The sequence below is a fragment of the Lontra canadensis genome, unplaced genomic scaffold (assembly GCF_010015895.1).
Source record: "Lontra canadensis isolate GAN:19392208 unplaced genomic scaffold, GSC_riverotter_1.0 scaffold1, whole genome shotgun sequence".
Taxonomy (NCBI): domain Eukaryota; kingdom Metazoa; phylum Chordata; class Mammalia; order Carnivora; family Mustelidae; genus Lontra; species Lontra canadensis.
In genome coordinates this window covers 71,359,487-71,431,575 of record NW_022630995.1, presented here as the reverse complement: position 1 = coordinate 71,431,575, position 72,089 = coordinate 71,359,487, and the positions used below count along the sequence as shown (strand labels likewise).

Here is a 72,089-nt window from a genome sequence, read left to right as displayed (position 1 = left end):
GACTCTATAGAGAAAGTACAGGGCAAAACTGCAGGCTGCTCAACAGAATATAATATAATTGGAAACGCTATTGTAGGAATTGGTCTGGCTACCATTGTGCAGAAAATAGACAAGAGTAGACAGGGAACTTACAGTTTAAAAACAGGTCACACAAAAGCAAAACAATGACATCAATCAATCAGAAAGTACACCATGAGGGGAGCCTGGCTGGCTTAGTTGGTAGAACAGGGGACCCTTAATCTCAGGATTGTGGGTTCAAGCTCCATGTTGGTCAAGGAGACTGCTTAAAAAAAAAAAGGAAGGAAGGAAGAAAGAAAGGAAGGAAGGAAGGAAAGAAGTTAGGAAGGAAGGAAGGAAGAACTGTGATATAATGCTGAGGAATTTCCCAATGAAATTAATATTGTTGAATATCTACTATGTGCTAGACTCTATTGCTGAGGGTATTTTTCTTATCTCATCTAATCCTAAAATTAACTCTAAAATAGGTATGGCTACTCTCATTATTCAGATGAAGAATGTAGTTCCATGAAATTATGTAATTTTCCCAATGTCATTCAGTTTCTGGGTGGTAAAACTGGGATCCAAATCCAGACTGACTGATTTCAAAGCTATTGCTCTTTCTGCAAAACCAGATAGTCTTTGTACTCTAAAAACTGCAACATATTGCTGAGAGAAATTAAAGGATATCTAAATAAATGGAAAGATGTCCACATTCATGGATCAGAAGATTTAATATTGTTAAAATAGCAATACTACCCAAATTGATCTACAGATTTACACATTCTCTATCAAAATCCCAGCTAGCTTTTTTTGCAGAAATTGTTAAATTAATCCTAAAATACATACAGAAATCCAAGGGACCAACAATAGCCAATACAATCTTGAAAAACAACAAAGCTTAAGGGCTCACACTTTCCAATTTCAAAACTTACCACAAAGCTACAGTAATTAAGACAGTCTGGGGGCACCTGATCGGCTCAGTTGGTTGAACCTCCAGCTGTTGATTTTAGCTCAGGTCATGCTCTTGGAGTCAGTAGACTGAACCCGGTATTGGGCTCCACACTGGGGGCAGGGCCAACTTAAGATTGTCTCTTTCCCTCTCTCTCTGCCCCTCCCCTGCAAAAGTTCAGGACTGGCAAAAGGATAGACATATATGAATCAATGGAATAGAATTGAAAATCCAGAAATAAACCCTTAGGTTCATGGCCAAATGATTTTTCAAGAAGAGTGCCAAAACAATTCGAAGTTGGACCCTTACCTAACACCATATACAAAAATGAACTAAAAATGGATCATAGAGGGGCATCTGGCTGGCTCAGTGGGAAGAGCATGTGACTCTTAATGCCAGGGTTGTGAGTGTTGAGGCCCTATTTTGAGTGTAGAGATTACTTAAAAACAAAACAAAACAAAACAAACAAACAAACAAGCTACAAAGCTCTTAGAAAAAAATATAGGGGTAAGTCTATGTGACTTTGGATTAAGTAATGGTTTCTTAGATATTAAACCACTAGCACAAGTGATAAAACAAATACTTTCAAGTCCATCAAAATTTAAAAGTTTTGTGCTTTAAATAGTACCATCAAGAAACCAAAAAGACAACCCTAGAATAGGAAAAAATATGTGAAAATTATATATCTGATAAAGGCCTTCTATATAGAACATAAGAATAATACTTATGACTTAGTAATGGAAGACAAATCATCCAATTTTTTTCAGTTCGAAAATATGAAAAAACATACCCCTGATCACCACTAATCAAAAACAATAAAATATCAGTTCACACCCACTAGCTAAACCGGTTATAAACAAAAAACAGAAAGTAACAAGTCCTGCTAAGGACAGGGAAAATGGGAACTTTCCTATACTGCTGGTGGAATGTAAAATGGTACAGCTGCCTTGGAAAACAGTTTGACAGTCCCTCAAAAGGCTAAATATAGAGTTACCATATGGCTCAGCCATTCCATTCTTATGTATAAATATAAGAGAAAGGAAAACATGTCCACACAAAAACTTGTGCACACTTGTTCACAACGGCATTATTCATAATAGCCAAAAAGCAGAAACAACTCAAATATAGCAACTGATAAATGGTAAACGACATGCAGTACATCTTTACAATAGAATATTTTTTGGGCATGACAAGGAATAAAGTACTTGAATCTTGAAAACATTATGCTAAGTGAAAGAAACAGCCCCAAAAGACCACATATTGCATGGCTCTGCTTATATGAAATATCTACAGTAGGGTAATCTATAGAGATAGAAAGCAGATTCATGGTGGCCTGGGGATGGGAGATTCGTGGAGAAATGAAGAGTAACTGCCGTAACTATGGGATTTCTTTTTAGGGTTATCAAAATGCTTTAAAACTGATTGCCATGATGGTTTCACAGTTTTGCGAGTGTATTAAAAACCACTGTACTGTATACTTTAAATAGGTGAGCTGTATGGTATTTATCTTAATAAAGATGTTAAAAAGAAAATCCTAAATCGCCTCTTTGTTTACATTTTCAAGCAGAGGTCCAAATATTGAGTTGACAACTAGTCATTCCGTTTCCCCTTACCATCAGTATTTTCAGATTATCTTCTCTTTTCTTTTCTTTTTTAAATTATATCAGTACTGAGGAATTGAATCATGAGGCTCTGGTTAGATTCTAGAGTTGGGTTTTTGTTTTTTCTTTTTTTCTTTTTTAAGATTTATTAATTTATTTTAGAGGCAGAAAGCATGTGATTTGGGGATGCGGCAGAGGGAGAGAGAGAGAGAATCATCAAAGAGACTCCCCACTGAGCGTGGAGCCCAATGGAGGGCTCAATTCCAGGACCCTGAGACCACGACCTGGGTGGAAATCAAGAGCTGGCCACTCAACTGACTGAGCCACCCAGGCAGTGGCTTGATTCTTTAGAAAGTCTGTAAACCTAACTCCCAATCCCTGTTGAGCTTTTATCAGCCTAACCCTATGGATCTCCGTTTTCTCATTTGTGAATAAAAAAGATTGTGCAGATGATCTCTGAAAGTTGTTCCTGTGACACTAAAAGAGCTTGGACTGTCAGTGGAAGTGCTGGTTTTCTTTTTCTCCTCAGAGCCAGTCAGGGGCGCCTGGGTGATTCAGTCCCTTAAGCGTTGAGCATCTGCCTTCAGCTCAGGTCATGATCTCTGGGTCCTGGGATACAGCCCTGAATGCCTGCGGCTCCCTACTCAGTGGGGAGTCTGCTTCTCCCTCTCGCCCCTGCTGCTACTCTCTCTCTCTTTCTCTCGCTCTCATAAATAAATAAAATCTTAAAAAAAAAAAAAAAGACCCAAACAGACAAAACCTGATATGATTTCAATTTACTTAGAGGATTAGCAGGGTCAATTATGAAAAACCTCTAGCAGATCTTTGTATATAGAGAAAGACAACAGATGCATAACAATGTGAGTTTAACATTGTGGAGGTCAATTACCTAGGAGTCACACTAGAACAGTTAATCAAGTCTCCAGTAGTTGTATTCATTTCTTATTTCTACCCTGTTTATAAATGACCAATCAAGAAAATTAGAAAAACATATCCAAGTAGGGGGAGGGGGAGCCCAACCTTCAAAGATAATCACTATTAATTTTTCCATGTGTTTTCTTCCAATAATTTTGTCCTGTAGTTTGTTTTTTGGTTTTTTTTTTTTTTTCACTTAACACTATAAGCATTTCTCCATGTCACTAAGTAGTTCTTATAAACATCATTCAATGCCAGTGGAGGTTTGTTTAACCATTGCCTTATCACTGGACAGATAGAATGCTTCCAGTTTTCCCTATGTGAAGTAACGGTAAAAAAAGATTAATATCTTTACACAGAAAGCTTTTGGTATTTAGATTATTTCCTGGAATAGATTCCGGTTCCTAAGAATTAAAATTAATGAATCAAAGGACATGACCATTTCATAGCATTTTTCAAGAAGTTGTACCAATTCACATTTATATTGAGACGTGATGTTATTAATGTAATTCATGTACCAGGACCCACAAACTGGAGGTTGTCCCAGGCCAAGTCACAAATCTAAATTTAAGTCAGCTTGCACAGGAACACCTGTCAAGGAAACCCAACATACACCAATCATAGTCATCCAACTCAGCTTTAGCTAGCTTACCTTATCCTAGAAAACAGGACCTCCTAGCCTTATAAGGAAATCCCTGACATAGCTAATCATGCTGTCCTTCTATGGCTCTGCGAGACTCGCTCTTGTCCCAAATCCCTCAGGAAGAGCATTCTATCACTTGTGAAGCACCGTACTTCCCTAGACATACATAGATTGTTTTCCCTTGAATAAAGGACATCAAACTGATTACTAAGTTATTGTAGTTTTGTCATTTGACAGGGATAATTAAGATAGATTTAGTGTGCTACAACGTATAATTTAAAACCTGAAATTTCTAAGTTGGGTTTTCATCATTGAAATATTTATTGCAGCATCTGTGTGGCTCAGTCAGTTAAGGATCTGACTCTTGATTTAGGCTCAGGTCAGGATCTCAGGGTTGTGAGATCAGGCCCTGCATCGGGCTCACACTCAGCATGGAGTTGGCTTGTCCCTCTCCTTCTGCTCCCCTTTCCACCTCTCCCGATGAGTGCACATTTGCGCGCTCTCTCTCAAATAAATAAATAAAAAGCTTTAAAAAAGAGAAATATTTACTTATTTATTGTTCATTGTCTATATATCCCCATTAGAATATAAGCTCTACAAGGGCAGGAATCTTGGTTTATCGATATATCTCTAACATCTAGAACTGTGCCTGACAGATGGAAGACATTTAAATATTTGTTTCAAGAACAAATGAAATAAGGAAAAGTTTATTTTTTAATCATTATTATTATCAGTTCCAACACTCAAGAGGCAAGTTTCAATTGCTGGTTGTAACAGCACTGGAAAGTGAATATGTTCCTATATCCATCATTCTCTGGTATTATTTATCATAACACAATTGAAGCTTTAATCGTTTATCACATGCTTACTTCAAATACAAAATTTGCATTCCTTAGTGCCCATATGTAGCAGAACCTACTAGTTCCCAATCAAATTTCAGTTTCTCTTGCTTTTTTGAAGACAATGTGCTCAGCGAGAAGACCACATCTCCCTACGGACAGGTGTAGAAATGACTGGTGGGATATACATGGACATTTTTGGAAGTCCTTTTAGGAAAGCTCTTTAAAATAAGAACAAATAGCTGGTGTGGTCCTTTGTTTTTCTTCTGCTGCTTGCTGCCTACAATGTGTACGTGATAGTTCCAACAGCCCTATTTTTTTTTTAAGATTTTGTTTATTTGTCAGAGAGAGAGCACACACACACAAGCAGGGGGAGCGGCAGACAGAGGGAGAAGCAGGCTCCCTGCTGAAAAGGGAGCCCAATGCGGGGCTCCATCCTAGAGTCCTGGGATCAAGCCCTGAGCCAAAGGCAGACGCTTAACTAACTGAGCCACCCAGGCGCCCCTCAACAGCCCTATCTTGTACAATGAGGTAAGCTGAAGGATGGAAACTCTGTACAGTAGATGATAGAGCAGAAAAATATAAGGAATTTTTGCAGGATTCCTTTTTCTTCAGTACCTGTGGTTCTTGTCACGCCACTTCAAGGATTGAAGGGGTAGACCAGACAGAGTGGTAGGCAGCAAAGCAAGGTTTATAGAGTGATAATACAAAGCTCCTGAAGAGGAAGGGAACCCAAGAGTGCAGCCACTGACAGTTTCTAAGTCTAGCGGGTTATTATGGGCTTGTTAGTGTGTTGTTTTAATCTGACTAAACCTCTGCGTGCCTGTCACCCAATGAGGTCTTTGTCACCCACCTATGACGTAGGAAAGGGTCGAGGGCTCCTTCCAGGCTGGTGTAAAATCCTTTTAAGGGTGGTTTCCTCTTAGGGTAGGGGCCCCTTGTCCCTGCTTGCCTTCCTTCTGGTTATCCATCAGAATCAGAAGCTCTGGTGATGTGAAGAGGTAAAAGGAGATTTCAAAACGGGTTGAGCAAGCCTACTAAGAGTTTCTTTTAATTCGGGTCAGGAGGCCATAAGGGAGGAGTTTATGCACTTCCTCATCAGAGAAACCATGAACTTTTTGCCAGCAGCAGGCCTCCTGCCTGGACTTAACTCTGTCCTCACCAGGACACCTGAATCCTTCCTTTACATTTCTCACAATTTGGGGCAGCACAATTTGGGGACCACTTACCATCTCTCTTTTGCATACTAACCCAATCAATCCCAGTTAACCTAGTTTCAATCCCCGTTTTGCATCCAGATCCTAAATGAGAGCTGCATTCATGGCCTTTCATCTTAGTAACTCTGCCCCTTCCTTAAAAAAAAAAACTATATGTAGGGGCACCTGGGTGGCTCATTCTGTTAAGCATCTGCCTTTGGCTCAGGTCATGATCCCAGGGTCCTGGGATCAAGCCCTGTATCAGGCTGCCTCTACCTGCCATTCTTGTGCTCTCTGTCAAGTAAATAAATTCTGCCTACTTGTGCTCTCTGTCAAGTAAATAAATTTTTAAAAATCTTTAAAAATAAAAAAAAAATTTTTAAAGAAAAATAAATAAGGACAGGGGGACTCGTGTGGCTCAGTTGGTTAAGTGTCTGCCTTCGGCTCAGGTCCTGATATCTAAGTCCTGGGATCCAGCCCCAGGGCAGGTTCCCTGCTCAGTGGAGTCTACTTCTCCCGCTGCCTCTCCCCCTGCTCCATTTCTCGCTCACACTCTCTCTCTCTCTACATAAAATCCTTTTAAAAATAATAAATAAATAAAAATAAGGAGAAATCGACCACCTGACAGGAACACCTGTCAAGGAAACCCAACATACACCAATCATAGTCATCCAACTCAGCTTTAGCTAGCTCCAGCCACACCAGTGTCTCTGTATTGCCTGCTTTTGACCTCATTCCTCTTCTTGGGTCAAAATGGACTCCAACTGCTCCTGCTCCATCTGAGCTCCTGCACAGGCAAAGGGACAAATGTGCCCCCTGCAAACAGAGCTGCTGCTCCTGCTGCCCCGTGGGCTGTGCCAACTGTGCTTCGGGCTGCCTCTGCCAAGGAGGCATCGGCAAGTGCAGCTGTTGTGCCTGACGTGGGTGAGAACCCATTCCAGATGTAAACAGAGCAACATGTACAAACCTGCAGTTTTGAAACATTTTTCCATTTTACCCTGTTTGCTACATTCTTGTTTCTAAGAAACATGTGAATCATAATAAAAGTTGGTGAGTGAAAACAATAGTAAAATCCTTTGCTTTACGTTCTTATCTTTTAAAGAATAAGATGCGGGCTTCTTATTTCAAGCTATTGCTATTCATAAGAAAGAATATTGGATCCATAAATAGGAAGCAGGGAATACTAATAATTTCATACGGCATCAGTGGACCTTACTTCCACGAATAAGACCATGAAATACCTCTGGATGTTAGAACACAGGAATAAAGAGGAAATCTGATGATTCCTTGAGGCCAAGCAGGGTAAGAGATTAAAATCTAATTTCTGGTCATGGACTACTGCAAGAGTTTGAGTGTCCATTACGGAGTCAAAGAAAACAGGGAAAGATTTTTGAAATTTGCTTTTTTATTTAAAGCTGTGTAAGTCTGTCCTCCAAGAAGTAGAGGCCAAGAATAATTAACTGTGAAATCTAAACCGGCCACCCCCACAGTCTACAGTAACCTGATTTACTGTTCCAAGTCTTCATTAGCATAACTTTACTATCTCAGGATACTCTTGCCCAGGCAAAGGGCTTTACTGTTCATTCCAGAACTTGTTCGAAAGATCATCAACTCTGCAACAGAAAGCATCAACATTTTTCCTACCAACACTCTTCTCACTCCTGGTCTCCTAATCCTTCCCTTGCCATTTCCACCAATCCTAAATCACAGTCATATCACAGTTTGTACCTAATAGCCTCGTTGACAGTCCTACTTTAAACCAAACTTCCAAAATCTCCCTAAAAACAGGGCTCGCCCTTCCCGCTTTGAGACACAACAAAGCTCTGTTGAGATGGTAATTCTCCTGTGCGAGACAGTGAATAATAAACTCAGTTTTATCTTGTTGGTGATATTTGGGAACAGGCATTTAATACATGCAAAAGTTCTGTCAGGGCAAGGTCTGTGAAGGAAACCGGAAGGACCTGGAGGAGGCTGAGAGAGCTGCCACCCTGCAGAAGGTCTGAGGCAGCATACAGGTAACTCCGGAAGGGAGGAAAAGGAAAAAGGAACGTTAGATGGCAATGCAGTTCTCAGAGAATCTGCTAAAGCCAGTGTGGGGTTACCGAGCCAATTCAATTACTTCTCAAAGTAGTCCTACATTTTGCAGGAACCCGACTGCCTTGGTGCCCCTGGCAAGCTCAGTACCCATCAGCTGCACTGTGGGAAGCAAGACCCCAGCACCACAGCATTGATGGAGGTCAGAGCAATCACACCTTTGCAGTCACAGCAGATATAAGAAAACACATTCTCCTGACTCAGGATGCCTGATGATTCCAGTCTCTGAAAAGACAACTTATAAAAATGTGACCTTCTGAGAAAAAAACATATAACAAATGAAAAAACTCCAAAGGAGTCTAACATAGATTTTTGAGTGAATATATTAGCTATAAAAAAATCTAGTCAAAGCAACTGGGATTTTTTTGCATTTTCAAATATGCTCAAAACATTATCAGTTATTAAATTCAGTTTATTGGGGCATGTGGGTGGACTCGGTCGTTTAAGTATCTGAATCTTGATCTGGGCTCAGGTCTTATCTCCAGGTTGTGAGTTCAAGCCCTGCGTTGGCCTCCATGTTGGGTATGGAGCCTACTTAAAAATAAACTTAGTTTACTAATTCAGTTATTAAAAACTAAAGAATAGGGCTCCTGGGTGGCTCAGCGGGTTAAAGCCTCTGCCTTCGCCTCGGGTCATGATCCCAGGGTCCTGGGATCAGGCCCCACCCCCGCATCAGGCTCTCTGCACAGTAGGGATCCTGCTTCCTCCTCTGTCTCTGCCTGCCTCTCTGCCTACTTGTGATCTCTGTCAAATAAATAAATAAAACCTTTAAAAATTTAAAAAAAAAAACCTAAAGAAAAACTTACAGTAATGGAATCTGAGAGTTCTTACTACTTTGTTTCATTTTGTTTGACTACTCATCAACGGATATATTTCCAGTCTCTGACAGTGCTATGGGCTGAATTGTGTCCCCCAAAATTCATAGGCTGAAGCCATAACCACCAACATCACTCTATTTGGAGATAAAGCCTTTAGGAAAGTAATTAAGGTTAAACTGATGAAGGATAGTTGGAAGGTGGGCAGGCAGGGACAAGGGGCCCCCATCCTAAGAGGACTCCACCTGTAAAAGGATTTTACACCAGCCTGGAAGGAGCCCTCCACCCTTTTTCCCTATGATAGGTGACACAAATCTGATTAAATGACAGGCGCAGGGAAGGTTAATCAGATTAAAACAGTCAGCCACAAAGCCCATAAAAACCCCTAGACTTGGAAAATCTGGTGGCAAACCCCTCTCTCCTTGGGAACCTTGTACTATCACTTTGCTCTATCACTTTGCTATCATTCAATAAACCTTGCTTGGCTGCCCACCACTGTCTGGTCTACCTCTTCATTCTTTGAAGCGGCGTGACCAAGAACTGCGGGCACTGATGGAGAAAAAATCCTATAACAAAATGAGGTCATAAAGGTTGCACCCTAATCCAAAAAGACTGGTGGCCTTATAAGACGCAGAAGAGAGGACGCTTGGCCAGTTCAGTTGATAGAGCATGTGACTCTTGATCTTGGGGTTGTGAGTTTGAGGCCCACGTTGGGCATACAGATTACTTAAAAAAAAAAAAGAGGAAGAAAGATTTCCCCTGCCCTCCAGCCTCCAAGTGTGCTCTTATGTAGCTTCACTTCAGACAGCTGATGTTAATAGACAGAGATAATAACAGAACTGCTGGGCAAACAGGGCTAAGCAGAGAGTCTCAATAGTTTTTCACGTACAGTGTCTCCTGTGTTTACTGGGCACCTTCTCCTCAACTTATATTTTGAGGCTGCTCCAATCTTTTTTTTTTTTTTTTGAGGCTGCTCCAATCTTAAGAGAAAAAGAAAACTCACGTGGTGCTTTATCCCATTGTTTTTTATAGGTCTCCTGCCTTCCAGTCCCATTAATCAGCCATCTGAATTCTTCCACCATGACCACGCCTACCTAACTGTAAAAGTCAATGGATTCAGTCCCCACCTTGATCTCTTGGGAGCATTCATCATTGCTACACCCATCTAGAAGCTTTCTGTCCCCCTACCTCTATGACACCAATCTCTCCTTGTTCTCTTCTGACCAAGTTTCAAGTCCTTCTCCCTTCTACCAATCTTTAAAGGTACTTGTCTCACAGGGTTTTCTTTCTCTCTTTCTTTTAAGATTGCATTTATTTGTCAGAGAGCGCGCACAAGCAGGGGGACCTACAGGCTGAGGAAGAAGCAGGCTCCCCGCTGAGCAAGAAGCCTGTTGTGAGACTTGATCCCAGGACCCGGGTTGGGATCGTGACCTAAGCCAAAGGCAGCTTGCTTCACTGACTGAGCCACCCAGGCTTCCTGCTTCACAGGGATTTCATCCTTAGTGCTTTTCTTATCTCACTCAAAAGTCTTTTCGTGAGTGACCTCACTAGCCATGGCTTCAACTCTGGAGCTCTTGAAAGTGTTTGGCCCTGACCCTGTTATGGACTCCAAGTCCCTAGTTTTTATTTGTCTACAAAGTCACTCCACCTAGGTGTTCAGGAGCACTGCACAATTAAGTGTTCTGACCTTAACTCAGTGCTTGAGAGGAGCATTTCCACCTGTTTTCCTTATCTGGCGCTGTTATCCACTACCTAAGTCACACCTAGACTCTGTCTTCTCCCTCGACCTTTAATCTGTCCCTCAACCCTGTGGTTTCTCTTTCATACTTCGTAAACCCTTCTCTTTTCCACCATCACTGGCCCTAATTTATTTGCTGAAAGTGGAAGAGAGATGTCCATCAGAATCACCTGTGTAGTTCAAAAAAAAAAAAAAAAAAAGATTCATAAATAAGCATGCTTGCACTCCCCCTCCTCCCGAGATTCCAAACCAGCATATGCTCTTTTTCGCCTGCACTGTTCGATTCTTCCCAGGTCTCCCGTCCACCTTCCACACTGTTGACAGGATGGTCTCTCAAAACACAACCTTAATAGTGCAAACTATCTGCTTCTTTTTTTAGCGGTTCTTCAGAACCCTCAGGATAAAGTCCAAACTCTTCTGAAAACCCTTCACACTTTGGTTCTTGCTCACAGCCTTCCACCTCATCTCCTGGCCCTCCCTTCTGGGCACTCTGCACTCAAGCCTTATCAAAGTGTGGTACTTTCTGTTCCTGGAGCATCCCTCCTTTCTTTGCCTTGCTGTTTTCAGTGGATATCATCCCTCATCCCTTCCTGCTTAGAAGTCACTGTGTTCCAGATGCCTCTTCTGTCTTTTCCAGGCAATTAGGCATTTTCTGTGTTTCCACGGTATCTTGTTCATATCATAATCCTATATTTATTATCGGATAATTATATTTGGTTTTACACAATGTCTCACCCACTAAACTGTGAACAGACTGTTCAGTTCATTATTGTGTGCCATAATGTAGAGCCTGCACATAATACGTACTCAACAAATGTTTACTTGAATGGATTTTTGAAGCAAGTTTTATGTTTTTCTGATTGCTTAAAGTGTACAGTGTTTAATGTGTCATAAAAATAATAGTACTGACCCATTCTCAGGATAGAATTGTCCTTTGAAATCCTTTTAATGGTGACAGTTTATATTTGAACAGTATTTTTAACTTTTCAAAGCACTTTTCCCCTAACACATTTATTATGAGTATTTCCAAACATAGGGGGAAATAACAGTGAACACTCACATACCCATCACCTAAATTCTAATTTGACATTTTGTTGTACTTGCAAAACACTTTTTATGAGCTAATTTTATTATCACCCTTTATTTTATGTAATGACTAAAGTATGGTTCTATGTTTTATAGATAAGGAAACTGAGACCAAGAGGGCTTAATGACGGGTGCCTGGGTGGCTCAATGGGTTGAGCCTCTGCCTTCGGCTCAGATCATGATCTCAGGGTCCTGGGATCTGGCCCTGCTTCTGGCTCTCTGCTCAGCAGGGAGCCTGCTTCCCCCTCTCTCTCTGCCTGTCTCTCTGCCTACTTGTGATCTCTGTCAAATAAATAAATAAAATAAAATAAAAAGAGGGCTTAATGACTTGTTAAGGAGATTATCTCCTAGAGTTGCAATCAACTTGTGCCAGCTGACTCATCCATACTCTCTGAGTATTGGATATATAATCAGGGTCTGAAAAATATTTTTAATATTCTTGCTAATGAAAAGCTTCCAATGCCACAAGATAAGAGAATCAGCAAAATCATGGGAAAACCAACAAGAAAACATTTCTAACTCATAGGTCATCCAAAGAGGAATCCAGTCTTGGGCCACCCTCTCCCTCACTCTACCTCCATTCCTGGTTAGTCATTTCCTACCCGATGGGAGATGTTTCTTCCATCCATACTTTTCCAGTACTAGATACAGATCTGGAATATCTTTCTTCTCAGCTGGTCTACTGTCTCCTGCCTTTTCATGTGCCAGAGACACATGATCTCCAATTAAAACACAACCCTGATCATATCTTTGTGTAGCTCACAAAACTTCAATAAGTCACCTTTCCTACCAAATTAAGTCTGGTATAATCTCTGCCATCCGCACCATAACCTATCTAAGCGTCTGTCTTCTTACTCGTTAGCTTCCATCCTACATAACTAAGAATTGTCCCCCCCCCCCAACACACACACCCAGGGCTTTCTTATTTTCTTTCTTCTTGTATAAATAACCACCACTCCCCTCCCAAATTCCAGGTGTGTTAAATTCTAGACCTCCTAGTCATGGCCCAACTCAAATGCCAATTCTAATATACTTTTGAGAATCCTCAAGACTTTTTTATTTCCTCTAAACAACATTTTTTTTTAATTTCCAATTTTATCTTTTTCTTTTTTCCGCAAGCCTGTTATGACTTCTAATGCCAAGCTTGTGGCTCTTGTGGCACTAATTTTAATCTACCTCTAATTTTAATCTACCTCGTAGAGCTTTATCGTCTGATTTCTCTTGCTACCTTTTGCCCCCTTTGCTGGAGTATAACACCACTGAGGAAGGGAACATTGTCATAGTCATCATGGCCCTTGCACACAGTTGGTGCTTTATATGCTTAATCTATTTAATTTCACTTAACGCAACCTGTGTTTCCGAAGGGGTGGGGTGGATGCCTTTTTCTGTATTCACACTTACATACACACTCACACACTGATACGGTCTTCCACCTGGACACACACGTGTCCCTAGGGCCACAGCCCTGAACGGTCTCGGGACACTCAGCCTGTGGGCGCTTCCATTCCAGCTAGCCGAAGGGGAGGCTGCATTTCTATAAAACACTCTAACAGATAGTTATTACTTTAGAACTCCTACAGCCTCCACCCTACAAAGAATTTAAGATCTTCTTCCTGTCAAAATGATATCACCCTGAGTCCGGGAACCCCAGCCTGGTCGCGCCAGGGTCCGGTCCCACTGATCCCCCCTCCTGGTCTCGCTTGGTCGTGCCCGCTTTGTCAGCGCGCGGCGCTCGCGGGTTACCCTGTAGCTCTCGCCAGCCCGCAGCAGACGGCGCCGCTGTTGCCCCAGCTGCTGGTGCTCGTCCATCACGGGTTCGCCTGCCCAAGACTGCCCCTAGGCCTGGGCCGGGCGACGAGGACACGGAGAGCATCCGCTCGGACGGCTCCCGAGACTCTCTTTGGTTCGCTGGCCTCAACCTCGGCCAGGCTCCGCTCCTCCCGCGCGTGAGGGGCCTTGGCGGTGGCGGCGGCGGCGCCCGGCATGTATCAGAGCCCGCGGCGGCTCTGCTCCGCCCTGCTGCAGAGAGACGCGTCCGGCCTGCGCCGCCTCCCCACCCCCGGACTGCGCCGCCAGTCGCCTCCGCCGGCGGCCGCCCCCCGGCCCGCGTCCCCCCGGCTCCTGGTGGCGGCCTCAGCGGCCTCGGGCGCCGCGAGGTCGTGTTCGCGAACAGGTGAGTGCGCGATACTGCGCGGGAGAACGCCGCGGCTCGGAGCGCGGCCGCCGCCTGGAGACGGCGCGGAATGAATGGGAAGTCCCGGGCTGCTGGGGTGTGGGTTAGGCCGAGAAGCGGGTCCTCCCCTCCTCCCTTTTCCGCTTTCTCCTCGCCCTGCCTATCCTGGGGCTTGCACGTCCTGTAAGAACTGGAACACTGTTCGGGGTCCCGTGTGATCCTTGGATGCGGTGCCTTTGGCATTTCGCGTTCCTGACTTCGTGCTAAATCTGCCCCTTCCAAGGCCGCAGATTAACTTGAGTCTGTTTTGTCTGTTTTACTTCTTATTGCGCTAGATTTTGTGTGAAAAAGTCACCTCAAGTGATTTTTTAAATCATGTAACTTGTATGATTTAGATGTTACGAATTTTTTTATTAAGTCCTGTTAATCGTATAGTAACACACATTTACTTGTTTTACATTTATTTGGATTTTTTTCTGAGCCTTCCACTCTTACTACTTAGTCTGTGTGCTGTATATCTGGCTTAAGATCTTGTAAAGGCGATGCCTTTCGCTTGTCAAGAGGCAATTTTATACATCACCTACCCTGGACTTTCCCTTTTGTGCTACCTTCTGCTGGAGGGCACCTTACCGTGTCCACAAATTACATACAAATTAATGATACTTTTAAAAATGAGAAATGAAGGTTCTCTTTCAAAAGTGGCAATTCATCACACTATACAGTGCATTTTGGCTGTGCTCAAATTAGGTTATTGCTGTTCAAGACATTCGTCAAACCATCCTGCATTATAAATAACTACATTTTGCTCAGAAAGTTTTGGATTAATTTAATTAGGGCAAAGTGAGCAGTAGAAAGAATATGTTTAATGTGGTTTTCTTTTATTAATGAAAGTGATCATCTAAAATCTAAAAGTGATTGAGTTGGAACTAAGACTTTAAACTATTCTCAGATTATTGTTGGTGAGTGGTTTGGCTGAGACATACTTTTAAAATTAGGATGGTTCACCAGATTACTGTAGACTCCAAACTCCATATTCTTTAGAAAGGGTGGACTTGACAGTCCTATTCAGGTTTTTGGCTTTTTGGTTTTTATAGCACGATGAATACATTCATTACATGAAATTACACTGTTCCTATTCTCAGGGTTTCTTTTCTTCCCTCCTTCCCACCTCCCAACTTTACAGGAATTTGGCACGTTGTGAAATAGCTGTTAGAATGGGTGCCACCTAGTAACTGTTAGTGTTCTTTCTTGCTGGTAATTTTCAACAGGTCGTTGTTAGGTTGGAGGTGAAGAAGGAATAAAAGAAAACCAGTTGGTCTCTTCCTGTACCAGCTCATGTCTCAGAGTCCCTCAGGCCAAGTTAGTCAGTAGTGGTACATGGGAATACAGATAGCTCGTGTAACACAGATACGGCTAACTGTGCTGATGAAAAAAGGTCAGGTTAGAGAGAGCGTTTGGAATGTTACGCTTTTAACACAGAAAGGTGTTTAATGAACTTTTAAAAGTCTCTGAAAACCCTAGTTTTACAAATAAAGAACTTGAAAGACCTTTTATGGTACTAAAGTACCATAACTTTAGTAACTTAGACAGTTACTACAAAATCTAGGCAATTTTCCTTTTTCCTACAGTTTTAACTTTAACTACTTGTCAGAAGAAACATGGGAACACATTCACTTATTGCTTGATCTCATTCATTTAAGAAGTCTTTGCAGAATGCCTCACACATACTGTAGGTGCTTTATTATAAGAGGTAAAAGCATGTGAGCCTTAGTCTGCCTTTACAGAGTTTACTCCCTAACAAGAGAAGAGTTTGCACACAAAAAAATAACTATTTAATGAAATGAAACACCTTTTCTTCTCTTAAAGTTGGCATATGACACAGGGGTGCTGGAGATTGGGAAGTCCCTTTCAGCAAAGATGATCATTTTAGCCTTCAAAACATGATTGATATTTGAGCTCAGTCTTGAAACATGGTTGGGATTGAAAGAAATTAAAATATTTTATTTGGGAAAAGGCAGGAGCAAATAGGGAAAGGCATGAAGCATGTATGCAGCAGGGTGAGAGAAGAGACTGTAAAATGTTTTCCAAAGAGCCTCAGAACCAGCATTAGGTGCTTTTAAAAATGCAGATTAATGGATCCTACTGTAGACCTATTAATAGACTTGTTATTGGTGGGCCCCAGATTCCAGATTATTTTGTATTTCCCAAAGTTTAGGCATCTGTCAAGAGAAGTCTTCAGGTAGCTGAAAGCTCCTCTTCCCTCCAAGAGAGTCTGTTGTTGAGGGGCTGGAGGGTAGGTAATGAGTCCCAATCCTTGACTCCATTTGATAATCATTTCCTTCCTAATTTGTGCCCCTTGGCAGTCAGAGGTCACTGGAAAGGTGAGTACAGTCATCAAATCCTAGATGTTACTAGAATTTAAAGGGGAACTTGGAGATAATCTCAGTGTTTCGCTGTCTTTCTCACACAAGGACAGCACCCCCATAAAGAAGCAGCAATTGCACAGTTACTGTACTAGATGAAATGCAGTCAGGAGTCATCTGTGGGTTTTTAAATGCAGTCTTCCAGATCCCTCCTCCTCAGATAATTAAGAGTTGGCTGAATTAACTGTTCACAACCACTGGAACATGTTGCTTTTTTCTTGGTACAATTTTTAAAGCAAATACCAGCTCATTTCAGGAGGCGGCTCTATTTAGTATGTCCCTTAGCTCTGTGAGTAAGCTGTTTATGAGAGAGAAGAAATGGGAAAGCTTGTAATTATCAAGTTTCTACAGAATAAATTGCTCTCCTTGTTGAAGAACTAAGGTATCATTTTCCTGTAGCATTCAATGCTAAGAGTTTAAATAGTGAGCTGTTGGAGGCATTTGAGTTAATAATCATGTCTTCAGAATCACATTCAGCACACTTACATACGAACATTTGCAAGTCATTTAATCTTGCTATCTCAACACTGGACTTTACCTAGAAAAGATTCATTCAATCCAGAAATTTTATTGAATACAGTATACTTAAAAGGTCCATATTGTATCACATGACTACATGCAGCAGGAATTGAGGAGACAGAAATCAGTATGGCTGGTAGATTCACTAGGAAAAAACTGCTTTGAATAGGGAAAAGGAGGGTACTTCTGTGGAAGGGAGCATGGTGGATGATGGGGAGAGAAGAGGACGTGAGAAGGTGGCAGGTATGCAAGCAATGATGAACACCATCAGAAAAAGAGGTACTTCAAAAATCTGGGATGCTTGTTAAAATATAGATTTCTTGTATTTGACCTACGTACTTCAGTCAGTTGCTTCCTGGAGAAGCCTGGTTAAGTTGTATATTTAACAAGTTCCCCAGGTGATTCTTTCTGGAAATCTTGGGGAATATTTTATAAGCTTCACTCCTCTTTCCAAAGGTATGTATTTCTGGAAAGTTCGAGAAACCTGGGAGAGGATTCTGGAAGAATGTTAAAGTCTGTGAGCTTGGGCCCCCAGGCATTTTGGAAGCCTCTGAGCAAGAACGTTTATCAGAACAAAAGCAGGCTTTATGAAAGGGGAAGAGTTGGTGTATTTATGAAAGTTCAGTGAGGGAAACTTGAGTCTGACGTTGTACTGGAAGTGGATCAGTGTAGTTGTACAACTTTGGGAGTGGGTAAGTGGGTGAGTATAAAACCATATAGGTTTCAATGATGTCTGTTAAGGAGAAGTGAGGCAATTTCTGATTTCTTGGAGGAGGAAGAAGTGAGGAAGCATCTGTATTTGCTTAAATTCTAATCAGGATTTATAGACTTGAATAAGTACGGAGAAATTTTAGATGATGTGCACGGATGTTTGGCTTCATACTAAACTCACTTGTATTTTCATAAAAAGCAGCTAAAATATTTTGGATTTATTGTTGGAATAGGCAAAAACCAGGGCACCTAGGTGGCTCAGTCTGTTACATGTCTGACTCTTGGCTTCAGCTCAGGTCATGATCTCAGGGAGGTATGATGGAGCCCCGCATTGGACTCCTCACTCAGCATGGAGTCTGCTTGAGATTCTCTGCCTCTCCCTCTGTCCCTCCCTCCCATATGCTCACTTGTGCACACTCTTCTAAAACTCTCCTTCTCTAAAATAAATAAATCTTAAAAAAAAAAAAAAAAACAAAACCAGCCTTCCCACAGGAAGGAGTAAGACCTCAAGTGGATAATTTTAGTTGTCCTCTAGTCTCCACATGGTGTCAAAGCAACACTTAACATACTGTTACCATGAATTCTTTGTCAGGGATGTGGGCAGGAGTGCTCAAGGGGAAAGAAGGATAAAGAAAATTATTAGTCATATTTGAATGCCCCCCAAAAAATACTCTTTTCTCCTTCCAGTATCAACAAATGCCTGTGCACACTTAGATCTTCTGAATTTTAACATGGGGCTTGAGCATCTGGTGATTCTGTTGTACAGCCCAGACTGACAGCCACTTACTGACCACACACACAGGTGGACACCCATCCAGTGAAGAGATGTGTTTTACTAAATGCACAGAAGCCTGCTAGAAGTTTCTTACCAACACATTGATTCCCATGCCTCCAAAAGTTAGATTCTGCTATTGAATTATGGGGGATTGTACAGAAAGGAAAATTTTACATATATTTTTATGTATATATGTATGATATATGTGTATATATGTATGTATAATACAGATATGTATGTGTATGTTTTGTGTGTATATATATATATATGTTTATATATGTACATGGTACATTCTTGGCCGTGTGGGGAGAGTTTGGGAAGGGAGGGCAGAGGGAGAGAATCTCAAGCAGGCTCCACACCCAGCTCAGAGCCCAGGGCTCAATATCAGAATCCTGATATCATGACCTGAGCCAAAATCAAGAGTCATGCTTAACCAATTGAGCCACCCAGACACCCCAAAAGGAAAATTTTAAAGCCAGTTTTATTCCATTTTCAGAATTGGAGTAGTATAGGAAGTCCACGAAAATAAAAGTTAACAATGCAGACAAAATTACAGTAAAAAATTGATGCAGTAGAATGTCCAGGGAGTCCCTTAATCTTGTTGTGCCTGCTCCCACTGACTTCCTTTTCCCCAGCTCTTTGAGCTTCTGAAAGTCCTTGAGTCAGGTCCATTGCCAGTCTCCAGATAAACTTGTGCCAGGGTACAAAGTAAATTAGTTTGCAGATTCTAAAGATACCTTGAATACAATAGTTTTATATTTCCTTTTTATGTTTTGCTGTCATGAATGTCAGCCATTATTGAGGGACTGTGGAAAGAAGTTTGTCTTTCAAATCTTCTAGGTCAAGTAGGTTTGCTGAGACCTATTCTGGAATTAGTTTCTCTTTCACATGGTTCATGATTCTGAATTTTATTTGGAAAAAAGTCATGATGATTTTTTAAATTGTTTAGAAAGGAGTAACATGCTCATTAATAAAAATCTTTTTTCCTCAGAACTTTAAATGTCTTTATGAGTATTGATTATTTCTAGAAGCTTACAGGATTTTTCTTATCCTTTGTGTTCCAAAATTCGTCTCAGCATTGGGCAAGCCCATTTAATCTAAAGGCATACCTTTATTTCTTTCTTTTTAAGATTTTATTTATTTACAGAGAGCAAGCACAGCAGGGGGAGGAGCAGGCTCTCTGAGCAAGGAGATGTGGGGCTCCACCCCAGGACTCTGGGATCATGACCTGAACTGAAGGCAGACACATAATGACTGAGCCACCCAGGTGCCCCTAGAATCTCCTTTCTTTAGCACAGGGGAAAGTGTCTTATTTTTTGGATCATTTAATCAACTCTGTCATCTCTTACTCTCATGTTCTTAAACTCCTGTTAGATTGGTGGCCATGTAGATCTATCCTGTATGTCTCTTCTCTTGTTTTTTATTTTTAACTTTTTAATTTTTATTTATTTATTTATTTTTAAAGATTTTATTTATTTGACAGAGAGAGACACAGTGAGAGAGGGAACACAAGCAGGGGGAGTGGGAGAGGGAGAAGCAGGCATCCTGCTGAGCAGAGAGATGATGCGGGCCTTGATCCCAGGACCTCGGTATCACAACCTGAGCCAAAGCCAGATGCCTAACAACTGAGCCACCCACGTGCCCTTTTCTCTCATTTTTTAATGTCTTTTATCTTTTCTCCATTTTGTGAGTTTTTCTGAATATTTCTATTTTGCAGTCATTTATTTTTTTTAAATTTTTTTTAAGATTTTATTTATATGTCAGAGAGCCTGCACAAGCAGGGGGAACAGCAGGCTGAGGGAGAAGCAGGCTCCCTGTTGAGCAAGTAGCCTGATGATGCGGGGCTCAATGCCAGGACCCTGGGATCGTGACCTGAGTCAAAGGCAGCCGCTTAACCGACTGAGCACCCAGGTGTCCCTCTATTTTGTAGTCATTTAAAACTTCTAGACATTTTCCCTTTTTTGATAGAATCCTATTCTTGTTTCACGTCCATAATACTCTCTTGTAGCTTGCTTGCTTGCCTTATTTATTTATTTGTCAGGAGAGAGAGAGAGTGCACAGGCAAAGGGAGAAGCAGGCTCCCTACTGAGCAGGAAAGCCTATGATGCCGGGTTTGATGGCTGGCAGGGCTCAATCCCAGGACCCAGGAATCAAGACCTGAGACGAAGGCAGACCCTTAGCCACTGGGCGGATGACTGAGCCACTCAGGTGTCCTCTCCTGTAGCTTTAAAGATAATGTAGATATGTATTCCTGTTTCTCCCACAGGCCTCTCCTAAAGGGGAGAGCAGTTTATGTGTTCTATAAGTGGGAGGGTTATGTGGTGGGTGGACAGGTAGGCTCCCCTAGGAGGGAGCAGGCTAGAGTTAACTCCTCTTTAAATATTCTTGAGGTCAGAGTTAGACCTTGATCTTGTCTGCTAGCTTGCTTGCTTTCTTAATTTTTATTTATTTATTAGCAATCTCTACACCCAGCATAAGGCTCAAACTCACTGCCCAAGTTAAAGAGTCTCATGCTCTTCCGACTGAGCCAGCCAGGCTCCCCCGGTCTGCTTTTCCTTTACATCTGTCACCCTTGGTAGCCCTTCGGAGGCATATATCCCGCTTTTCTTTGAAGCATTCTCTGGTTTGTCCCACAGGCAGAAGCCACCCTTACTGGCTTCTGTCTAAGAGGGAAGCAGGGCAAGTAGCGCGCTGTTTTCAGAAGTCATAGTTAAAAGAATTACCCTAACAATTGCCCCTCAGCTTCTCCTGCCCTTTGTCTTTTTTGACTCAGCTTTGAGTTTCTTCAGAGCTCCCTTGGAAGAACCATGTTTAATGGACCTGTGGTAACCTGTACTGTATTTTCCTTCACTCTGGTTTTCTCTGCTAATGCATATCTGTCTGTTTCTACCTTTTGGTATTCTTCCAAATTTTTGGCCCGTTGATGGCATCCTTTCTTGTCTTCCCATACTATTGTTTCATTCTTTATAAAAATTTGAATACAACTACTTTATTCCTGAAAGTTCTTGGGAAGGAGAGAGTGAATGTATGTTCTGCTTCATACCTGGTGACCTATTGAGTATAACATTTCAACTCCCATTTTCTTTTTTTTTAATTATTTGTTTCAATCCCCATTTTAAAAATGAGTGGTGGGAATAGAGATTTTAAAGCTGTTAACATTTTCACTTCAGATTGTGGAAGATCATTCTTTTTCTTCATGTCCTTAATTATTCAAGGCAGGCCATGGAAATTTGTATGTGAAAATCATTTTCCCTTATTTCAAGTGACTGAAAATCTTTTATTGGTTTTGTGAAATACATACAGAGTGGCCATAAAATATTTCAGTATGTTCTAGAACAGAGGTCTGCAAACTTTCGCTGAAAAGTAGGCAATATTTTAAACTTTGTGGGCCATAATGTCTGTGTCACAGCTCTTCAGCTCTGCTATTGTAGTGTGGAAGCAGCCCTAGACAGGACATAAGCTTCCAGACCCTGAAATTTGAATTTCATACAGTTTTCCCATGTCATGAAATACTATTATTATGATTTTTTTCAAACATTAAAAAATGTGCAAGATCACCAGCCGCACAAAACAGGGGTGCCGACTAGATGCAGCTCATGGGTTATAGTTGGTGGACTCCTGATCACAAAGGAAAAGTTCTGTATTATCAGTAGATTTTTCCTTTTAGCTTTCATTTTTCCATTCACAACTAAAAACAGACCATTTTCTTAGCATCATGTAGTAACACAAACTTAATGTCTTAGTGGAGAGCAGTTATCCCACCAGATTCTGTCAGTTTCTACCTTTTCATATTTCACTTCAAAGCCATTATGCTAGAAAAACCCAGTTTGTAAAAATGGTTGGTTAGCCAACAGTTGAGCACCAATTAAAACATTTAACCTAAGCTTTGATTGTGGAGGGATTTCTTTTTCCTTAGTGATAAATTTTTTTCTTTTCTTTTTTAAAAAGATTTTATTTATTTGACAGATCACAAGTAGGCAGAGAGGCAAACAGAGAGAAGGGGAAGCAGGCTCCCTGCTGAGCAGAGAGCCCTCTGTAGGGCTCGATCCCAGGACCCCAAGATCATGACTTGAGCCTAAGGCAGAGGCTCAACCCACTGAGCCACCCAGGCGCCCTTTCTTAGTGATATTTTCTAGATGAATCTGGCATGACTGAAGGTATGGCTTAGCCGGAAAACATTTTCGCATTCTTGTTTAGTCTGTGACTGCTGCCTAGTGAAGAAAGGTCGTTTGGATTGTCACACTGTGTCTAGGTGTTTGTATTTTTAGACATGTTAGGTTGAGAGTCATGACCTTCACTTGGTATCTCTAATAATGCCACGCAGGTTGTTAACACTGCTCTGTACACTCTGTGCCATGCCAGTGCATGTGCTGTGGTGGCAGTGACGTCGACAGACAGAGAAGGTGGAATTTGACCCCTGTTTATTCCTGTTTGTGCCCTGGCAAGGCACCATTGCAGTTGTCCTGTCAGTCCTGTCAGAGATGCTGATGAGCAACAGTCCAAGGTGCGGGTAACTTTCTCTAAGGCCAGTCGCCTCAGGAGTTGTGCAGTCTTGAAAAACTTTGTCCTGATGTCTCAGCCTCAGTATCTGTTTCTATCATATAGTGAATGCAATACCTACTTTGGTGGATTGTTGGAAAGAGTAATGAAAATACTTGGAAGGAGTATGGCATGTGGGCTCTCAGATGTTAAGAGCCAGCCATCTCTTTAAACCCAGGAAGTGAACTTTGCTAAATATAACAGAATAGTGAACATTTAACTGACCACTTAGGGTTACTAGGCATATCTAGTTTAATTCAATCCTCCCAGTAACCCAGTGAAGTAAATTAGAGTGAACCTCAGATGAAGAAACTGCGGCCCAAAAAATGTGAGTAGCTTGTTCAGGATCTCATTAGTAGAAGGAGGAGCTGGGGTTTGATGCAAGCCAGCCTACCTTGAGTCCCTGTGTTTAAGACTGTTTTTGCTTCTGCTGAACTGACAGTACTGAGAATAGTTGAGGCTTTGGCCATAGTACTTTCATGTACTAAGTGCTCTGTGCATGCCTGTCACATTTAATCCGTGATGCTGAATAACAGATTTGAAGACTGGACACTGACTAAAATATTTAATCCTCACCAGAAAATAGTATCTTCCTAAATTGGCACTTAGAATCCAGTTCCTAGGATCCAGGAATTAATGTCCTTCACGTCCACATTCATACACAAAATTTGAAGGTGCTTATGTTCAGTTAACAGTGGACCTGTGTACTAACACAGAGAGAGGGCCCCAACTACAGTCTCACCAAACTCTGGTTAAGTTTCACAGTGACTCGGGACAAGTCACTTAAACTTCTGAACCTCAGTGTCTTTACCTGGGAAGAGCCAAGGACTTTGACAGGGCTCCTTGGCACTTGGCTCTCTCTTGGCTTTGTGTGTGTGTTTATTTGTTATTCCAGTTTAGTTGGCATATACATATATACAGTGTTATAGTAGTTTCAGCATCTTCTGTCAACAGTTTTAAACGCCCTGGGCGAGGTGTTTGAGGAAGTGGTAAACGAAGTAGACACAGTCCCTGCCCTTTTGGAATTTACAGTCTAATAAGTAAAGGACAGGGTTTGTAGTACAAATGTCAAAGACAACTTCAGAGAAGCAGGCCATGTGGAAGGAAGAGGGAGGCACTAGGGCTTTTGAGTCATAAAGCTGTACAGGCAGGGAAGTTGGAAATCTTTATTTACTGATTTTTTTCAAAAAATATTAAATAAATATACCTCATGCCCAACAATCCAAGCTGGTTATGTTGCTTATCTTTGCCTATCACCACTAATTTGTCTTGAAGGTGGCTGCATTTATTCAGGAACTCTAAGAAGGCTAATGAAAATTTGCTTGCTGCTGAAGGAATGATGTGAACTTTCTGAGGTAGTTCAACACAAGGCCAGTAGATGGTAGCAAAGGATTGCTGTTTCCATGATGCTTTCCTGTGATGTAGGTAGCTTACAGTTTTGGTGTACTCCGCTTTTTGAGGTTTCCTTGGGCCGAGGTTGGTCAGCTCCAGCAGCTTCCCAGGTGTGTATGCAGATTATCCTGGTCTTTGTTTAGTTTTTGGTGTTTAATCAGCAATTTTTGCCAAGCCACAGTTTCAGGAGACTAAGCTCAAACTAATTTTGAGAGAAATTCACAGGCTGAATTGTTTGGGCAAACTCCAGTGTATGCAACTGCTGAGTAACTAGAAACATGTGAACAGATGTCTCTCTGGTGTAATTTCTAAATGCTCTAGGACTGGTTGGAATGGTAGGCCCAGCCAGTTTGGGTCTCAACTGTTATATGATTCTCGTCCAGCATTCTGATCATTGGTGTGAAAGTGTTTCATTTAACCCTGATCATTTCCCTCTGATGGTTGGCACTCTTAGGCACTGATACTGTGGTCTGCCTGTTGCTTCAGAAGTGATATGAAGAGTAAACATATTTTCTGTATTTTTGTCATTAGCCCACTTCTGCTTTGTTTTCTGGGAAAGAGAGGACTAAACGGGGGATGTTTACATACTACAACTATATTTCAGGAATCTAAATCTCAATTCTATGCAAATCTTAAAAGGCTCTCATGAGGGAGGTGAGAGTTATTTGTTCCTATAAAGTAAAATAGCTGTGAGGTATTAATGTAAGGAATGAAGGTGTCCATTTCTAAATGGAAATAGGGTTATAGAAAGAAGAAAAGGCAGGGGATTGAATTGTTATTGTTAAATCATAGCTAGGATAAGAAATGAAGCTATTTTGATCTGCCTATTGCCCGTACAATTTATATAATGTGTACCACACTCAGGATGACAGCTGATACTTTTCCTAGTAAAATGCCTGGGGAAAGAAATGAACTTTGGGAGAAAAAAATACAGTATGGGGTCAAATTAAGAATACCCATCCCCAAATACATATAATAAAGTTCACCTAAAAGCCAGTATGACTGCCAGATAAAGTTTAACAGAGGTTTTGTTGAAATTTTATACTTTCAGTATCTCAACTACCACAGGGATGAATTATTTGTCCTGTCTTACCTGAGAAAATTGGCTTTGGATGTTGAGCTGTTCTGAACCTTGGACGTTTTTTTTCAAAGCTCCATATAATAACCCCTTTTATGGCATAAAGCTTAAGTAGGATGGCTTGAAATCTGGGAATCGGACATGGTTTTATGTGTGGGAAGAATTTTTCTTTCTTTTTTTATTTTTTTGACAGAGATCACAAGTAGACAGAGAGAGAGGGGGAAGCAGGCTCCCCGCCTAGCAGAGAGCCCGATATGGGGCTCGATCCCAGGACCCTGAGATCATGACCTGAGCTGAAGGCAGAGGCCCAACCCACTGAGCCACCCAGGTGCCCCATGGGAAGAATTTTTTTAAATCGGTTCATACTCTAAAAGAAAAAAATGAATGTTACTTAAAAAAAACAACAACCAGGTGAGAAACAATGAGAATAAGTTATTTCCTCATTGTAAAAAGGGCATAATAAGAGCAGCTGCCTCCTAGGATTTGTAATAAGGTTTAATTGAAAATGCAGTCAAAGCAGGCAGAATTTGTAAATGGTGCATGTTAAGTATTAGGTAATCCTTAGCTGCCACTGGCATCATTGTTTTTTGTTTGTTTGTTTGTTTGTTTGTTTGTTTGTTTTAGGATGGGTAGGGGAGGGAAGAAAGGTGCCCCATAATTTTTGCTTTCTTTTGTTTTCAAATTTACATTGCCTTACAACACTGCAGTCCTTATGTGGGTCTGAGCCTTGGTTGGCGTCACAAAAATAATACGAGAAGTCTTTGGTGTTCAGTTTTACTTATTAATTCCTAGCTTGGGATTTTGTACTTGCTTTGACATGATGTCTGTATATTACCAGAAGGTTTCGGAAAATACAGCCTTGAGAAATAACTAAGTAAGCTCATACATTTTTGGGACTAGAAGAAGAAAAGAAAATGCATTGGGACTTCCCCAAATCCTTTCTGATTTTTCTCTGGTTTCATGACTTAATGAAAATATTTTTTTTGGTAAGATTTTATTTATTTATTTGACAGAGACAGAGATCACAAATAGGCAGAGCAGCAGGCAGAGAGAGACCTGGTGGGCAGGGTCGGGGGAGCAGGCTCTCCACTGAGCAGAGAGCAGACGCAGGGCTGGATCCCAGGACCCTGAGACCATGACCTGAGCGGAAGGCAAAGGCTCAACCCACTGAGCCATCCAGGCGCCCCTGAAAAGAATGTTTTTGAAGTACAGAAAAGTCTAGTTTGGATAGCAGAAATAAAAGAGGGAGGTAAGGAAAGAGTATCCATGATTCGGGGGTATTTGTACTCTCTGGAGCAGCAAGGAAATAGCTTTACAGCAGTGACCTCCCAGCTTCTGTGATTTTATCTTCTGCCAGTTTAGAACAAATTTAGATATGTGCTCTGTGTTCATATCAATTACATACATGTCTGCTTTCAGTCTATTGTTTGTTTTTTTTTTTTTTTAAGATAAAAAAAGTTCTCATTTTCTTCCCAGGGGATTGCCTTATTTTATGTCCCTCAAAACAGGAAGTCCATACTTAAAAGGTGGTTGATCCGGGCACCTGGGTGGTGCAGTCGTTAAGTGTCTGCCTTCAGCTCAGGTCATGATCCCAGGGTCCTGGGGTCAAACCCCGTGTCGGGCTCCCTGCTCAGTGGGAAGCCTGCTTCTCCCTCTCCCACTCCCCCAGCTTCTCTTCCCTCTCTCGCTGTTCTCTCTCTGTCAAAAAAATAAATAGGGGTGCCTGGGTGGCTCAGTGGGTTAAAGTCTCTGCCTTCGCCTCGGGTCATGATCCTGGAGTCCTGGGATCGAGCCCTGCATCGGGCTCTCTGCTCAGCAGGGAGCCTGCTTCCCTTCCTCCTCTGCCTGCCTTTGCCTACTTGTGATCTCTGTCTGTCAAATAAATAAATAAAATCTTTAAAAAATAAATAAATAAATAAATAAAATCTTTAAAAAAAATAAAAGATGGTTGATCTAGAATAGAAATTCTTTCTTTTTTTTTTTTTTTTCCTTTTTTTTTCTTTTTTTTTTTTTTCCTTTTTTTTTTTTAAGTGAGATTTTTATTTGACAGAGACAGGAAGAGAGGGAATACTAGCAGGGGGAGTGGGAGAGAAAGAAAGCAGGGAGCCTGATATGGGACTCAGTCCCAGAGCTCTGGGATCATGACCTGAGCCGGAAGGCAGATGCTTAACAGCTGAGCCACCCAGGTACCCCAGATCCTTTTACATTCTTAAAAAAAATTTTGAGGGCCCACAGAACTTTTGTTTATGTGGGTTATATATTCATATGCATATCGATAAATATGTTAGAAAGTAGAACATGAGAAAATATAAACATGTTTATCAAGTCATTTAGTATAATAAAATCAATATTAACATAAATGACATTTTTATGGAAAAGTAGCTATATTTTCCAAAACAAGAAATTAGTTAAAAGAGTGGCCTTGTTTTACATTTTTTGAAATCTTTGAAGTCTGGCTTATTAGGAAACTGCTAGAATTCTCATATCTGCTTCTACATTCAATATGTTGTGATATGTTGTTTTGGTTAAAGTCTTTGAAGACATTCCAGTCTCTCACAGATAATGTAGTTGGAAAAAATTACTTTAACGTAATTTTTAGATCATTGTGGATATACTTTGTGGTAGAGTGTATGTTAGTAGTTATTTACTGCTCGAAATCTGGTGCCCTATCAGTGAGCTTTTTGTATTCTGTGACATTAAAATCAACTGATTTGTCTGGTATTTTGAACGGATTTTTTACCCATGAATGATTTTGTATCAGTCATTTGGAAAATGTTGGTTAACTGGGCTATGCAGATCTTTCAAATACTACACGATACCAAGAAGTAGCATTAGTTAATATACTACCCGTCTTGTCAGAAGTCTTTAAGTTTTGGCAACCTGTCGTGCTCCTGATGGCAGATAAAATTTTTCCAAAGTTTGCCCTTGAAAATTTTTATCATTGACACAGATACGGTCTTTTGTTTTCCTTAAAGTGACAGGCTTGTTTACACATATTAGTGAAAATGCCTGATATCCTTATTTGATTAACTATAATTTGTCAGGTTTACCACTGGGCAAAAATGGTGTTCCATGAGAAAAAGGGGCTAGTTCATTTTGCAACCCAAGTTCTTTTCTGTAAGCTGTCGTATTTTGGTATGGAGCAAAAGTGCTTTATTGTGTATTTTCCATTGTCACATATTAAAAAGACATGTCATTAAGGTTCCAGGTTTAGCAAAAATACTACTGCCTCACTAAGGACATTTTTAAGTAAAACTGACTTTTTTGAAACTGAAGAGTGTGTAGTGGTGAAGAATACTATGGCTGCTTGGTGGAGTCCGATGCTAGGGCCTCATTCATGCTGAGGTAGCAGCAGTTTTAACACGTTTGTGGGTAAAAGATACGAACACGGTGAAAAAGGAAAATGGTGTCTTAGTATTATGAAAGTAGTTTTGGCCATGCGTACCTCTGAAAGGGTCTCAGGCATCCCAAAGGGTCTGTAGACTACGCTTGGGGAACTGCTTTTGAACAGTTTTGTTAGTTGTTTGAAACTCAATTTCATTGGGCCCAAACCAGCATTTTTAAAAAATGAAAGGGAATATACTAGGAAATGGTACACATTTACTGTAGAAAAAATAATCATTTTGTGAACCTCATTAGACATTAATATATGCCACGGGTGTGTACTGAGTTGGGAAGGTAGGCTTTATTTGTCACATCAGTTTTCACGTTGACTGGCTTAAAATATGTGCCTTAAAAGTTACACATACGAGTATATAAATACGCGCATTCTGTATGTTCACACAGTAACGTGTGAAATGACTTTTTTTCTAGTGACATTTTGGGCTTAAAATGTTCATCACCGCAGAGAGGCAGTGCCTGCTGGGGAGTGAATAGACAAGGCATCAGGACCGCCTCGGGCCGAAAATAAATACATAAACCCAAGCAAAATTCCTTAGGTGTGCTGGTTTTATGAAAAATGTTTTAGGGACACCTGGGTAGCTCAGTTGGTTGATTGTCTGCCTTCGGCTCGGTTCATGATGTTGGGGTCCTCGGCTCAAGTCCCACATCGGGCTCTGCTCAGCGGAGAGTCTGCTTATCCCTCTGCCTGCTGTTCCTCCTGCTTGTGCCGTCTCTCTGGCAAATAAAATCCTTAAAAAATGTTTTAGGCTCATGTCTTTGTTCTTATCCTCACAATAATCCTGGACGTATAAAGCTGTAAAAGATGTTTGTGACATGGGAAAAGAGCAGGTAGATGGCAGAGATAGCTAAATGGTCAGCTAATGGCAGACACTAAATGGGAAACCAGAGTCCTACAATACATATACCTAAAATTATTTCTGTACCTATATATCTATGTGTATAGTAAGTGAAACATGAATTCATCCTGATATCTCTGACCCTAGCTTAGTACCACATGATTCATTCTAGCCTTTTTTCCTTGCCTACCTGTAAGTTCATTCTCTGTCGTTGAGAGCTATGGCTCCCGTCATCCACCGTCCATTTACTTGTTCAACCCCAGTATGTATATGAAGCAGTTTTAGAATTGTTAACACCTACTACCCCCATGAGAAACTTTACTAACTACAGTTTCTTTAGTCTTGAGCTGGATAGTTTCCCATTAAAATGCTTTTTTTCCAAAATTACTCAGATCACAGATCCTTTTTTACTGAACCCCGTTTGCGAGATTGCCATACATCTGTAATACAGTTAGATTCGTTTGTCAAAATCTGCACTCCGTTTTGAGATCATTCCATCTTCCAGTTGATACTTAAAGTTTGTACACATTAAAGTTTATTCTTCCTGGTGGACGGTTGTATGGCTTTTGACAAATGCATTGGGTTGTGTATCTACCACCCTAGTACTGTACAGAGCGGTTCCATCACCCTCAGAGTTCCCCAGGTCAGCTCTCCCCTACCCCACGGCTTCCCTTGCTCCCTCTCCCTGCCACCCCCGTCCACTGGCAGCTACCAATCCGTATAGTTTTACCTTTCCAGAGTGTCATGTGAACAAAACCATGTAATATGGAAGTTTTAGGGTCTGACTTCTTTCACTTAGAAAATGCATTTGAGATTTATCCATGTTGTATGGGTGTATCTTGCAGATCAGCAGCTTGTTCCTTTTCATTTTTGGATACTGTTTCATTATAAGGATTTACTATAGTTTATCCATTGGCAAGGTGAAGGGCACCTTGATTAATTCCAGTTTGGGGTGATTATTAATAAAACTGCTTTTTAACATTTGTGTACATTTTGCATGAATATAAGTTTTCAGTTCACTGTAGGTAAAATACCTACGGGTATGAGTTCCGAGCCATATGGTAAGTCTATGTTTAATTCAGAAAAACCTGCCAAACTGTCTTCCAGAGAGGCTGTGCTTGGGAAGCAATAAATGGCAGTTTGTGAAGGAGTGGTATTTCTTATTTAAATACTTGATAGACATACCAGTGAAGCCCATCAGAGCCTGGGCTTGATAGTTCAATACCTTTGCTGACCTAGTTGGACTACTCCCATAGAGCTTGAGGGGCTGGCCAGTTCAGAAATGACACAGATTTTAGCTGAAGTTCAGTAGCTTTCCTGAATAAAAAAGCTTCTCTTTGCTGTATGCCTTTGGTATATATCCAGAGCATTGAAATGGTTGGTTTTGACAGTTCTGTCCAGATTTTTAATGCTTTTTGGGGAGAGCATTTGTGGGCTCCCTCATGCCCATCGTGGCCAAAGTCTCCTGCTTCCATGGTTTTTCTCTCTCGTGTGTGACCCCCACTAGCAGACAAACATGTATAATAACCTCCAAAAATTCTCTTGCTTCCATCTAGCCATGACTCCTCTTTCAGGAAAAGATTTCCGCAGATTACTTCTCTGCTCTATCCTATTTTCTCTTTCCCCACAACTCCACCAAAAATCTGAAATTGCTATTGTTAAAGCCACTGAAGTTTTCCACGTTGCTAATCCAGATGGTTTGTCTGTATCTTCCTCGAACTATCAGCACCATTTGACACAGGAGGTAACTACTTATGAATGGAACACTTTCTTTACTTTGTTTGCAGGAAGATCATGTTCCCTTTCTTCTTCTTCAGCTTCACCACATCTTCCCCGATTTGCGCCAGAGCTCAGTACTTGGACTTCTTTCCTCAACTCTCTTTATTTTTTAATTTTTTTTTTCTAAACTCACTTTAGTCTCAAGTGCCCACCGACTTCTCCCAAACATTTATTTCCAGTTTGCTCCTCTCTCCTAAGCCTCAATCATATTGAATAACCAAACTTCTGTATTTTCTGCCAACCCCATTGAATCATCCTAGACGGTACTGGCAACTTCGTATTTCTAATTGCTCTCCTGGCAACCGTTGGGACCTCTTTGGCCATTCTTTCACTCCCAGACCACAACCAGGTTATCATTAAAACTTACTGGCTCCAACTAGAGTTTTTCAGAATCCAGCCACTTTAACTGATGTCACTAGTCCAAGCTACCACTGTCTTTTTCCTGCACAATTGTAATTGTCCTCTAATGGGTTTTCTCTGTCTGCCCTTATTTCCCTACACTGTAGTATGGTTGTTTTTTTTCCTTTTTTAAGATTTTATTTATCTGACAGAGAGTGCAGGGAGCAGCACAGAAGGAGAGGGATAAACCAGCTCCCGGCTGAGCAGGGAGCCGGATGCAGGACTTGATCCAGGACCCTGGTGGGATCATGACCTGAGTGAAGGCAGACACTTAACGGAATGAGCCACCCAGGTGTCCCCAGTGTGTTTTTGTTGTTGTTGTTGTTGTTTTTAATGTAAATCAGATGCTTATTCCTGCTTAATGTTCTCCAGTGGCTTCTCATATCAGATAAAGGTTCAAGTCCTTAGAATGGACTACAATGTGCTATATAATCCATCCCCCCACCCCCGTCCTCATTGACCTCATCTTTTTATTCATTCTTTAAATCTTTTCAGTGCGTTGCTGTTTCATCAGCCTTGCCAAGCATGTTCCTATTTTCAGGGCTTTTGCATTTGCTGTTCCTCTGCCCAGAATGTTCTTCCATTGTTTCCCCATTAAGACTTCAGATTTATTTCCTTACCACTTTCAGGTCTCCGTTCAAATCCCATCTTTTAGTGAAACCTCCTTGGGCATCCCATGTAAATCAGCAACTCCCTAGCCGCTAGTATTCCCTATATCCTCTTCCTCCTTTATTTTTCTCCATTGCACTTTTCACCATATGACCATTGTCTTGTATTTCCCCCACTGCAGCATAAGCTCCAAGAGGGCAGAGATCCTAGTCTGTCTGTTCACTGATCCAGTGGACTAGAGTACTAGTCTGGCATCCAGGGCGCATTATGTGTGTTTGGGAGAGTGAGGCAAGAAATTAAATTATGGTGGCTACCTGTCTGTGATGGACCAAGTAAGAGGTTTAGTTAGAAATTAAAGCTCCATATTTTACAGTCATCTTCTGATTATTATACCTATCCTATTGTTTTAACCCTTACTATACCCTAGCCCACTCCACAAAGTAAGTACTTGCTTTTTCTCTCATTAGTTCATGTGTATTAATCTTTCCCCAAATACTTGGTTACTTCTCAAGATGAAGTTTTCAAAACTTGAGAATAGGGAAATAAGAATGTAAAATCAACGTCCTCTGGTAAATTATGCCTGAGGACTGAGAGATTGGATTAGATTATGAAGAATAGACTTCTATGCCAGACCACACCCGAGGGAGTGGAAGTCTATAGAGGTGATTCAGTTGCAGTGTGTTGTGAGGACAGAACCTGACACATGGGAGGCCTTCGGGTGTGCAGGGGAAGGGTGGACTGGTAGAGACATCTTTCAGAATCATCTGGCTCCCTCCTAACTCAGACTCAGTATAGGATAGGTTGCTTTGCTGCTAGGTACTTTAGTACTAGAAGGCATGTGCTGTGTCACTTTGTTACTACATAACTTGATATTCACATTTGCATCAGTCCACGTTAAGGACCATCCTTGAGTTCCTGTAAGATCTAAGGAGCAAAGACAGGACTCTAATAAATACTCCCTAGCAGTAACCCTCTACCTAGTCTCTTATTCGAAATTGAGTCTAATGACATCTTTCTCAGGTAGATGAATCTACAGTAAAAGGTCAGTGCTAGTAAAACCTTTTTAAAGGCTATTTTCAGTGCATTCCATACCCAAGTACAGTTAACTCTTGAACAACGTAGGGAGGGTGGGGGAACCAGACCCCTACACAATCAAAAATTTGCATGTGACTTTTGACTCCCTCAAAACTTTACCAGTAGCCTACTGTTGACCGGAAGCCTTGCTGGTAACATACAGTTGATTAGCACTTATTGTGTATGTTACTTGTATCATATACTGTATTCATATAATAAAGCAAGCTAGAGAAGAGAAGGTGCTATTAAAAAATTGTAAGGAAGAGAAAATATACTTAGAGTACTGTACTATAAAAAATCCACATATAATTGGATTACATGTTTAAACCGGTGTTCAGAGTCAGCTGTACTGTTAACACATGAAATTGTTCATTCCGGATGAACAATTATGCGAGTTTTTTTTTGTTTTTGTCTTTCTATTTGTCAGCGTACGAGAGCAAATGCACAAAGGGGAGGGCAGAGGGAGGAGCAGGCTCTACGCTAAGCAGAGATCCCATTGTGGGACTTGATCCCAGGACTCTGGGATCATGACCTGAGCAAAAGGCAGACCCTTAACTGACTGAGCCACCCAGGTGTCCCTAAATGCAAGTTTTTTTAATAGAAATATATATGTCTCTAGTATAAATAATAGATGTTATTTTGAAATTGCCACCTGTTCTAACCTACATGCATTTTCCAAAAATTCTTGAGGAAATTAGGATCCTTTACCAAGCCCTGATTTGATATGTCTGTAAGCAGGTCTAGAGAGTTGTACACAGTGGTAGAACAGGATTGGAATTGGTCTGTGACTGTCTATCCCATTCAAGGCCTTATTACTTAGCTATGCTACAGTGTGTTCTTTATCTTTTTTGCTGCAAAGTTTGTCTTTTGAGGGTAGATTTAATTTTTGAAAAACACCAGAATACTTTGAGAGGTCCTCTTACAAATAAGAGAGATAATCAAACTTAATAATCTGCTGGTGGTCCAAAATGAGTTGGCTTTGGCAAGATGTTTTCCTTGATTGTGTGGCTAATAGCTTATAAATGCATTTTCAAAACTAAACCAAAAAAAAGAACAGAGAATAATGGAATTAGAATATCCATTTGGTTCATTTCACATCCTCACAACAGTGTCAAAATAACTGTCCAAATACTACCACTACTAATTATGACCACTGAAAACAGTTTATAATATTTTAAGTTTATTTTTCAATTTTTTGTAACCTCTACACCCAATGTGGGGCTCGAACTCACAACCCTGAGATCAAGAATTGCATGTTCTTCCAACTGAGCCAACCAGATACCCCCATTTTGAAGTTTTTTAGTTGAATGTATTTTCCTCATTCTGGTCCCTGTCCCTCCCTCCCCTTTGAGTTGTATTAAGTCTTCGTAAGTATGTTGTGGAATCACATAGCCATTAGACATTGTACTCTCAACCTTATTTAGACTTGATTTTCTAAGTAGCTGTATGTTTAATGCTTAGCATCCATCTTATATCAAAGTCTTGCTGATCATTTTGGTCAGAAGTTTGTGCTTTAGTTGTAGAAATGGCAAAAATTTTTCTGCCAAGGACTGGATAGTAAACATTTAGGCTAAACATTTAGGCCAAAAGTGATCCTGTTTCATATTTTGTTTATGTCTGTGTTTGTGTGTTGTTCTTGTTTTAAAGATTTTATTTATTAGAGAGAGAGAGAGAGAGAGAGAGAGAGTACTGGACAGGGGAGGGTCAGAGGGAGAAGCAGATTCCTGCTGAGCAGGGAACCCAACGCAGGATCCTGGATCCTGCTCCAGGATCATGTTTGTGTGTTTAACAACCCTTAAACCATTCTTAGCTCAAGGATTGTACCAAAATACCTCTGGGTACAGTTTGTCAGCCCTGCTCTAAAGTTTCCTCATGGAGTCAGTATTCCAGTGTTGCTGAATATTGCTCACATACAGATGAGCCAAATAATATAAAGTTTGAGTTATATATTTAAAATATGTAACTTCATTTTCTCTTGGCATAAAACATTGCAGTTGCAGTCTGATGATAGTCTGCTTTTATTTTCCTTACAAGTTACTTGATGTTTTTGCCCAGATGCCCAAGGGATTTTTTTTTTTTTTCCTTCTTTACAGTCCCAATTGGTGTTGGTCATTCTGGGTTGATATTCTCAGGTATGTGATGTGTTTTTCAATATGTAGTTCTGAGTCTTTTTTTTTTTTTTCCAGTTTCCCCCCCTTTTTTTAGAGTAAAAAGGCAGAACTTTATGTATCTGATGTTTAAATATATCCATGATACATGTCTTTTTTTAACCTTACATAATTTATTCTTTTAAACCATTTTATTTTTTTCCAGCTTGGTTGAGATAATTAAAAGATAAGGTAGTATATATTTAAGGTATACCGCGTGTTTTGGTATACATATACCTTGTGAAATTATTGCCTCAACCAAGCTAATTAACACATCTGTTACCTCATTTACCTTGTGTGTGTTGAGATCACTTAAGATCTACTCTCTTAAAAGATTTCTAGAATACAATACAATATTAACTATAGTTACCATGCTGAAATTATACCTCCAGAATAAAATTCAACCCTTAATGATTGAAATTTTGTACTCTCAATAAAAGTCTTCTTTATTTACATGCAGTTTTTAGTATTTGTTTCATTTCCTTGCATTGGTTTTCCTGCTACAAGAATTCCTGTTGCCCATATATTGGATCTTTGCTTAAATTAAACATACAGTATTTATTACTATCTCCCAAATGCTCTGTCTCTTCATTTTCTTAAAAAACTAATTCTCTTTGTTGCCTTGTTTCTGAGTTTCCTAATTCTGATTTAGGCTCTTCTATCATTTTCTTAGTGACTTTTAGCTCATTTTTAATAAGATACTTTTGATTTGCTTTCTGGGCATGTCTTTCTGGTATGCTTTCATTGTCTGAAATGGATCTTTTTCTGTTCCTTTTACTCTTTTATGTGAAGGTTTTCCTAACTTTTTTTTAGAAGGAAGTGTAGTTCAAGATGGTTTTTCTGACTTCACATAACTCCCCAAATACACAAACTCCTGTTGGACACTATTACTTTTTTTTCGTGATCATTTTTACATATTTGCTTTTTTATCACAATAACCACCCCAAAGTCAGCTTGACAAAGATATATCAAAGGGATGTGGAGCAGTCCTGTTGAAACTGAAGGACATCTGGCTAGTGGTATGCTTAAAGGCTGACCTAGGTCAAACATTGCCGTATGTTTCCCATGTGAAATGCTCCATGGTGCCCCGTGAGTTTGCTGTGCCGCCTTTGTGACATTTGGGATCACAGTTGGGCTGGTGCTACTTTTCTGGAGGGACTACACTTGAGAAATCAACCAGTAAGACCTTTAATTTCTTTTTCTTAAAAACTAGAAGTATAGAAGAAAGATTTTCAAAGTTGTACTGCCAGCCAAGAAGGAAATTTCTTCCTTTGGACCCATGTACTCAGATAGGCAAGCAGATTGATTAAAAAGAATTTTAATATATTTGAATCAAACACTTTGGAAACAGGTGTGTGCATGCATTTGCGCATGTATGTGTGTGGGAGAACAAACAGGCTTGCTTCAAGATGCATATACACTTAAATGTATGATGTGTTTGCCTTAATATAGTAGTCTTAACTGGGGGGAAGAAAGACAACTACATTGAGTTGATGAAAAGGAACAATAGAGCGCAGGCTTGCGTGCTTATTGACCTTGGTGTTTAAGGACATTCGTTGGTAAATATTTGGACTTGCTTTTCTGACCTGCCACAGTGAATATGCTTGACTCCTGGTTTCAGATGCAGTCAGTGAGCCAGCCAGATAATGTATTTTATAAGAAAACTGGGTGTCTTTATCAAGAGAAGGCAAGGATATGGATGTGGTAGGGAAATCTGGATTCCTTCATACGACGATTCATCCTAACACAGAATCTTGGAGGTTGTTCCAAGTAAAACTTGACCATAATTTATACTGTTCTGAACAGTAGAAAAGAAGAATCACCTGCTTACAGGTAGAACTTCCCTCAGGCTAATTAGTGGGAGATTGTGCTCTCCCCTCCTAAGTGCATTATAATCTATCAGGATAAAAAGAGAAGCACTTAGAAAATGCACTGAGCAGGCTTTCCTCGGGATCCCAGTACAGAGGGGGCAACCTTCTCTTACCCCTTCTACCTCCAACCCTTTTTCTGGATTCTTAATAAATCTGGCAATTGATATTATAGACTGTATTGCTCAGTGACGTTCAGAGTCCTCCAGAAAGCCAGAGCCCTAATGGATAGTTAACAGCTAAGAAATGGATATGGATTTAACCCAGCTGTTACTTTCCATAACAGAGGAATCTGTCTAGATGAGGTAGCCAGAGCAGCAGCCTGCTATCACCTAATCTTTTCTTCAGGATTATCATGGGCTTTCTAACATTTGGCTCTTTACAAACTGGCCTTAAAGTTTTTATTAAAATATTTAGAAAAAGGAACGTGGATTTTGTCTAGCTATGCTTTCGTAATAAGACTGGGCTTATGAATTATTAAGGCAAATCCTAAATTAGAAGGGACCATAAAGATCAAGGTATTTCTCTCTTAAAAGAATATCTTAATCAGAGACCAGTTTTAACATTGGTATTTCAATTAATCTGTCCTATAGAAAGTTAGAGCCTGGAAACTCCTTTAAACCACCTCTGCAGAAATGGCTTCATACATGAACCTGGTGGCAGCATTGCTGTTAGTCAAGTTCTTGGCTTCTGTGGACAGTAAAGGTTTTATCTTCTATTTGAGCTGATTGAAAATGGAAGAAAGGCCGAAAAGGAGCTGCGTGTGTAATTGTACTTTCCTCTTCTGTAGTGTGTTCCATGGGAAACGGAACGAGCAGACTCTATAGCGCTCTCGCCAAGACACTGAACAGCAGCGCTGCCTCCCATCACCCAGAATATTTGGTGTCACCTGACCCAGAACATCTGGAGCCCATTGATCCTAAAGAACTCCTTGAGGAATGCAGGGCTGTCCTGCACACTCGACCTCCGAGGTTCCAGAGGGATTTTGTGGATCTGAGGACAGATTGCCCCAGTAGCCATCCACCTATTCGGGTCATGCAGTGGAACATCCTCGCCCAAGGTATGCCTAATGCTTTTGTACCTGAGCAGTTAGGTTTGCTGTGACTGCCTTTCTGTTTCTGCACACACCTTAGAGCACCGGAGGAAAGAGGTGTGGGCAGATAGAGGTGTAGGAGGATGGGGTGACTAGGACAGCACCAGGAGCTCCCAGAAGGGGAAGGTAAGAAAGAAGGCCATCCGGTTTTCACAAATAAATCCAGCACTCGAGATTTATACCTCACCTTCCATGTTTAAAGGACCCTGTCTTTTATCAGCCTCAAACTTTCTGTTGCCTCCAACTCTCAGCCCACAGTGTTAAGATAACATTTGTTTTTGTTGTTGTTGTTTTTTAAAGATTTTATTTATTTATTTGATAGAGATCACAAGTAGGCAGAGAGACAGGCAGGGGGGGGGGGGAAGCAGGCTCCCTGCTGAGCAGAGAGCCCGATGCGGCGCTCAATCCCAGGATCCTGAGCCGAAGGCAGAGGCTTAACCCACTGAGCCACCCAGGCGCCCCCTAAGATAACATTTGTAAGGGAGAAACAGAATCTGCTGAATGAGTGGCAGGTAGAACTTCCTGCAGGGAATGGAGACGCACTGTGGGTGGTGTTGAGTCTGGGTATTCTTGAGGCCAGATTCTCACCCATATGTGTCTGTAGAACTTGAGGTCAAAGGGATATTGCTTTAGGTCCCTGTTCATTAATTTACCACTTTGTGGGGCGCCTGGGTGGCTCAGTGGATTAAAGCCTCTGCCTTCGGCTCAGGTCACGATCCCAGAGTCCTGGGATCGAGCCCCGCATCGGGCTCTCTGCTCAGCCGGGAGCCTGCTTCTTCCTCTCTCTCTGCCTGCTTCTCTGCCTACTCGTAATCCCTGTCAAATAAATAAATAAAATCTTAAGAAAAAAAAAAACACTGTTGAAGGCTCAAACTTAAGGTTTTTCATCTTAGAATATAGTCCTTTGAAACAGTTTTAATATGAAGGAAAATAAATTGTTTGCCTTATCTGGATATTAAGAGTTTATTTAGTTTGGTAGGTTTTGTTTGTTCTGGGGTTTTTTAGAGAGAGAGCAGGCACATGTACATGCACACACATGAGCAGGGGAGGGGTAGAGGGAGAGAGAATCTGAAGCAGGCTCCACGCTCAGAGCAGAGCCCAGTGCGGGGCTCTGTCTCATGACCCTAAGATCATGATCTCAGCCAAAATCAAGAGTCGGACACTTAACCGACTGAGCCACCTCGGTGCCCCAGTTTGGTTGGTTAATACAGTTCAGACAGCAAGAATCACCCGAAGCATCTGAAAGAGAGAAAGCATTGTGAGGGTCTTGAGTAGTGTCAAACTGAAGGAGACGTCTGGTACTTAGCTGTAGCACCATGATTTCTACATACCTATGACAACTGACTGGCTTTTTTTATTTCAGCTCTTGGAGAAGGAAAAGACAACTTTGTACAATGCCCCGTGGAAGCACTCAAGTGGGAAGAAAGGAAATGTCTCATCCTCGAAGAAATCCTAGCCTACCAGCCTGATATATTGTGCCTCCAAGAGGTGGACCACTATTTTGACACCTTCCAACCGCTCCTCAGTAGATTAGGCTATCAAGGCACATTTTTCCCAAAGCCCTGGTCACCTTGTCTAGATGTAGAACATAACAATGGGCCAGATGGCTGTGCCTTGTTTTTCCTCCAGAACCGATTCAAGCTAGTCAACAGTGCCAATATTAGGCTGACGGCCATGACACTGAAAACCAATCAGGTGGCCATCGCACAAACTCTAGAGTGCAAGGAGTCCAGCCGACAGTTCTGCATTGCTGTCACCCACTTAAAAGCACGTACTGGCTGGGAACGATTTCGCTCCGCTCAAGGTTGTGACCTCCTCCAGAACCTGCAGAACATCACCCAAGGAGCCAAGATTCCACTTATCGTGTGTGGGGACTTCAATGCAGAGCCAACAGAGGAGGTCTACAAACACTTTGCTTCCTCCAGCCTCAACCTGAACAGTGCCTACAAGCTGCTGAGTGCTGATGGGCAGTCAGAACCTCCGTATACTACCTGGAAGATCCGGACCTCAGGGGAATGCCGACATACCCTGGATTATATCTGGTATTCTAAACACGCCCTCAGTGTGAGGTCAGCTCTTGATTTGCTCACTGAAGAACAGATTGGACCCAACCGGCTACCATCTTTTAATTACCCTTCAGACCACCTGTCTCTAGTGTGTGACTTCAGCTTTAATGAGGAACCCGAAGGACTTTTATAAATGCTTGTCTTTTTAATCACAAGAGTCTTAACCAGGGATGTTTCAGGACTGAAATAGGAAAAGAAGTTGCCTGAGGAAGGATTCTCAGTTTCTCTAACGTCATTTTCCAAGTTTGCAGCATGCCCTTGGGAAGGAATCCCATTAGTCCGCAAACCTTTTCCATTAAAACCTACAGCAAAAAAGGTGTTTGCACTCCAGTTTTGGCTTGTATTATTTTTTCCCTTAGCATTACATTTTGATCATTGACAGGCATTAAAAATTAGGCTTATTTTATAGCTTTTTCAGTTGAAGGATACTATATAAAAATAGACTTGCTTGAGTCCTCCATAATTAACAAAAAGTATACAGGAGCAATTTCTCTGGATAGCATTTCAAGTTATTTATTTGTGGGGTTTTAAAATGTCAGCAAGATATGCATGGCAATATTTATTTTTTTATATTTTCATGTATGATTAAGAGCATTGTGAATGTTTTAAAACCATGCAAAACATAAGTTATAGAGTATTTTATAGTGATTTTATTAAATCTCTAAGATCTTTTTATTTGGGGGTCTAACAATAATAGTGTACAAAGGGACTGTTTAGCCTGATGGGGTTTTTTTATTTTGTTTATTTAAGTGGAAATATCAGGTGTCCTTGATATTTTCTTCATAAGTAATCCTCACTATGTGTCCATGTTCCCATTATTGTGTTTCTTAAAAGAGGTTCCATGGCCAGTCAGTCTTCATTATCGAATCACTGTTTCACATTTCTAGCTTTCCATTGGAACGCTGTGGTATTCACTGCGGTCGCTCGGTATCTGTTTGTATTGGACTGTGCTCTTACATTAGGTTATTTAGGAGCTGTTACATGGCAGTAGCTAAGAAAGTGAGTGGGGCCTTCTTTTCAGAGGTGGGAGACTAGAAAGCCTATTAACGAGGCTATCCTTGAAACCTCCTTGATAGCCAGGTGGCTAGTTCAAAACGTCTGGAAAGGAAGCATGTAAAAAGTTAGATAACCTGGAATTCTCTTCCATAAGAAATAAAAGTGGTGCGAGATAACAGGTGAAGCCTCTTTCAAGCAAAATCCCAACAAATAACCTATTGGTAATAAATTGATAAATATTCTAACCCATGAGTTGTAAATATTTAAGAATAATAAATGGTCTTTTAAAGCTAGTGATTTTATTATCTTGTCTTTTTAGTCCAAAAAGAATCTGGGAGGAGATTTGGTCTTCTCATACTGTTAACATAGTGACCCACAGTATCCATTTACACACACACCTTCATTTTTTAAGTGGATCTGTAGCTGCACGTTGAAGTCATCTATGCTATGCTTATGTAATATCTCTAGGCATCACTGTTGGAGTTCCCCAAAATGGTTCACCCAAGTATTCTGCATTAGAGCTACTTTTGAAACCAGCAAGGTGTTCAGTACATTGTATACACATCTTGGAGCTTCCTGGAAGGAGCGGCAAGCAGGAAGAACATCTGTACCAACTGTCATTTGGTTCAAATCTTAGCGTGATAATGGTAATCATATCAGCTATTGAGAAACCCAATACTGATTCCTACAGGCATTAAATGTTTGCATGCCCCAGAGTACACCAACCTGAAGAGAAAGGACAGCAGCTGTAAGAGAGCAAATACAGATGAGAATGAAAGCCAAAATAATGTTTGCATTTCAGATGTTGTCTACCAGTATATGAATTAACAGGCTTGAGGTTTAGACTAGGGTTGAGGGTTAGACTAGGTATGGCTGGGAATACTAATGAGGAAAAAAGCTGGAAATACTGTGCAATTGTAATGTGCCTATAAATTAAGGAAATAGGGTGGAAATTATAATGGAACTCTCCTTATGAGTAATCCTTTGGAGTTACAGCAGTATACTTCTGTTCATTGGTTTTGTATTTTGTCTTTATTTAAAATGGAATTATGTGAGCATTTTATGTAAACAATTTTTAGTAGTATATTAAATCTTGGTTTGTACTTCATATTTTATTTTTCCTTTTAAGTCTTTATAGACACCTTTTCCTTATGGACTGTCAGAGTAACCAGAAGCAGAATGGTAAGTAACAAATCTGTATTCTCAATTTTTAGGCATGTTCCATTTAATGAATTTCTCTTATTCTGTCCCCTGTGTACCTTTTGGTTCAGCTTTTCCTTTTATATCACATAATACTTTAATTGTGGTCATAATAAGAGTCTTAAAAGAGAAGGTAAACTGCATATTTGGAGAGAGAATGAAAGTGGCAGTGGATTTTTTCTTCCTCCATGCCATATTTCAGTAGATTCCCTTCTACAAGGTAAAAGGAATAGGAATGACCACTTCATTCATTTGAGCAAAGGATAATGGTGTATATACATAAGAAAAAACTAATATTTGAGTTCCTTACCTTTGGCTCTAAGAGCTTTCAATACGATCATTTCAGCTACTCTGAATTAATTTTTCTACAACTACTCTTAATTTAAAATGGGGTGTAAAACATCAGATCATTTGACCAGAGTGATAGCTAGCCATAGGAGAGCCAATATTCAGGCCTACGTCTGTCTTGGTCCAGAATGCTTGCTTCTGTCCCCACCAACATGCTCCCTTGACCTTGAGTGAGGACAAAAGAGACAAGAGAGACAAAATGGTATGTGCGGGAGGAAGAGATCTGTTCAATGAAAAATGGTCAAACACATAGGGCAGATACTTTATGCAATACGGAATAGAAGCAAGATACCGAGGCCAGATCGTGGCTGGAAGAACAGATCTCAGTTACTCTGCTACAGTAAAGTAGTTGAAAAGTAGAATATCCGTTACTGTTTGCATACTTCTCTTTAGAAGGAAGCAGTAAGAACAGTTACTCTAGTAGTGTTTCAAACTAGAGAACGAAATTGGTGCAAATATTCTATATTGGAGCCATTTTTTTAAAACAGCCAAGATTTTATAATAGTCACAGGAATGTTGCATATAATTAGATAATGTGTTTTAGGCTTCAGGAAGTTTATATCCAAGATATAAATTCTAAAAAGAGATAAAAACACATGCTCATAATCCTAATTGATTTCAATTTTAGAAAAGGAAAGGCATCCAAAAAAATGAATGTACTTGCAGAAAGAGCTTTTTTTAAGGACATGTATAAAAATACGGCACAGGCAAGCTTTCATCTAGAGGGGCTACATACCAGAGTGGGAGAGCACTGGAGTTTGGGCTTCTAAAACAAGGGAGGGGAAAACAAATAACGTCAAATAGAGGGGCCCGGGCTCTAGTGAAGACAACTCCAACCAGCGTGGCCCTGAACGAGTTGCTCCATCTCTGGGGCCTCAGTTCTCTCATCCACAGAGGATTGCGTGGCACCTGCTCTGTGAACCCCATAGATTTGTGAGATGTTTGTAAAATAATATCGTCAACTGTTATATAAAATATACACAGAAGTCACTGAACCTTGCTTCAAAATTTCAAAGCAAGAAAAGGGAAGGGCATTGTACTTGGTATCTTGAAATATTCGTGGATGTTTTAACAACCAACTCTCGCTATTTGAAGAATAATCATCTTTCAGTTTGAAAATGCAGAACAAATCAGGTTAGAAACTTGAGCCCCAAATGGGTGAAGGGCTCATAGAATGGCAAGATTTTTATTTTTTCCTAATTGTTCTTCCAAGCATATGTGAGGTTGTAGGTGATCTGGTTCTTAATTTCATGAGGGGATGTCAACCCTACTTTGGTAAAAGTATGATAAAACAAAATATTCATAATTCCAGACCCTTTTTCTCTAGATTTTTGTGGAAAGCTCACGTCTAAGAAAACATTCACCTAAGATTAGACATGTGGACCCAGCCATTCCTCTTGACAGAATGCTAGGAAAAGTTTTGTTGCTTCCAAGCAGCTGGTAAACTGGATTATATGGATCTCATTACTGATCAACTTACCTTTTTTGCTTTGCCTCCAAGACATTCAAAACCAGACCTTATAGCTGAATTTTAATTACTGGATGACACTTCACATTGTTATAATAGCATGTGCTCTGTATGCTTCCATCTTTTGCCATCTTCTCTTTTCTTTGTCCAATTTTCTTTTACCTTTTTTTTTTTTACTTTCACTAATTCTTAGATTATGTAAATTATAAATCTGAAATTGTTCTGGTAATAAAGCAGAGTATAAATTTTCTTGCTACATGAAAGAGATTCAGACACCTAGATGGAGACAGTTTTTGTAGAAGAATGTCAAAATAGGATTACAGATCTATTATCTGTAATGTTACCTATAATACAGAGAAACACCAATCAAGAAAGACGATGGAGGACTGGGCACAGGGAATATATGTCCAACATCTCATTTTGGTTTCCATAGACTGGTGAACCTGAAGAGGACACACAACAAAATTCTGCAACATTTTAAAATTTAGTTTGTAAGAAAATGAGGATCAGGGGTGCCTGGGTGGCTCAGTGGGTTGAAGCCTCTGCCTTCAGCTCAGGTCATGATCCCTGGGTCCTGGGATCGAGCACTGCATGGGGCTCTCTGCTCGACGTGGAGCCTGCTTCCTCCTCTCTCTCTCTCTCTCTCTCTCTCTCTGCCTGCCTCTCTGCCTACTTGTGATCTGTCAAATGAATAAATAAAATCTTTAAAAAAAAAAAAAAAAGGATCATTACACGTTAGACTAGGCTTACTCCTAAACTAACCTCCATTCCCCACCTGCCCTTTTTTTTTTTTTTGGATGGGAGGGAATATAGGTTGAGGCTAAAACTAAATGAGGCAGAGGAGGAGTTCTGTTTTTAGATCTGCCACTGGCCAGCTGAACTGAGAGTGAGGAGCCCATCTTTTCCTGAAACTTAGTTTCTTTATTTGTAATACAGGCAATAGACCAGGGAATCTCTAAGGTTTCTTAAAAACATTAAACTGAGGCACTTCAACATGATTTGAGTTTGTGCTGCCACAGCCCAAATATTTTTGCAAATTTTTGCAACTGCTTCCATATCCAGTTTTATGAAGGTCTCAAAATCAGTGCGAATTTAATAGCCACATCTCATTTTGAACCAAATATGGCATTACCTAGCTTGAGTCACATCAGTTTATTAACCTCAAGTGACTTGGCTATTTCTAAAACCAGAATCTTCCTCAGCAAAAAACTTGCCTGTTGTGTTTTAAATTTTAGGCATTGCTCCAGGAAGCAATTCGAAAGTATTTTGAACAATGGTTGCATTGTTGGCATTGGCATATAGCTTCCCAAAATAATTTCTTAAAGGGACAAGGCACATGAACATGCTGTACCATTCTATAGGACTCTTTCATCCTAGTTAAGGAGATGTTAAATATGAGGACGAGACTTTAGAATTGATGTAATCTATAGTATGAAGGCTTTTCAGAAGCCCATTTTAATACTTAATAGATCTCAAACTGCCGTTTTCCACTGAACATTTTAGAAAAGCCTATGTTATGACGCAGCTTCTTGGTCATAAAGCTTTCCTTGATTGTATCTATATGGCAGCGTGGTTCCCAAACTTGATGGCACCAATGAAATCTCCCAGAGGGATTTAAAAAAAATACCAATGCCTGGCTCTCGCTCCCATTGTGATCTGATTCTAGTGGACAGGAAAATTACTGTTGTGTTCCAGTGAATGAATGTCTTACAACTCAAAATGTATTTTGCCTGTTAAGGACAGTGATGGTATTACTTCATCAAAGTTCTAAAATAGACATTTTCTCAGAGTTAGACATAGTACTACAATGGGATGGGAAGAAGCAATTATCTTGGGAGAAGACAACTGTTGGTTTATAGCCTATTTACAGTTGTTTTGTTTTTGATGTGAAGTTTTTTTGTTTTTGTTTTTTTATTGAGATTTATTTATTTGAAAGCGCACAAGCAGAAGGGTCAGAAAGAGAGGGAGAGAGAATCGCAACCAGACTCCACGCCAAGCATGGAGCTGGACACCGGGCTCCTTCCCACAACCCGAGATCATGACCTGAGCCGAAACCAAGTTGGATGGTTAACTGACTGAGCCACCCAGGAGCCCCTGGAGTATTTTGCATTAAATAGTCATGTTCTGTTTATAAGTTCTAGCTTTAGAAGTTGTAACATACTGTGTTTTAAGTCCTGAACTCAGCCTTACTGCTGAGTTGCAGTGTTCAAAAATAGTTACGGTCCCTTAAAAAGTGAACTAGATGAAAATCAAATCCATCTCCCTGCTGCACTTTGGTTTTCAAAGCTCTGGAGGGGTGGTGCAGAAGGGCAAATCAGTACGCTTGCAAAGGGCGAATAGTAACTTCATTCTCATGGACGGTCATCACTGTGTACTGACTTCCTACCCGGTACTACTGGTTTTAATTATGGGGGACATGATTTTAAGAGAGGCTGAAGCACAGGTAAATCAAACCACATGGTGCTTGTATTGTGAAAGGGAAAAAGCTAATACAGGGAGAAGTTGCAGTGATGGCTATGGAACTCAAGTAAGGTTATTACTCTTGCCTCCCCAAAACAATGTGCTGTGTATGTAGCGCCTTGGAGAAGGCCAGGTGATTTCAAACAAAAGGAGCAAAGGATACTTTGAAAATAACCCCAAAGCCAAAATGTTCTTTGTGTAGAAGTTTAGCTGTTATATACAGTGATCAGAGATAAAATGCACCAGGTGTCCCATCCCTTACATTCTGCCTTCAGGGCTACCCCTCTGCTAGAATTGTCCTTTATTTTCCCTCTATCAACAAACTTTGGCCTTTTCTTTAGCTTTATTTGCTTAGTCCTTCCTGCTACACTTGATAGCACTGCCCACCAGATCTGGAAATGTTACATTTGTGCTGTTAATTCTCTGAACAGTCCTTCATTTCCACTGCTGGTTCTTTTTTCTTCTCCCATAACCCTTGTCTTCGCATACTTTATACTTTTCAGTCTTTAGACTCAGGATTCAAAGTGGACCACTCCCTTTTCAAGCCTATTTCAGAAATTATTTTTGTCACTTCTAACTCAGTAAAGTGAACTCGTATCTAGGTGAAAGCAGAGTGGTCCAGAGAGTAGCTATCTGTTGGAATGGCCCAGTGAGGTATGGGTGCCTGGAATGTCCGTAGCCCAGAGATGACTAAGTAGCAAGGGAGGGCAGCTTAGGAAGGTAGGCAGAGTCCAGATCAATGGACTTAAATGTTATACTCTGAACTTTTATGTTTTTAGTAAGAGATGCCCATTGAAGAATTTATTTTTAAAAGATTTTATTTATTTGAGAGAGCACAAGCAAGGGGAGAAGGCAGAAGGAGAGAAAAAAGCATTGCTGAGCAAGGAGCCCGATGCGGGACTCAATCCCAGGCCCCTGGGATCATGACCTGGTGGAAGGCAGATGCTTAACCGATGGGGCCACCCAGGCGCCCTACGATTGAAGTATTTAAAGCAATTCCAAGGGAGTGATGAAATCTACATTTTACAATGCTCTCGCCTTATAGCACGAGAAATAACGAGCAGAGAGAGGCTTGGTGTGACAAGCAGAAGTAAAGTTTGGGAGGATGGGAAAGGAGGCTATTTAAAAGGTAACATCAATAGAATTTGGTGAATGACTGGAGGTAAGAAGTAAGGTGTCTAGAATGATTTCTTGTGGCATGAGTATTAGACTGCTGGTAATGTCATTTACTGAGCTAAGAAGAACAGTTTTAGAACAGAGTTTAACTGGACATGAAAGAGGAAATCAGGAATTTATACGCAATTAGATAAACCCATCTGAGTATTAAAACTCCAGGCATTTGGTAGTAAAAACCAAAGGCATGGATGAAATTATGTATCCATTAAAAGTTGAAGTGAAATCCTGATGGTAAACACTTAACAGAGTGCCAGGCACTGATTCTAAATCCTTAACATATTAATTCGTCAGAGACCCATAGACCGAATCTTGCTAAGTATTAACATTAAATGGGAAGCTGAAGGAGAGCAAAGCAAACTAAGACTGGTCAAGGCAGGAATTAAACCAGAAGAAGGATGTCATGGGAAACCAAAGGATCTTTAAGTAGGCTGAGGCACAAGATCACATGAAAAAATGAAGTGTCTGACTGTACTACTGGACTGTTGGACCTCATGAGCACTGTTTCTCTTAAGCCAGAATTCAGCTACCAAAGAGAGAGCAATAGACTGTAAAACTTGTTGGAACAAGGAGAACAAGCAGGTATGAAAAGAAGGTGGGAGTACAGGAGGAAGACACACCTGCCTCCTTCCTGAAACAGACGGGTAAGGATGGATGCCAGAGTAAGTAGATGCTCTTAAAGCAAAGGGTCCAGAAATGGAGCAAGTACAGCTCTGGACCTCCATGTTCTCTATAAAAAAGGTTTACCGGTCATTTGGTTAAGCAGGGTAGTAAGGCTGGAATTGTTGCTGGAAGAAGATCTAAAGAATAAATGGACAGACTGCTAATTATTGTTCGAAAGCCCTAGTGAGGCTGGACTACATAGGGGCATCAAGCCATTGTTCTCCAATATACTGTACACTGTACACAGAAAAAGTTATGGTGGTTTACAGTTTTAAAGGGTTGAGATTAAAAAGCCATACCACTGATCATTTTAATCAGCAAAACATTGATCTGGTATATACTGTGTACATGTTTCCAAATCTAGACCTTAGGTATAGTTATTCTGAAAGAGACAGAAATGTCTATGTAGAGTGGTGGAGCAAGCTATGAAAGTCTGACTTAACCCAGTTAGAACCAGCTAATAATATAGTAGGGGGGGGATTATTCACTCAAAATTTAAGTCGCTTTAGCTGTCCTCCATAGGACATGACTTAGATTCTTAGCAAGTATGTTACCAAAACCAACACATGTCTGAGTGTCCAGTAAGTTCAGCATTTGGGGAAAGGTGTAGGCATGGAATAAGCTATATATTTTTTGCTCTCCAAAAATACCATGGAGTATGACTAAAGAAAGGAAACTATAGTGCAAAAAAAAAAAAAAAAAAAAGACAATACAATTCAGTGCCAAAGAAAACTGAAATATTTAGGAAATGTCTTAAGAGTAGTAGAATTTGAGCTTAATTCCCAAATGGGGTAAGAATCAAGTGAGTTTTCTTTGAGCTTTTATTAAAAAGTACCATCAGGTTATGTTTATGGAAAATAAAAACAATTACCAAGGGTGCTGTTAGAAGAATCTCTGTCAACCTAAGTAGTATCTGATCGAATGCACAACTGAAGGCCACAAAACATTAAGTATCAGTTTATTTAAATTTCTAAAAGATGTAAAAATAGACAACTTTTCTTTGTAGTCGAAAGAGCATTAAGATGTGGGGTCACAGGACCTAATTTGGTGTGAAATTAGGAAATTCTTGTAATCCCTCTGGTACCTCCATTTCCTAATTTGTAAAAGGGCTAGAGTATTACTTGATCTTCTTAACCCTCAAAAGGTCTGTTTGAGAAATAATTGGTTTGATTTGAAATATAGATACAAGTGTGGCCAAAATTAAAATAATAAACTCATGGTAAGTAGAACATTATAGTTCATGATAGTAATTGGAAAATAAGTGGCAACATGCAGATATTTGCCAAATATTAATGTAATGGAACAAACAGAAGGAAAAGTTCTTCACACAGTATTTGGGAAGGAGAAATAAGACTTCTATACTTAACTAAAACTGTGTCTCTATACTAGCTTTTGAATATTGTTATAAATATCACCAGAGACCAAAACACAACATAAATTTCATTTCTATATTTCAGAAAACCTACTTGAATACACTTTGAAACAAGAGTACAACAAAATAGAATATACTTCAAATGTTGAATATACAAACTATTATAGTTCAAATCTGAACACTGGTACTTTCCCTCTTAAACTTCAACTAAAAAAAAAAAAAAAAAAGGAAGGAAGGAAGAAAAAAAAAACAAACAAAAACACCAGGTATTAGAGCTACCTGACAAAAATTCATGCTGAGCCTGAACTTCCAAGTGACAGTAGAACTGAAACTGCTATGTCTGCACAGACGCCAGGGCTAAGTGAGTGACACAGGCAGGATACAGCAGAAGGCCAGAGCCAACTGTTAATTTGTCCACAATTAAGAAACTGACAGACTTAAACTACCATATAAAATGTTACATGTAAATTCTATAACAATACTGTGCTAGGTACAAGATTTTTAAAATTTTTTTTAATAAAAAAGCTTTACACAAACAAGCCATTAGCTTATTTCAATAAAGAAAACTGAAAATTAGTCTAAGGCCTTTGTTTTAAATCAGCTTAAGCTATATGATATAAAAAAAAATCGCACTAGATCTTTTTTGCTATCCTCTTTCTGAAAAGCTTTTGGATCCATTTTCAATTCACATTCTAAAATACCTATATTAGCAGTCTTCACATAGCACCAGTTAAGTGAGTTCTGTGTGAACACAGTAATAATTGCTGGTATGCATATAAAATGCATCAAAAATTGCTATATGTAACAATGAGATCACCCATCCCAACCCCTCCCCACTGAAAACTAATAACCTCTTACAGAATGTTAGTGTTCCAAGTCTTAGTGTAACTTGATATTGTAGTGAGTTGCTTGGTCCCTTTCAATCCTTTTCCTTACTGACCGGTTCAGTTGTTTCCTACTGTAAGAGGCAGTTTTCTGTCAGCATCTCCGTACGTACGTAGTTCATTTCCCACTGAAACATGGGATAGGTAATTTATTTCCAGTAAGTCTGATTGTTTTCTTATATGCACTAAAAAGGTTTTTAAAGTCTTTTGACTTTGCTTGATGACCTCCCTTGCAAATATTTATGTTAGTACTATCACTAACATTGCGTGTAAAGTCCCCGGTAGAGCTGCTGTCTTATTTCTCACATGTCACTAGTCCTTCCGTTTTCATAGTTACAGGAAGGGCAATAGCTGAAGGCGCGCTGACAACCACTACATGGGTCACTGTCTTATTTCCATCTGCTGGCTTTTCTTCTTGTACCAGCTGCAAAGTTTTCACGTCGTGTTCCTGCTTTTTTGCCACTGCTTCTGATTTTACCTCTGGCCCTTTTATGACCGCACTGATAACTCGCGGAGGAGTCTGGCCAGACGCCTGCTGAGTAGGCACTGATAGTCTCATTACAGGTGTACCGTGGGCTATAGAAACGGGGGTAAGCGCTCTCACAGCCAGCGGGGTTCCAACAATGTTAATGCTTCCCGATCCAGTCAGATTGGACTTCGTCTGCAGTTGACACTGTGCAAGTTGTGTAGCTGGGATGGTAATAATTTTGGCAGGCTGCATGGTGATTTTGTCTCCATTTTCAGAAGAGGCTGGCATCACAGTAGGGATTGTCTGAATAACTACCTTTGGAGAGGCTGCCGTTGTTGGACTAGTGCTGGTGATTAACGGGGCACCTGCATTGACTGACTGAACTGCCACAGTCGAGATTTTCTGACCCAACGATGTCATTACAACAGGTACCTGCATTGCCACACGAACCGTCCTAGTAGATTCAAAAAAAATTGAATGTTAAGTTAGACAATAGGTTTCTTGGGCAAAAAGATGAATGCAAGCCTATAATGTACAAAACTAATGCTCCCAAATTTTACAGGTGTACTGATGGTTTAGAATATGAAATACCACGGAATACATTTTCAAAACATGGCCACGTGAAGTTCCATCTATAAAACCGTAAGAAAACAATTCAGGTTAGTTGAGACCTCTACTTTAACAATAAAATAGACTTAAAAGATCAAGCACTTTTCAGAGTCTTGAGGACAGTGGATTCTTAGGCGGCTAACGTTAAAAAAGGGACATGGTTTCCTTCACTGACCTTGGAGCTGCTGTTGCGGACACAGATGTGGTAGTAGTAGGAGACCTGGATGGAGTATCATGACCAGGAGAGGTGATGTTCACAACTCTAGCTACACCCTTCTCTGTCCTGGAGCAGTTCAGAGATGAGGTTTTTCCACCACGAACAGAGGTCGCTACTTTCAGGAGACTCTCTGCAGACAGTGACACTCGTTCTAATGATTTTTCATCAGTAGCTGCTGCTAAATCTTCATTACAAGTTTCACTTTTGTCGTCATCTATGACTACTATGTTTTTGGGCATATACTTGAACTGATAAACAAGCCTCTGTCCTTCAACCTTTGCAAGAATACCCCTTTGGTAATAGTATCTGTAATGGAAACAGTACTAAATGAATCAATTATATTACATTTTTTTGCCCCCCCCCCAAAAAAACACAATGTTGAATGGATACTAACAGAAACATTCACTTATTCCTATTAGAGAGGAGAAGGCGCTCTTACTGGCTGGGGATTGTTTAAAAGGCTAAGAATTTGGATAAGAATGAAATTGGAATCTGGTGTCACAGGTCCTTTAACCTTTGGGGTTCTAAAATAGCTACAAGTTCTCTTTCTTAAAGGAAGTAATTCAACCTAATACCAAATATTTTACTGTATCTTACGGCATCAGTAAAAATCAACTGTGATTTACACAGGTTATAAAAACAATCTGACGTTATGTAGAAAAATTACTTAAACGGTGCTTAGTAGAGAGAAATCTGTGGGACACATGAATACTGTCATAAAAACTATGTGTCCCTTTACTAAACACCGCTAATTAGAAAAAGCCATGTACACTGCAAAGTTTTGTAGGTTTCTCAAATGACAAAACTTAAGAGAAAACTTCATATTATGATAAATCCATTATAACAAATTCATAGGAACTAAAAACCTGTATTAGAAACTATTTCATTTGGGTTTAATTTCCTTAAAGGTCTGCAACTTATTAAGGAATAGTCCTAAGTGCAAAAGCACATTTTTCTGCAAAAATGGGTTTCCAGTGATGACTGAAATTTCAGACATCGAGACCAAAATCTTTCTCTCCATCTACCTCCAAACCTAAGAAACTCCTTAGAATATCCCACCAAATTAAAACTTATAAAAAGGGGGTTTTAGAGTTTCTCTTTAAACAACTAATAGACAATACAGAGGAATACAGGTTTTATTCAATAATTCATTCTCTTGTGTTCCTACCTCAGAGCTCGTCCCATAGTTTCATAGTTCATATCTGGCTTGTTCTTATGCTTTCCCCAAAGTTTAGAGACAGCCTTTGAATCCACAAGCTTGAATATGCCTTTTTCTCTCTGAGTCCACTTAATATACCGAGGACAAGTATTTTTATCTTGAAGTAGATCTAAAAGAAACTCCCACAAATAGGTTGTGTTTCCTTTGAAAAAAATAGTAAGACATTGATTAAAATTTCATTGATATAATTAAATACATAATTAAAAGCAAATATTTAGGGGCACTTCAGTGACTCAACCAATTAAGTGTCCAACTCTTGTTTTCTGCTCACAGTCATAAGATCGAGCCCCACGTAAGGCATGGAGCCTGCTTAAGATTCTCTCTCTTTCCCTCTCCCTCTCTGCCTCTGTCTCCACTCATACCCTTGATCAAAAAAGGCAAATACTTAATTATCCTGGACAAAAATTCCATAACTACTGGTTAAATGTCCTAAGAGTCTGTCACTAAGTACTTGACTATATGAGTAATCATTTATACACTGTCAAATTGTGTTGCCTAGTAAGTTACAGATACACTGTATTTCATTATAACATAATCCTAAACATACCTGTTTGGTTTTCAAAAATAATATCCTATTTATGTTTACTGTTATGATACTAATAAAGGTCCTGAATTTTAGACTATTATACATCACCCTATCCTAAATTTTGAGTTCAGCAGAGGCAAGGCAAAGGCATAATGCATAGTACAAAGTGAACCTGAATTAAACAGAATCCAGTTTATTCATTTACATAGAACTAAACCATGAATAAATTTATTTGCACCAGTATGTTTATTATATGATAAGCCCCAATTCTATGATCAAAATTCATCAAGAGGCACTTAATTGTTGAAAAGGCAAGCAATACAGAGTGAAATGTGCAAAACTTTTAAGATTTTATTTTTCTACATGAACTCCACACCCAACACAGGGCTGGAACCCACAACCCCGAGATCAAGAGTTATATGCGCCACTGAATGAGACAGCCAGGCACCCCGAAACATATTTTTCTTTGATATATTTTCTTTGATTCACCTTTATGCAGGAACTCTGAAGTACATGTCTTATAAAGTACAAATTACCCATGACCCTTTAAACATTATATTTTCCTTATCTTCTGGACGTCTACTAGTCAGTTTGGATTTGATGATCAATGAGACCTACTTTCCTCTAAAAACAGGGTTTTTTTTTTAATTGCTAATCTCCTTCTGACCATACTCAGTATCGTGAAGATAAGCTATGTATTAGGATTTCATTATATATGAACAGTTGAGTAAATACATTTGTGCTTCAGTCTTAAAATACCAACTCCTTACATAGAAACACTAAAAAGTAACATGGGAATTCCTTTAACTAGTCCAGTATTCATCAAATGCTAACTATATATAACATATATGATGACATGACTAGCAAAATTTGAAAATGAGCTATTTCTGCAGAATAACAGTTATTCATCATACACTGTTGCTCCTTAAGTGTAGTAGAGGATACAGGAGAGCATTTAAAACTTGGTACCTGCTTCAAGGAATTTACAATTTAGTTGGGAAGGAAAAAGAAAAGTAAATGACAAGTTAACAATACAAAAAAGAAGTAATAGTTTGTGAAACGACACATGATCACAAAGCAATGCATAATTATATTCCAAATGAGTGACAGAAAATGGGATTTCAGGAATAAAAACAATGGATTGCTAAGACGGGAAAACTTGGAAGATAACTAAGATTTACATAGAGGAAAAGAGCAAATCTGGGATTCAGATAAGGAACTTCATCCCAAAAAGAGAAAGCATGACTCTTTTTTCATTCCCTTCGGAGAGTGGAAGATGGGCAAGTAGTGGACAGTGGTTATGGGGAGATCAGGCTGAAATTTTCAGAATGCTGTTTTTCTTTTATTCCCTTTGTATAAAGCCTCTAGGGCCAGAGATTCTTAAACTGATGAAAGAAGAGAAAAGAACCCTGAGAAGGAGAAAATTAGAATATATATACCACCACTGAGTCACCAGGTCATCTCTAGACTCCTGCTCACTATCTCTTTACTATCATCAAATCTAGATCCAAATTACAGGCTTTGTGAGAAGGACCTCTAAGGGTAGGAAGCTTCCGAAATAAGCTACTGCTACTGAGTCTAAATGCTGAAGCTCTTACTCAGGCATTTCATTTTCATTCTGAATTCTCTGAAAATCCAACAAATTTACTAAGCCATAGTTGAGAACAGTGTGCATCTCTTGACCTAAAAAGATGAACCTTCAACTTTACAATGTTCTGTCTGCATCTCTGAAATCCCACTGCATCAGCATCAGTATTTTGTAAAAACTCTTACTATTAAGCCATTATATAACTTTCAACTACATTAAGATGTTTAATTGGGACACTTCTGTGATCAAAAGATTATCAGGCCCTACGGGTGGACATAGTAAAAGTGAGCTTATTCTGAAAGAAACTTCTGAGTAACAAAAACAATGCCTTAAACATACATAATAGGGATTTGAAAGCATCCGTGTTTGTGGAATGAGACTGAACATTCCTCGGGTTGTCTTTGGGTGTTCACTCCACCCCAGTTCCCATCCTCAAGTTAAAACTGAAAGTTCTACACCTCACTTTAAGGAAAACATTCAGAAAGGGAAGCCTTCTTTACTAGATAAGGTAGTTCACTAAGCGTATAATAGACATCAGCATTTAGATTGCCTTTTATAGAAGAAACACTGCATTTTTTTTTTTAAGATTTTAAAGTACTTCCTACATCCAATGTGGGACTTGAACTTACAGCCTCATGATCAAGAATCAGAGGTTCTACGGACTAAGGCAGTCAGATGCTCCCAACTGGATTTTTAATCTTCACAATTCAACATGTTGCCTCAAGTTTGCCAATAAAAGACTGAAACTTTAATAAAAGGTGATTCTGACTGGCAAAAACAGTCATCACAAAGTTTTTCCTCCAGTGTTAAGTATCAGATCTTTGAGTACAAGAGACCACTGATGATGGGAATTATTTAAAAAAACAGTAGTAATTGTATATTTATGGTTTAGCTTTTTAATATTTACTATTATGTCAGTTTTAAAGTTTTTTAATGTTTTTTTAAAGATTTCATTTATTTATTAAAGATAGCAAGAGAGAGCACAAGTGCTCCGGGGAGGGAGTAACAGAGGGAGAGGGAGAAGCAGGTTCCCTGCTGGGCAGGGAACCTGATGTGGGACTCAATCCCAGAACCCTGAGATCACAACTTGAGCTAAACGCTTAACCAACTGTGCCACCCAGACGCCCCAGTTTTAAAGTTTTCAACATAAAAGACAAAACCTAAGATGTTAGAAATGTAAAATGACCAAAGACAAAGAAGAGAAGTATCCTAAATCTGTCCCAAATCAATTTCTCAGTTTCTGAATAAGTAACAACTCAATGTAACTGAATTTTTGGGTCTAAATTTGTTGATAGTCTTATTGGAGAAAAATATTCTTTTTTACTAAAGATTTCATTTTTGCTTTATTTAAAATTAGATGTTAAGACCACCTGTCAAAGTTTTGGATATATTATTCCAAAATGGATCCAACTATTAAATATTGGTCTGAAAACATTCATGAAAGTGATAAATTCTGGTTACAGATTATCAGAACACACCTAAAACCATAACTAAAATATTACCTGAAATCATCCAACAAGAGTATAGAATGTAGGAGGCTTATCATTAATTTTTGTTTTTAAGGAAAGTATACAAATTCTGAAGCAAAATTATGTTAGGTTTTTGTTCTAATTCCTGACATGACTGGAATTGGTTGATTAGGAAATAAAATTCAGCTTGCCTTGAGAATTCTTGCATTCTATCAGTTAAGAAATTATGTATCAGAAGTAAGTCTTAGTTATAAACCCAACCCCTTCAATTCTGAGCGGCTCTAGGAGGATGAGTGCTGTTACACATACATACCTCCCCTACGAACAATGGCTCTTAAGAAGGGTGTGCGCATCAGACTGCACTTTAGATGACCTTTCCAAACACAAATGCCTACTGCTTTTTACACCCCTATAGTGTATCTATGGCTATAGAATCTCAGTGGGTAGGAACTAGGAAAAAGCTCCCCAGGCAACGCTCAGATATCCCTGATTGAGGCCTATTACCAAAGACAGTACTTGCATCTGTACATGTACTAGAAATCATTTTCTTACAAATGCAAAAATATCCACGAGGGGGCAGGGGAAGTCATCTCACCTCCCAAACAGCCCTCCCCGAATTACCTTTTCCTTCTCTGGGCTTCTTCTTTATACCTAACTCAGGAGACCCATTGGAAATTGGTGATTGCTGGGTCTTTGGTTTACGGCCAACTGAAAAAAAAAAAGATTGAAACCATACATTGAAAACGGAAAAAAAAAAACAGAAGCATGATTAGCAGACTCTTTGATAACACATTTATTCATGAAACTGGACACTAATTTGTGGATTAATACACTCAGTGTATATAGAAAGTTGCACTGAAAAGGAGCATTAAAAGCACTTCTGCAATTTTAAATTACAGCAGTTAGTTGGCAGTAATTTCAGTGTATAGAGCAACTCAGGTACTACCCAACCTATTATTTACTTGGTCAGAGCCTCAATTTCCTAACCTCTTCCAACAATGCAGCAATGGAAACAAATTCTAGTACAAACTTTTTTTCTGTTCTACAAGATTGTTAGAAAAAAGTTTACCTACCTATTGCAGAGGATCTGATTATCTGCGAAGCCCTTTGAGCTCAAATGAGGAAAAGTAAAAGATATTATTTTAAACACTCTACTGCTCTGAGCCAATCCATTCACCAGAATTTAAGCATAAGTGTTCAAATTTCCCCACCTCAACGTGCAGGTACATTATAAGGATAAAAGAAAATCTTTCAATTAATTAACTATTTTACATGTCTAAAAAGCATGCCCTTCCTTTTGCTTCTCTTCACTTCTACCAAAAGGGCTCTCCCAAACAGACTTAGCATACACAATGAACAGAAAAGCAGTACTTATACTAAAGAAGGTATAAGGCTGAAATGCGTTGTTTCCAATCCTCAGCACTGATAAAAGAATGCTGGCAGATGAGGTGAAGCCTCCAGAAAGGCTAGGAATAGTCAAGTATATTATAATTTGCAGATTAAATACATTATTACTAATCTGGTGACTGTCATACATCTGGGGTTTCTAATGTCACTCTGGTCTTCATTAGCAAGGATTATTTAGAGCTAAATAAAGACCTAAAAATCAAAGCGTTTTATTTCAAAATACATAGCCATTATATTCCAGGATTTCATTATGGTAACTAATCAATAAGGTGTGTTCTGGCAAAAATTAAAAGGGGAAGTTCACTGGTTTCCTTATTAGAACAGAGATTAATTTCTCAATTTAAGTAATACTAAGAATACAAATTAAAAAAAAAAACAAAACTCGACTTCCTTCATAGAAATGTTAGTCCAAAAAGGATTATTTTTATATAAAGCAGTACTTCCCAAACTGTACTTAAGAAATAGTTTACTTATAAGTTGTAAACAACGTTCTATAGTCAAGTTTACTTTTAGAACACTGCATGTTACCTTCTCTTGCAGATTCACAACACCTACTAGTATGTTAGAAGCTCTGGAAATAAAACGAAGGCTCTGCTATTCAATAACCTACCTAACTTTGCATGTCCCAATTGAACTTAAGCATATATATTTACATATACATTATATATAATTTTTAAATGGTCATTAAGATCATCTATTCTCAAATATATAAAATTAATGTTAAATTGGCAATTTCCTGGTTTCTATCATACCAACATCCCATATGCAGATGAACCCATTCATCTGCTTTTCATGGTTTTTTCCATCTTCAAATCTAAAAATTTCTTGGGGCACATCGATGGGTCATTGGGTTAAGTGTCTGACTCCTGATTTCGGCCAGGGTCTTGATATCAGGATCATGAGACTGAGCCCTGCATTGGGCACAGAGTCTGCTTAAGATTCTCTTTCTGGGGCACCTGGGTGACTCAGTGGGTTAAAGCCCCTGCCTTCGGCTCGGGTCATGATCCCAGAGTCCTGGGATCGAGCCCAAGTCGGGCTCTCTGCTCCGCAGGGAGCCTGCTTCCACCCCTCTCTCTGCCTGCCTCTCTGTCTACTTGTGATCAAATAAATAAATAAAATCTTAAAAAAAAAAAAGATTCTCTCTTTCTGAGGTGCCTGGGTGGCTCAGTGGGTTAAAAAAAAAAGATTCTTTCTCCCTCTCCCTCTGCCCCCACCCCCTGCTCGTGTGTGCACATGTGCACGTGTGTGTGTGTGCTCTCCCTCTTCCTTAAAAAATAAATCTAAAAAATTTGTGTTTTGTAATAGCTCCTATCAAATAAATCCAGCCAAAGGTTACAGTGGGGAAGTGGGTAATCAGGGCTACTTATATGTATGCCTTTTGTCTTTAAACATTTAAACAGCAGGAAGTAATTCTTCCTTGTATTCTTTCATTCATACCTCTCGCAAGATACATGTAATCTATTACATGAGGAAGGGACTCAATCTCATTCTTCACTGCGTCCCTCACAGTAATAAGCACAAACACACCAACATCACAGCAATCTGAAATACCTCTAATAAATGAAAGAAAATACCATTATTTCTAACACAAGTTTTCTTATTTTTGCTTTTCCTACTGTAAAATGTGAAGAAAGAGATATAGACGAAAGTGGAATGAGTACCCATTTATAAAGAATTTAATTTCTTTCAAGGTTTACCTCTGATTCAAACAGGAAAAGGAACACTTCCTGCCCATCTTCTAGGGATGTCAGAGGTGTGTGGGGCCTCACCCATCAGGTGTGAGAAGTTTCAGCAGGAGTCAAATAAATAGTAAGTGGAAATGCTCTTTACCCACTGGTGAGTTTATTCCACTTCAAAGTCCCTATTGGCAATACTGGTGTTTTAAGACAGAAGGTAGAAGAAGAAAATAATATTGGGCTTTTTATTTTAATGCCCATAAAAGAGTGGGAAGATAAGATTAAAAACAGAGAAAATTAAAAAATAAAGATTTTTTAAAAAATAACCAAGTACCTAAAAAGATCAGAAAGCGGACAAGCAGTGAATCTCTGACCTTCCTTCTGCTTGTCCAACATTTATTGTAATTCCATTTCCAGGCAACTCTCTTTAGAGCTCAAACACTAGCTCCTTTAAGAAGTATGAACATGTTAACACAAAACTAGAATCTCAGTTTGTTGATTCTTTGAGAATACCTAGGTAAAGGTAGCATCAACCATACATCTATAGCATGTATTTTCCTATGTCCCTTGACGGGGAAAAAAAAAACACGAGAAAAAATTTCACCCACGTTTCCATAAACTCATAAATATATTCTACCTTTTTTCTTTTTCATTGGTTCCTGGCTATCTGGGGATGCCGGAGTAGGAGAGGTATCCATTGGCTCCGATTCTTCGGTTGACACCTCCACTACAGTTTCTGTGATGACATCTGGCCTCATTGCAGCATGGATAAATTCTGGAGTTGATACACAAGGAGGGACAAACACTTCCACTATAAAAAAAAGTCAAAAAATTAAAACTCCCCACCCCCATCAATACTTCTTCATGCGGACAATTCAATATTTAGTAGAGGTGAGGTTTCTTAACAATTTATCAGAGCAGGGTAAGAGCCTAAAGTTAACTTGCTGAATATGCAATACATTCTAAAGTATGTAAGGAAATAAATGCAAAGAAAACCAGCTTGAAGGAAGTTAATCCTGTAATCCATGTGGGGATTATGAGGAATCACCTCCCTTCTTCATATTTTTAAGTACTTTTAAGCTCACTGTAGAAGACTCTGAATTATTTTGACAATTGGGAAAACATTTGAAAATAAGATATCAGAGTCATAGTGAGTTCTTTAGTAATTACATTCCTTCCTGATACCCAGCATTATTCTCTAACTAGGTAATACATCCACAGGTTATAAAATTTAAAACATTTAACACATTAACACAATAAAAAATACATTTAATAAATGCGTGTGTCTTCAGTGAAAAGAAAGCACTTATAGATCATTTCAAAATATGTAGAAAAGGAAAACCTGCTCATGAAAGCCCACTGAATCTCATCTTCCAATATTTAAAATTTTACTTAATATAACAGTCCTGATGTTTTGGGTCTCGAAAGCAGTATTTAGAAACTGCCATTTGGTATTCTATTACATACAATAATGGTGCTCCAGCTTCCTTCCAATATGCATGAATAATCAGAATATGACATATTTCTATTTCAATTAAGAGACAGGCTAATAATACTGTTGTAGATTAATACATTGACCAATATGCCTTAATTTTCTTCTCACATCCCTGAATAATACATGGGATTCCTAGTCTAATTAAAAAGTACAGTTGCAAAACAAAAAGTACAGTTGCTCTTGGTATTTATAAATCCCTATAATAAGGGCCAATATTATTTTATTAAGTCAAATTAACACTTGGACATTAATTAGAGGACAATGACTGTCAAAGGCAGTCTTAATGAGGGGGAAAAAAAAAAGGGGGACAAAAGAAAAGGAAACTCCCAGCCTGAAGGAGTATGAGGAAATGGTTAGAAGCTATCTTCTCTCTCCGCCATGTAAGGTTCCCTGGAGCTACTGCCTATTTATCACTAAATAAAGGCCAGAAAGTAGTCATGGGAGGCAAATCCCCCACCCCATCTGCCATTCCCTTAAGGACTACAAAGGTTTATAATTGACCCACAGTTAAGGAAATAAGACATAACAATATAAACAGCAATTTAACAAACATTTATCTGTCTCTAGTGGGTATTTTCTGTATCATTTATTATAAAAAAGTACGTAAGACTAGGGAACTAACTACTGCTGTCACCAGTATTCATGCATAATAAACCCTGAGAACAATAATCCCCATGTATTTAAGAAGAAACCCATTTTAGATATGTGAAGTGATGTGACATGCTTATTATAAAGAACAATTCACATACCGGGACTTCTTGAATCCCTTAAGCAGGTAGGAGATTCCATATGAAGCAGGGCTTCAGCAGCTTCAATTGTCTTATCTGTACAGTGTGCATTACTGCTATGAACTGATGCTTCCACTGGGGGGAAAATAAGTTTACTCAATTAAAAATGCACAGAATACATTACTAAATAAATTAACTCATGAATAAATCTAGTATTAGTCCATATAATTTATTTACAGAAATAGTTTAAAAAATGATCTAGTATCTACTCTTTGCAAAGTGAATGTTGATTATAAAGCAACTGAGAATGATCAGAAATTACTGAGAAATTTCTGAATCTTATCCAAAGGAAAACAAAGACCCTTGAAATTTGAACCCTGTATCAATTTTAGAACAAAACGAACTTGGAGGTGGGGTGGGGGGAGGATGGTTGTAGATTAACAGTCCTAGGAGGTCCATCATGTATCCTGATATACAGCTACTGAAATCAATACCTTGCAGAATCACAGTCAGAAACATGTACTTCCAAGTTAGTTTAATGAATTAGTTTGATTCTTACACTCTCCTAGGTGAGTGCATAGCACCAGACACTTGGGAACTCTCTTCCCAATAAACTTGTCTCAAGACTTCACAAAACTTTTCTGCATTTTACCCAAGAAATTTGTTTTTAAAATTCCTATGTTTGTTTTCTCATGAAGCCTCTTCTAATTCTGCCACCTTGTATAACTCTCTTTTAGCACTTACTTTATGATTTGTTGCTTGAATTACTTGTGAAACAATAAAGGATACAGCAATCGTTTGGCTTTTCAAGTCCAACAGCTTGGGTCCTAGTCTCTTCTACTTATAATGTTACCCTGGACCAGCAATTTAATTTCTTGTGAGGAAACTGATTTCCTCTTTCACAAAACAGGTATATTACTTACCTCATATAGTTGTGAGAATTAAATGAGGTGATACCCATAAAAAAAAATGTACAATGCCTGGCATATAGATAAGAATTCTAAATCGTGGTAATTTCTTATCACCCCTGTAAGATTATACGTTCCCTGAGGACGGGGGAGGGGGGGGGACGGGACTATCTTTAATTCATCTTTATATCTGCTATAATTCCCAATATAGATTTTTAATATAATAGGTATGCAAATATTTCTTTTATATATTAAAGTTGAGAACAACCCACAGACGTTACAGGGAAATTGGCCAATTAAGCACAAACATATTAATGATATATTAATTTCACACCCTGACTTTAAAAATATTAAACATTCTACTTAGTTCTGAAACATGAATATGTAAGTTTCTAATTGGATAGATTTTTCTCAAAATGTCCTCTAAAAAAGATTAAAAGGAAGGAAGTATTTGTATAAATTCCGTAAGCTGTATTACAAATTCACAAGTTCTACACACTAAAGATATGACTCTTTTAAAACCATTTCCAGGAAACTTTTAAATGAAAAAAAAAAAAATCACTTAATCTCACAATTTACCAAATGCTAAAGCCTTAGCCTTTTGGAGAGCAATTAAAAAAAAAAAAAAAATCCAGAGACTGTTTTACCACCTGTTGCACATCATCCACACTCTCAACCAAGGTACTGGGTCTCTCCAGTTGCTATTTCCATTTATGGAAATCTGCTCAAAGCTAAACAGTTCCAGAGAGGCAGCCAAACCTCTAAGTAAATCTATCTTTAGGTGACCCTGCTTACTCTTATCTGCAACTTCACTGAAGCAAAGGATTCAATCAGTCCTTCTAGCTCAACTTTAAGAAACTTAGTAAGTATAAAATAAATTACTGTTCTCAAGAAATTTTTCAAAATGCCTCCCCACAACACTCACATATACTAAAGAACCTTGGAAAGCAAATTCTCAGGTTTTTAAAACTTACTCTAGGAACTTCATTCTTTTAAAGTCTGCTTGTGTTGCAATTTAGGTGTTGTCTTAGGTGCTATAAATAAACTACCCTCAGTAAACTAATTCCTTATGTAATTGTATTAAGACACCCTAAAAACCTTACCATATTAAAATCAGAGCTTCAAACACTTGATAATACAGCAACAGAATTTTACCCGATTTTTTTAAATGTTTTCAGTTATAAACAAAATGAAACGTGCCTAACAATGACAAATGCTGCTGCCCTGGGTTTTTATGTAGCTTGAGGCATATTTATAAAACCCTGATTTCATGTTAATTATGTCAGTGGAAATTATTTCTTAAAAGTGTATTTTCTTGCTCATACTTCTGACCTCAAACTCTCCTTTCTCCCAAATTCAACATATTATTTCCCAGGACAGTTTTATACTTACAGAGCAAAACAAAACACAAAAAGAATAACATTTATTAGTTCATATTTTAAATTTAGGATGAGAATACCAAAATGCATATGTTCTCTGGGAATTATCAATCAGGAGATCTTATGTTCTATGTACAGTCAACTTTTGGTTGTTGAGCATTTACCGTCTATCAGACCCTGTGTTAGAAATCTGAGAGACAAATGCGAATAGATCTCTAGCTCTGTGAAGCTTATACTAATAGTTTAGAAACATAAATGTCAGTATCGAAAACAAACAGAAGTAAAATATTTCAAAACTAAAGAAAGCTATAAAATAATTTAAAGTTATTCTGTAAACTAACAGCTTAAGTGGAGCACTGATTTTTTTTTTTTTGGATGCTTACTGATTTTACTTTTGTCATTTTTATTAACTATAATCCCAAGCACATGCAAACAAACACCTAAGAGCACATACTTAGATCAATTTTTCTAACAGTGTACCTATTAGTTTCCAAGAATACTTTGCCATTTTGAAAAAGAAAACCCTCTTCTTTTTCTTGATATAAGTAGTTTTTGACAAAAGAAATTTAAGAAATATTTCTCTTAAGTTTCTGTAATTTTTGAAAACTTTTCAATTCACTTGGTTCAGCTCAGTAATTCAAATACAATTTAAACTAGAATTATGCACAATTCTTAAGGATAAACATGAGTTTAACAGTGTTGTATAACCAGAGTAAGCAAATAAACAAACTACAAGCAAGGGCTGAAAACTCCTTATCTCTTACTTAAAACTTGGTTTACTAGTATCTTTCTAGACTTGTGTATGAAATTAATGGCACCATAAAAAAAAAAAAGCAACTCATTTTAAAAATAGAAACAATGAAGTGAAAAGTAATCTGACAGGTATCATTTTCTACTTAAGATTATTCCTTGGTGTTGCTGGTCAATCCCTTTTGAAGAAATAAATGTATCAAACAATTTTCAAAACAATTTTAATGTTAATCATAGTGCCAAAACTCAAATTTGCTTATGCCCTCCTTTCCTACTGGTTAAGTGTCTTCTTGTTCCATTTCCAGCTTTCTAATCAACTGGTGTTTGTATGGTAGACTATTCCAGACTCACTCAACAGCTGTTACAAAATACCAAACTTGGTAATTAAGTCTGACAAGAGACATACCTCTCAGCTTTGCAGAAGAGAATGCTGGCAATGGATCTAGCTCATAACAAAGTTCTTAAAGTCAAATATAAAAATTAATAGCAATTTAATTTGAGAGCAATGGAAAAAAATTAGAAAACACTTCCTTAAATGATAGTAGTATGTCCCTACAAGGAAGACCATAAACTAATAATACAAGATCATCACTCAACCAGGCACCTGACTTAATACAGCTTATCTTCTAATGCCCCAAGGCATAATAGATAAGTGAAAAATACAAATGAATACAATAAAAAGGGGGAAAAGGTAAAATTTTGGGACACTCCATCTTGTCTTTATTCCTCTTTGACTTTCTAATCAATAGTTACAATTTAAAAGTATAGAAGGGAAAAGAACTAAGCTGCCTGATGAAAATATAACATGAGCCGTTATAATTTTTAAATTTCCAACAGCCAGATTTTAAAAAGTAAGCGGAAACTGAAATTAATGTCTTTCATTTAACCCAGTACATTAAAAAATATTGTCATTTCAACAAATAATCAATATAAAAGTCTTCCACAGCTTCAGTTTGTAGGCTTAATTAAAATTCTAAAAAATTAAAAATTCAGTTTCTCAGCCACTCAACAGCCACATATGGCTAATGCCTATGGTACTGAAAAATATACAGCTACTCTCAAACTTTTCTGGTTAACAGCAACTTTCATACTCAAATTATTTGAGGACGACGAAGAGATTTTGTATATCTAAGTCCTATTTTTAGATTTTATTCTATTTCAAACTGAAATTAAGGAAACATTAAAATATTTATCAATTCATTTAAAATAATAAATCCAATACTTCTAAGTAATATTTTAATGAAAAATAGCTTTTCTATAACCAAAAAAGTGAGTAGCTTTGTTTTACATTTTGGTAAATCTTTTTAATACATGGTAGAAAGTGATTAGATCCAGATTTGCTTCTTCATTAAATTGTTGTAGTATCAAGACATGTAGCCTCTAGAAAATTCTGAACACTTGTGAAACTGAAAAGCAAATAATGTCTTAGAATTGTCATGAAAACAATTCTGACTTCACAGACTCTCTGAAAGAGGCTCAGGACTCCAGAGATCCTCATCTTAGAGATTTTAGTTTTTAAGGATTGCAACTATAATTTATTACCAAACAGAATAAAAACACCCAAATTCTATCCTGTTTCTGTAAGTTTTAGCTTCTAAACAGGGCAGAGATGAAAAATTATGACTCCATTTTCCAAAAGTACAACAGTATTCTGTCCACTTACACATAAAAGATTTTAAAAGTTTTTCATAAACACTTCTTTGCATCCCTTTGAGCACTTAAGCTATAGATAACACAAGGAGTTTAAATAATTATCAAGAACATGCTCCTGCCCACCCTTTTCCACCAACCACTTGTCTCTAAAGTTAACTGTTTTATGTTGAATTATCCTGCTTGAATGTTAAAATACTGGTGTTACAATTTAACTGTTTGTTTTTTTTTAAGATTTTATTTATTTATTTGACAGACAGAGATCACAAGCAGGCAGAGAGGCAGGCAGAGAGAGAGAGAGGGAAGCAGACTCCCCGTCGAGCAGAGAGCCCGATGCAGGACTCGATCCCAGGACCCTGAGACCACAACCCGAGCCGAAGGCAGCGGCCTAACCCACTGAGCCACCCAGGCGCCCTTTAACTCAGTTTTTATATGAATTTTAGTCCTAATGCTGCAGTGAATTGTGAAGAGTAATTTCTTAAACATATTTTCAAATAAGTTTTTTTTGTTGTTGTTGTTTTAATGGGGGCTGGGTGGTATAGTCAGTTAAGCCTCCGACTCTTGGTTTCTACTCAGGTTGTGATCCTAGGGGTGGTGAGATCCGCCCCTCCCTGGACTCCACTGGGCTCCGAGCTCAGCAGAGTCTGCTTAAATTTCCTTCCCTCTCCCTCTGCCCCTCCTCACTGCACTTGCTCTCTAAAATAAACACATCTTTAAAAACAAAACATGAATGCCATTCTTCCAGTTTTATTTCAACACATGCTTCATTTTCTCACATCCTAAACTGTTTTCATATTGATCTTTTCAAGATTGATAACCAGATACTTCAATTTACAGTAAACTGGAAATAAGATTTTCAAGTTCAAATTTCACAATGAACTTTGACAAACCAGATAGATTTGTTTTATCAGTGAAAATACGTAAGCTACATTTCCAGAAAACTCCCTCCCTCCCATTTAATAACGGCATTAAAGCAGAAAAAAGTTCTGGTGACCATATCTCTCAACCCAAATTCTCCAATTTCTCAATTCTCAGTTTCTCAAAAAAGGAAGAAACAAGTCAAGGAAAGTATACTTGAGAAGAAGGCAGAATATTTTAAATTGAAAATCTTCCAGAAAATCTAGATCACACTTACACAATACTTTCACATAATTAAGAAAGTAACATTCATTGTTCCTACAAACTAGACATTTGTTTTTCCTACAATTCTCTATATATGTAAGATTAGTTATATATATATATAATTAGTTATATATATATATAACTAATATTAAAAAAATTTTATATATTATATATATATATAATATATATATATTATATATATATAATATATAATATATATATATATATTCATATATTCAGATTTGAAGATGATCCTAAACTATTTCATAATGTCATTCAACATACAGACCTGGCCTCAAATTCCATTCTGGCACAAACGTTGGCTAGCAGATACTAACCTCCCAATTCAAACATTTATTTACACATTGCAGATATTCATTTACACATTGCAATGTTAAAAAAAAAACCCAAGAAGAAAAAAAAGCCTTCACTTTCCATTAAATATTTGAACTACTTATAATCTTAGTTATTAGAGATCACCTAGTCAATCTTGTCCTCTTACAAAAAATGAAACCTTAAAGAAGTAAAGTCACCACCACAGAGCTAGTTTAGTGACAGCGAGATGCAGATCCTCATCTCCTGACTTCAGGGTCAAAGCTCTTTCTCATAAATAGCGTTATAAGTGAAAGTTTTACAACATATGTCAAGTCTTCACAAAAACACTTTGTGTGTTGAACTAAGTGATTTTTAATAAACAAGCTTATTTATTTCATTTCATTCTTAAGACTCCTCTGACAGCAAAAATGCTGATAACTAAAGCTGAAGCTGGTAGCTGAAGTTGGTTAACTACAGTTGATAGTTAAGCCTCAAAAGGAAGAAAATAAAAGCAAAAGTATATCCCCTAGTACCTTAACATATAACAATACAGTAGTGTACTATTAAGTGCTTTAAAATCACTTAGAAACATTTATGCTGACAATATTTGACTAAAAGCTGATCTCCTCTAGAAGTTTTCATTAATATCAGACATTATACACTAGTCATCAACCCATTATAGCAATCACTGTAGTTACATTAACATTTATATATTAAGTGGATTTACATCTGTCTCAATTAGACTGTAAAATCTTTGTGAGCAAGAATTATGTCTAACATATAATTCTCTCAAAGGAATAAAAAGGTATTCTATTTTACAAATAAAAACTTCACAAACATTACTCTTCCAACATCACTGGAAACTGGCAGCAATCTAAATTTTTATTAATTTGGAGCCATGATTCCTCATCTTTTGGGCCACCTTTTCTCCCCAACTTTTAACTCACTGAGTAATCTTTGGGTAAATCAGCAAACCTGTCTCAAGTTTCCTTCTAAAATAGGACTTGTAAAAGAGCTTCAAATTACATGAAAATTATTGAGGAAGTAACTTGGAGACAATTATAGGTAAAATATATTCTTTACATAACATTATAATCATAAAGGAAACTTCAATTGTTAAGATTTGTAAATACTAAAGAAATGCATTAGGACCAGAAAACATTTAACTTAAAAAAAAAAAAAACTTTTATCAAAGGGAGCTAAAACTTGTATTTTCAAACTGTAGACTGTCTATAGGTTTCCATTCCAAGCAAAATACCTATATGTCACATTCAGCCTCGCTAATTCCAAAAGCTTATGAAAAAAATACCTCCGATTGGCAAATTAGCCCTCTAAACTTTACAGTATTTTTCAAAATTCTGACTGCGAGGGCTATACTAAGGTTCTCTTGGTATGTTCGAATCACTGTAAACTCTTGAAATGTTCAACACTCACAAAAATATCACCGACCCACACAATTACAGGTATTGTTAGTACTAGTAATAAAAGACCAAAAATTCCGTTCCTTAATTCATACTGTGTTATTAATGGACTGAACATACACAAAAGGAACCAAGTTCTTATTTACTAATACTTAACTTCTTGCTCTTATCAGAAAATAACTGTCAAATGTGTTTCAATCACCATGCAGTAAACTGTGATTTTTCTTTGGGACTTTTGAAACGTGTAACATTACATTTTACAGAAAAAAAGTCTGGTCATTCATGTATCATACAACACATACTTCTATTATTCAAGACTTTATTTCAACTAAAAGTCCTGTTAAATTTAGCGATACGCATTATGTTCACGATTCTCCCCAATCGAACCGAATCAGAGTTCCACCAATCAAACTACTTTTAGATCTTTTACAGCATTACCCTTCAGTATTTCCTCCCTCCCAGTTCCCACAGTTGGCGGTATGAAATAGAACCCAGGGAAAGGGAACATATATGCTTATTACTGCTATAAGTAAATAATATTCTAGCACTGCTACATCCACTAAGAGCCCTCATTGCGCTGTCTGTTAAGTAAAGCTGCTTTTTCTATGTAACTTAAGTCCGTGCCCTTCCGCTGCAGCAGTGGCGCTGCACATCCCCCACCCCCGCGGCCACTTCCGTGTTTACACTCCTCTTCCCTCCAATTCCATGCGTACATTGTCAGCTTCACTCCCGCCCAATCTTCATTGGCTCAGAGCGGGCCCAGAGTCCCGCCCCCAGAAATCAACGTTCTTATTTGGAACATCTCAGAGAGCAGATTGGAACCAGGGGCCTGTCAATCCCGACCGTTCTGTCCTCTCCGAGGCGCTTCCGCTATGGTGGGAGGTTTGGGGGGGAGGGGAAAAGGGGGCAATTCCGTGCTGAGACTTCCCTAGGGCCAAGATTCCCTGTCGCCCACCCCACTCCTTCACATTCACCCACTGTTTACGAAAATAAACGTTCTTCTCTGATGCCCCAAGGCTCCAGGTCAGGGGTACCAAATATATCCCGTGTCCTTCCCATTCTTCCCCCTAAAAAAACAACCCACGAGGGAAAGGGGCATAAACCTACTTCTTCACAGCCACCCATTAAATGAGGAAAGGGAGGCGGGCCCCTGAGAGAAACATCCTCCCGGGCTATTCCACATTATTGAGTGACCCCCTCCAGAACCGTTACTCCTGAGCCTGCACAAGGTGGGGACGTGAAGAGGAGGGGCAGAGCATTTTTTTGGCGGGTATCGGTCTACCGGACATGGCCCGGGGCTGCCTCGTCCACGCGGAAGTCGTGGATTTGTGGACCAAGTCTAAAAGGAGAACCGAGCGGGGGTGGCGAGCGTTCACCGGAGAAGCCCGCCGCCCCCGACCGCGGGCAGCAGCGGCCTCTCCGGCCAGACAGCGTGGCAGGCGCAGCCGAGAGACAACAGCCTCACTCACTTCCTGGTTCCTCAGCAACTGGGGTGAAGCGCACAACTCGTCCGCCCCCGAGTCCCCAACTTAACTGCGGCTCGGCTCGCCAGCACCCGCTGCCAGCGCTCCGCCCGGCAGCTGCCGCCGCCGCTCGCCGAACACACCCTGAAGCGACAGCGCCAGATTCGAGGCAGGTTACTCTCCAAGGTGATCACTTCCTGATTCGTCGCCTCCATTACTTCATTCACTACCCCCCTTTCCCCCGGCCGCCCCAGTGACTGAGGTGGACACTGAACCCCCTGCACTGACCGCCACAGGGGAGACACCCCGCCTTCTGTGCACCCCCTCTCCTGCTGCACCGATGCACAGGAGAAAA

The 72,089-nt window shown here is 39.2% G+C and overlaps 2 protein-coding genes across 13 annotated transcripts in view; one reads left to right on the top strand and one right to left on the bottom strand.

Moving 5' to 3' along the window:
- Positions 1-13,763: 13,763 nt before the first annotated feature.
- NOCT (nocturnin) lies at positions 13,764-41,074 on the top strand. Of its 3 annotated transcripts, XM_032857540.1 has the most exons (4): positions 13,764-14,049; positions 16,413-16,430; positions 38,391-38,660; positions 40,057-41,074. In XM_032857540.1, exons 1-4 carry the CDS (start codon positions 13,860-13,862, stop codon positions 40,890-40,892), a joined length of 1,314 nt encoding a protein of 437 aa, XP_032713431.1. In that variant the 5' UTR covers positions 13,764-13,859; the 3' UTR covers positions 40,893-41,074. The 3 variants fall into 3 exon arrangements, with proteins under 3 accessions (XP_032713431.1, XP_032713438.1, XP_032713448.1); XM_032857547.1 differs by lacking the exon at positions 16,413-16,430 and having other exon boundaries at positions 13,766-14,049; XM_032857557.1 differs by lacking the exons at positions 13,764-14,049; positions 16,413-16,430 and adding an exon at positions 36,867-37,083.
- Positions 41,075-50,008: 8,934 nt separating this feature from the next.
- ELF2 (E74 like ETS transcription factor 2) overlaps positions 50,009-72,089 on the bottom strand; it is a 101,634-nt gene continuing 79,553 nt past the window's right edge. For 4 of the 10 annotated variants that reach the window (XM_032857447.1, XM_032857517.1, XM_032857526.1 and 1 more), the window contains 7 exons: positions 62,748-62,861; positions 61,141-61,314; positions 58,494-58,532; positions 58,042-58,128; positions 53,787-53,979; positions 52,577-52,924; positions 50,009-52,246 (listed from right to left, as the gene is read on the bottom strand). In XM_032857447.1, coding sequence (XP_032713338.1) covers positions 51,619-52,246; positions 52,577-52,924; positions 53,787-53,979; positions 58,042-58,128; positions 58,494-58,532; positions 61,141-61,314; positions 62,748-62,861 — 1,583 coding nt within the window. In that variant the 3' untranslated portion in view covers positions 50,009-51,618. The remainder of the gene's footprint in view (positions 52,247-52,576; positions 52,925-53,786; positions 53,980-58,041; positions 58,129-58,493; positions 58,533-61,140; positions 61,315-62,747; positions 62,862-72,089) is intronic. The other 6 variants (XM_032857457.1, XM_032857491.1, XM_032857466.1 and 3 more) reach the window with 3 other exon arrangements.

What these genes read in the sequence shown, in the direction of transcription:
- NOCT (XM_032857540.1), top strand. Translation starts at nt 13,860, where the DNA reads ATGTATCAGAGCCCGCGGCGGCTCTGCTCCGCCCTGCTGCAGAGAGAC. An exon ending in GTGGAACATCCTCGCCCAAG is followed by an intron (nt 38,661 to 40,056) that starts GTATGCCTAATG and finishes TTTTTATTTCAG; the next exon opens with CTCTTGGAGAAGGAAAAGAC.